General features: G+C 44.2%; 3 protein-coding genes across 3 annotated transcripts; 1 reads left to right on the top strand and 2 right to left on the bottom strand.

The window, feature by feature from the left end:
• Nucleotides 1–11,659: 11,659 nt before the first annotated feature.
• On the bottom strand, nucleotides 11,660–12,601 carry LOC308519474 (olfactory receptor 2Z1-like; the record flags this gene model as incomplete). The annotated part of the gene is made up of 1 exon (XM_081091470.1): nucleotides 11,660–12,601. One exon carries the CDS (start codon nucleotides 12,599–12,601, stop codon nucleotides 11,660–11,662), a length of 942 nt encoding a protein of 313 aa, XP_080947596.1.
• A 12,651-nt stretch (nucleotides 12,602–25,252) lies between these two features.
• Nucleotides 25,253–48,847, bottom strand: LOC308520160 (adhesion G protein-coupled receptor E2-like; the record flags this gene model as incomplete). The annotated part of the gene is made up of 14 exons (XM_081092701.1): nucleotides 25,253–25,297; nucleotides 25,974–26,084; nucleotides 26,170–26,338; nucleotides 27,163–27,254; nucleotides 27,516–27,582; nucleotides 35,494–35,729; nucleotides 36,001–36,198; nucleotides 37,285–37,464; nucleotides 37,647–37,867; nucleotides 38,057–38,164; nucleotides 45,592–45,769; nucleotides 46,185–46,262; nucleotides 46,384–46,430; nucleotides 48,718–48,847. 14 exons carry the CDS (start codon nucleotides 48,845–48,847, stop codon nucleotides 25,253–25,255), a joined length of 1,860 nt encoding a protein of 619 aa, XP_080948827.1.
• A 16,849-nt stretch (nucleotides 48,848–65,696) lies between these two features.
• Nucleotides 65,697–66,134, top strand: LOC308520159 (putative CENPB DNA-binding domain-containing protein 1; the record flags this gene model as incomplete). Its single annotated transcript, XM_081092700.1, has 1 exon — nucleotides 65,697–66,134. One exon carries the CDS (start codon nucleotides 65,697–65,699, stop codon nucleotides 66,132–66,134), a length of 438 nt encoding a protein of 145 aa, XP_080948826.1.
• Between the last annotated feature and the right edge of the window lie 5,955 nt (nucleotides 66,135–72,089).

The raw sequence follows: 72,089 nt of genomic DNA, 5'->3' as shown, positions 1-72,089 counted from the left end.
TCTTGTGCCTTTTATTAATAGGTTTGGGGCATGCTGCCACCAGCTGTACCTTGTTTGAGAGATTTTAGTAACGTCTGAAGCCTGAGGCAGGACAGGCCATTCATATGGAACAGGTGCTGCAAACAGCTTGGGTGGAGCTGCAAGTTGGATGGGGTGGGGTCTCAAGGAATCCCCAGGGTGGAGCAAACAGTGTTCTCCATGCTGATGGAGACTCAAATATGGCTGCCAGTCAGCCCTGCGACAGGGGAAGTTCCAGCACAGGAACAATGATCCTTGCAATCACTCCTGTCTGGGATAAAGCTGCCCTCCGGCCAGACAATCTAGTTTCTCCACGTATGTATCTGGGTCCCCCAAAGCCACCTGGTGCTGGGAGTCTGAGTAATAAGTTTATGCACTAGCCCTTTAAATGGAACACCTGGGTCTCCAGCAGCCTCTGTGTCACTCAGCCACAATGCCGGCTGGTTTTTACAGTTCATAGTTACAAGGACTTCTCTTCAGTTCTGGAACCCTGGGCTGGGAGTCTGGTGTGGGCCTGGGACCCCTTGCTCCTCACGGGTGGCCTCTGCAGAGACTATCTCCCTCCTGATTATAAAAAACAGCACACCAGCTGGTTCTGCGCCTCCACCCCCCTACCAGTCTCAATGTGTTTTCTTCACTTCTCTAGTTGTAGGATTTCCACTCAGCCAGCTTTTAGGTGGTTCTGAATGATGATTGTTCTGTATTTATTTATAATTTTGATGTGGTTGTTGGAGGCTGTGAGTATAGATGTTTACCTATGCCCCAATTGATTTTTTTTTTGTCTTTTTAACCATTTTATTTTATTTTCAATTTATTTTGTTTATTGATTAAGGTATTACATTAATGTTTATTACATTAAGGTATTACATTACCCCCTCAATGCCCCCCATTCCCCACCCAATTGATGTTTCTCTCTCTCTCTCTCTCTTTACCTCCTTCTGTCCCTCCCTTTCTCTAAAATAAAATTTTAAAAATTTAATTAAAATTAAAAATAATTTTAAATTTTCTTGACTTCTCTTTTGATCTTATTTATTATTTATTTATTTATTTATTTATTTTTATTTTTTTTAAATATATTTTATTGATTTTTCACAGAGAGGAAGGGAGAGAAATAGAGAGAGTTAGAAACATCGATGAGAGAGAAACATCGATCAGCTGCCTCCTGCACATCCCCCACCGGGGATGTGCCCGCAACCCAGGCACATGCCCTTGGCCGAAATCGAACCCGGGACCTCTCAGTCCGCAGGCTGACGCTCTATCCACTGAGCCAAACCGGTTTCGGCTCTTATTTATTATTTAGAAGTGTGTTGTAGAATCTCCATGTATTGGGGATTTTCTAACTATCTTCCTATTATAGACTTCTACACTAATTACTGTGTGGTCTAAGCATATTTTGTATGATTTTAGTTCTTTGAAATGTTTAAGGTATGCTCTGTGTCTCAGGATGTGTTCTGTCTTGGTGAATGTGTATTCTGCTGTTGTTGCATGAAGTATTCCATAGGTTAAAACTAAATCCAGTTATTTCATAGTGCTGCTCTGTTCCACTCTGTCCTTCCTGATTTTCTCCCTACTGGAATTTATAATTAACTAGAAGTCTGGTGCATGGAATTTGGGCATGGGGAGGGGGTCCCTCAGCCTGGCCTGCACGTTCTCCAATCCGGGACCCCTCGGGGGATGTCCGACTGCCTCTCGCAATCCGGGACCGCTGGCTCCTAACTGCTTGCCTGCCCGCCTAATCACCCCTAACCCCTCTGCCTGCCTGCCTGATCACCACTAACCACCTCTGCCTGCCTGATTGCCCCTAACTGCTCCCCTATTGGACTGATCACCCCTAACTGCTCCCCTGCTGGCCTGATTGCCCCTAACCACCTCTGCCTTGTCCTACACCCAGGACCCAGGATTCCCTCCTGCGGCCAGTCGCAGGCATCTGGGACCCGGGTTTCCCTCCCTCTGGCTGGCTGCAGGCACCCAGGACCTGGGCCGACTTTGCCCAGACCAGCCGCAGCTGCAGGGGACTGCAGGGCGGGCAGCTTGTCCCTCTCCCAGGCCACAGGTGCAGACACAGCTGCTGGTGCTTGGGACCACGGGGAGGGCTGCTTGTCCCTCTCCTGGGCCGAAGGTGCAGGCACTGGCGCCCGGGACCACAGGGCAGGTGGCTTGTCCCTCTCCTGGGCCGCAGGTGTAGATGTAGCCTCTGGCACTTGGGACCACGGGGTGGGCAGCTTGTCCCTCTCCCGGGCTGCAGGCGAAGGTGCAGCTGCTGGCACCCAGGCGGGGCGGGCGGCTTGTCCCGCTCCGGGGTCGCAGCCTGGCTGGTCCCCATTCCTCTCTCACGAGCTCATTTGTGCCTGGCTGGTCCCCATTCCTCTCTCCCCAGTGTTGAGTGTCTGAGCCATTAAGGCGTGATGGTGTGATGACAATTTGCATATTAGCTCTTTATTATATAGGATGATAAGGTGTTGTTGAATGCTCCAGCCACAGTTGTGGACTCATGTATTTCTCCACATTCTATCAGCTCCTACCTTATGTATGTAGTTTGACTTGTTATGCATACAAACCTAAAAGATTGCTATGCCTTCTTGGAGACATTATGTAATGTTCCTCTTTACCATGCTGTTGCAAATGGTAAGAATTCCTTCTTTTTAACAGCAGCATAGTATTCCATTGTGTAGATGTACCACAGTTTTCTAACCCATTCATCTGTTGATGGGCACTTAGGCTGTTTCCAAATCTTAGCTGTGGTGAATTGTGCTGCTATGAACATAGGGATGCATATATCCTTTCTGATTGGTGTTTCTGGTTTCTTGGGATATATTCCTAGAAGTGGGATCACTGGGTTAAATGGGAGATACATTTTTAACTTTTTGAGGAAACTCCATACTGTCTTCCATAGTGGCTGCACCAGTCTGCATTCCCACCAGCAGTGCACGAGTGTTCCCTTTTCTCCAAATCCTCTCCAGCACCTGTCGTTTGTTGATTTGTTGATGATAGCCATTCTGACAGGTGTGAGTGGTACCTCATTGTTCTTTTGATTTGCATTTCTCGGATGATTAGTGACTTTGAGCATGTTTTCATATGTCTCTTGGCTTTCTGATGTTCTCTTTTGAAAAGTGTCTATTTAGGTCCTTTGCCCATTTTTTGATTGGATTGTTTATCTTCCTTTTGTTAAGTTATATGAGTTTCCTATAAATGTTGGAGATTAAACCCTTATCGGTGATAACATTGGCAAATATGTTCTCCCATGCAGTTTGCTTTCTTGTTGTTTTGTTGATGGTTTCTTTTGCTGTGCAGAAGCTATTTATTTTGATGTAGTCCAGTGGTTCTCAACCTTCCTATTGCCACGACCCTTTAATACAGTTCCTCATGTTGTGGTGACCCCCAATTTCATTGTTACAAATTGAACATAACTAAAACATAGTAATTAATCACAAAAACAATATGTAATTATTTATGTGTTTTCTGATGGTCTTAGGTGACCCCTGTGAAAGGGTCATTCGACCCCCAAAGGGGTCGTGACCCACAGGTTGAGAACCGCTGATGTAGTCCCATTTGTTTATTTTCTCTTTAGTTTCCAATGCCCTGGGAGCTGTATCGGTGAAGAAATTGCTTCAGCATATGTCTGAGATTTTGTTGCCTTTGGATTCCTCTAGTATTTTTATGGTTTCCCGCATTTTTGGTATTTTTCATGTTTTGTGATTTAGAGCTTTCTGGATCTACAGTGTGTCATCTATCATTAATTTTAGAAAAGTTTGGTGATTATTGCTTCAGTTGGTTTTTTTTTTCCCCAGTCTTTCCTTTTTTCAGGTATTTTAATCCTCATGTTAAGGAAGGTTGTTTTAATTTTTATGGATTTTGTGTTCTGTCATTTTTGTTTTCTATTGTCTTTGCATTAGACTCCTGCCCCTGATTAGGGTAAAGGACTGGAGAGCGACATGGTCAGCTTGCTTTGTTGGAAGTAATTTTCACAGGCCTCCTGGACTCTCATGTTTGGTGATGGGAACAGGAGGAAAAGCTTTCAATTTTTCACTATGTTTTATTAATTAAAACTCCATGCAGAGTTAACCCTCTGCTTTGTGGATTGCTGTGAATAGTGGGTAATAATGAAACAGATGAAATAATTATTTTTGCAAATTTTAATTCTTAAAATGATAATATATATTTCATCTGTATAGCATTCCTGTTATTACCCAACATGGTCAAGACCCTGTTGTTATAGAAAAATAAGATGCATTGTAACTACAGTAAGAATGTGTAAGTAATTTCCAGGTGTTCAAGGTGGTATGAACAGAGAATACATTTCTGATGATCAAGTCATAGGTGAGATGTTTGTAGATAAGAGAATCATACGTTACCTTCCTATGAATGGAATCTAGATGTCCAGTGCTGTCAGTTTCACATATCCTACTCTACCTGTATTTGGGGTGTTTTAGGACTCAGTGGCCTTTGAGGATGTGGCTGTGAAGTTCACTCTGGAAGAGTGGGCCTTACTGGATCCTTCACAGAAGACACTCTACAGAGATGTGATGAGGGAAACCTTCAGGAACCTGGCCTCCATAGGTAAGAATGATGAAATTCTTTCATTTGTCAATTAGAGAACAAGTGTTTCTTGCTCACCAGTATTGTTCTAGGATCTGTAATGTAGAGATGGATGATGGTGGTAAATAATCTAGGCATGAGCACAGCTCATCATGGATCTAGAATGTAATAATTTTTAAAAATCATTTTAGTTCTTTGGAAACATTTTTCTGGGTCTGCATTTTAGGTAAAAGATGGGAAGAACATGACATTGAAGATCAGTACAAAAACCAGAGGAGAAAATTAAGGTGAGACACACTCACGATAGAAAGCAGTGTCTTATGGGAGAATTCTAGTGTGTTATGAAATTTTAAAAATAGTAAACAAAACAAATAAACCCTGCTTCATAAGTATTTCTTCTTAGAAAAAATTTTAAAAATACTCTCTTCAATGTAATATACATGCTCAGTATTTTCAAAATATTCACTTAAAAACAGTATTAATAAATTCTATATATGAATATCACAGTTTGATGATTGCAGGGGTGAAGTTTTCTTGGAGAGTATTACATAATTTATTTTCAGATAAGGCAGAATACCTATGCTTTACCTATAAATCATAATAAATATCATGAGTAAAGAAATCATTAATAATGTGCTTCTCATTTTTTACAGAAATCCAATGGTAGAGAAACTCTGTGAAAGTAAAGAGGTTAGTCAATATGGAGAAAACTTCAGCCTTATTTCAAATCTCAGTCTGAACAAAAATACCACTAGAGTGAAACAACACGAATGCAGAGTATGTGGAAAAGTCTTTGTATTTCAGTCATTGCTTAGTAAGCACTACAGATGTCACACTGGACAAAAAACATATGAATTTCAGAAAGATGCAAAGAAGCCATATAAATGTAAAGAATGTGATAAAGCCTTTAGTTATCTAAACTGGTTGGAAAAACATGAAAGAGCCCACAATGGAGAAAATCCTTATGAATGTAAAATATGTGGTAAAGTCTTCAGGTCTTCCAGAAATGTTAAAGTACACAGAATAACTCACACTGGAGAGAAACCCTACGAATGTAAAATATGCAGTGTAGCATTTAGTTATCTCAGTAATCTTCGAAGACATGGAAGAACTCACACTGGAGAGAAACCTTATGAATGTAAAATATGTGCTAAAGTCTACAGAGACCACTGGTCTTTTCAAATACATGAAAGAGTTCATACTGGAGAGAAGCCCTATGAATGTAAGAAATGTGGTAAAGCCTACATATCTTACAGGTCCTTAAAGAGACACAAAAGCTCTCACACTGCGGAGAAATCGCATAAATGTAAAATTTGTAGCACAGCATTTTGGTATCCGAGTGAACTTCGAAGACATGAAAGAAGTCACACTGGAGAGAAACCCTATGAATGTAAAATATGTAGCATAGCATTTAGGTATCTCGGTGATCTTCGAATACATGGAAGAACTCACACCGGAGAGAAACCGTATAAATGTAAAATATGTAGCAAAGCATTCACTTATTCCAGTTCACTTCCAAAACATACAAAAGTACATGCTGGAGAGAAACTCTATGAATGTAAAAATGCAGTAAAGCCGACAAGCATCACCGTTCCTTAAAAGCCCAGGAAAGTGCTCGCACTGGAGAGAAACTCTATGAATGTAAACAGTGTGGCAAAGTCTATAGATAGCACTGTTCCTGAAAAACTCATGGAAGCATTCAACCACAGGGAAGCCCATAAATGTAAAATACGTAGTGAAGCATTGAGGTGTCTCAGTTATATCTGAAGACAGGAGACAACTCTCCCTGGAAAGAAATGCTTTGAATATAAAGAATGTGGCATAGCCTACAGATATCAAAGTTTCTTATCCAGACACAAAAGGACTCGTACTGGGGAGAAACCCTGTGAATATATGCAATGCGATAAAGCCCACACAGATCCCAGTTCCTTACAAAGACACCAAAGAGCTCATACTGGAGAGAGACCCTGTGAATGAAAACAACGTGGAAAAGTCTACAGAGATCCCAGTTTGTTACAAAGACCTGAAAGAGCTCATACTAGAGAGAAACCCTGTGAATATAAGAAAGGTAGAAAGCCTTTATTGAGATCACACAACCTTTTGAAGACACATGACAGTGCACACTGAAGAAAAATTATAGAAATGTGCAGAATTTGGGAAACGCTTCAGTTATAATAGATTGTATCAAAAGCATGAAAGGACTCACTAGATTAATATTCTTGAATGTATACAGTATGGGAAAGACTTGAATTGGTCCACATTCTTACATGTGAAAACTCCCACACAAAAATAAACATGTTAACATGAGAAAGCTCGATACAAATTAATCCTATATAATAAAGAGCTAATATGGAAATGGTCGTCACGCCATCATGCTGGGGGAATCTGAGGCTGCGCCCCCTGCCCGGTGGGGCTTGATGGACCTGAGGCTGTGCCCCTCAGCCCAGTGCTGGGCCAGAGGACCTGAGGCTGCGCCCCCCGCCTGGCTGGGCTTGACAGGGGTGGGGCCATCCAGGTTTGGGTCTCGCGCAATTTCAGGGCGTGTGCGGGTGGGCAGGGACTTGACTCTGGGTCCTGCGGTGCGCCCCAGACTCTGACAGGAGGGAGATTTTCATATACATTTTACTAATTTTCTTTCATCTCTGACACTTGTATTATAGAGAAAGGGCAAGTAGCAATATTAAAATATTTCCTCTAATTAATTTCCTTTTAATGTACATGGATTTCGTGCACTGGGCCACTAGTTTATGTATAATGTGCCAGAAAACTTTCAACATAAGTTATAAATAATGGTGCAAATATATTATGTTTATTGAACCTCTTTTTATAGTGCATCATTAGACTGTGGATTTCTACTAATTACTTTCAGAAATGTATCACATGAGATAATGAGTTTTTTTAAAACAATAATACATAAGATTGAATGATATAATGTTTTTAAAAAATATCTTAATTTAAACTTTTAAATAAAAAATATTTTTTAGGAGTGGTAAGCACACAATTCAATATGTAGATAATATATGTAGAATAGTGTACCTGAAACCTATATAATTTTGTTAACCACTCTCATCCCAATAAATTCAATTTTAAAAAAGCTGTGGTACATCTATACAATGGAATATTACTCAGCCATAAAAAAGAAGGAAATCTTATTCTTTGTGACAGCATGGATGGACCTTGAGAGTGAAATAAGCCAGTCAGAGAAAGACAAATATATGATTTCACTTTTATGTGGGATCTAATGAACAATATAAACTAACAAAGTGGATGGAGACAGACTCATGGGTATAGAGAGCACAGTGATGGGTGTTGGAGACAAAGTTGTTGAGGGCTGGGTGAGAAGGATGTAGGGAGTAAGCAAAGAAAAAAAGACTCATGAACACAGAAAACAGTATGATGATTGCCAGAAGGAAGGGGACTGGGGGAGGTAGAAGACGGTAAATGAGGGATAAATGGTGATAGAAGGAGACTTGACTTGCAGTGGTAAACACAAAATACAATATACAGATGATATATTGTAGAAATGTGTATTTCAAAGCTGTATAATTTTATTAATGTCCCCCAGTAAATTTGATAATTCTTTTTTTAGAGCATTGGCTATTTATTTATTTCAATCCACATCTGAGAATGTTTTTATTGATTTTTAGAGACAGAAAGGGAGATAGATAGATAGAAACATCAATGTGAGAAACACCAATTGGTTGCCTCCCATATGCAACCTGATAGGGGATCAAACCCGCAACCTAGGTATGTGCTCTGACCAGGAATGAAACCTGAATATTTTTGGTGTACAGCACAATGCTCTAGCCAACCTAGCCACCGGCCAAGGCTAAATAAATATATTTTAAAAATATTTTCTCTTGATTTTGAAATCTGTTAGATCCATGGGTGAATTGAAGTGTATTTTTTTAGATATAGTTAGGTTAAATTTATTTAAAATGTTTTATTTGTTCTATGTTGAGGGCCCATTGAAAAGGACAGTTTGGTATTTGGATTTTCCTAGTGGCCAGTGGGATGAGATAAAAAGACACATATTTCTTTTACATAGGTGGGTATAGAATAGTAAACAGTTAATTAACATGATAATAACATTGAGAGGATTTGTGGTCTCTGGTCTGGTTCAGATGTTGTGCTTTGAGGGATTCAGAAAAAAAGAAATGACTTTGATATTCCAAAGGTACTTTTATCAGTTCTGATAGATGCAAAAAGACAACAGACAGTCCTAGTTAAGATAAAGATTGACCTTTGTTAGGAAAAAACACTGGCCTAGAACATGACTACCTACCATGTACTTACTGCTTTAAGTTAGAAAGGTTTTTTGTTTGTTTATTTTTAAATATATTTTTGTTGATTTCAGAGAGGTAGGGAGAGGGCAAGAGGGATAGAAACATCAATGATGAAAGAGAATCATTGTTTGGCTGCCTCTTGCACATCCCCCACTGGGGATTGAACCTGCAACCCAGGCATGTGCCCTGATCGGAAAATAAACTGTGACCTCCTGGTTCATAGGTCACCGCTCAACCACTGAGCCATGCTGGTCGGGCAAGTTAGAAAGTTTTAATTTCAGACCATCCTATGTGGTTACTTTCAGTTTCTGAGTTTGTAAGGCCGTCATGCAGGCTTCCCCTAAGCCTTTGAGGTTTAATATGTGGCCCCTTTTTGTCCACATATTGTATCTTTTTCTCTGACAAAGTTCTTTTTTAGAGGTGATGAGAATCGGAGCCTTTTTCCCCCTATTTTTCATATTAATAAATAGTTGTAATAAATTTGATACATGTCAATTTTAGGTTAGAGTATAGTCATGTGATTTGATAAAATTGATTTCACAGAGAGGAACGGAGAGGGAGAGATAGAAACACCAATGCTAGAGAAACATCAATTGGCTGCCTCCTGCATGCCCCCCTCTGGGGATTGAGCCCATTACTTGGGCATGTGCCTTGACCGGGAATCGAATTTGTAATCTCCCTGCCTCCCCAAATCATTCAATAGGCCTTGACAAGTGAAATTAGTATCTTGATGAGATATCTGCACATCCGTGTTTATTGCAGCATTATTCACAATAACTAGGAAACAACCTAGATGGCCTGTGGGTGAATGAATGAAGAAAATGTGGTATATTTGTGTATATGTGTATATTAGAATATTAGCCATAAAACGAAGAAAATCCTGCCATTTATGATAACATGAATGAATCTAGAGAGCATTATGCTAAGTGAAATAAGCCAGACAGAGGACAAATATTGTATAGTATCACTTAAATGTGGAATCTTAAGGGAAAACAAAAGCTGATTTTATAGAAATAAAGAATAGAATGGTGGTTGCTCCGATGGGAGAAATGGGGTAATGTAGGTCAAAGGGTACAAATTTTTAGTTAAAGAAAAATAAATTCTGAAGATCTCATATACAACATGGTGACTGTAGTTAATGTTATTGTATACTTGAAATTTGCTGACAGTAGATCTTAGGCATTCTCACTACAAAAAAAAAAAAAAAAAAGAATTAACTATGTGAAATAATAGATGTGTTAATTACCTTGATTCACATGTATATGTATATCAAATTGTCACATTTTATAATTTTAATATATATAATTATGTTCGTCAATTATTCCCAGTTATTCCTCAGTGAAAAATGAAATGATTAAAATAAAAAGTCTTAATAGTCACTCCTTGATAGAGAATAGATATCTAATATCTCTCCCAATTTTAACATTTTTTTAATATACCGTGGAGTTTGACCCCATTACCATTTACATTACCCTGAATTTTAAAAAAATATATATTTTTATTGATTTTAGAGAGGAAGGAAGAGGGAGAGATAGAAACATTAATGATGAGAATCACCGATCGGTGATCAGCCACCTCCTGCACGCCTCCTACTAGGGATGGAGCCCGCAACCCAGGCATGTGCCCTTGACTGGAATTGAACCTGAGACCCTTCAGTCCACAGGCCGATGCTCTATCCACTGTGCCAAACCAGCTAGGGCTACATTATCCAGAATTTGATGGTCACTGATGTTTCTTGGTCCAAATATCCAACACATGCAAACAACCCATTGCAGTCATCATCTGCTCAACAGTGAATAAAGGACAGTTGTTTAAAGAACTGTCTTTACCAATAGAAAACCCTGGGTTCAGCTACCAGTTCTGCCACTTCCCCATGTGCAACCATTGGTGAGTTACTCTTTCTCTAATGACTCATTTTTCCCTCCATACACATAAAAAATCACAGTTCCTCCATCACAGAGCTGTTGAGAGGATAAAATGACAACTGTCAAGTCAAATAGTCAACAAATGTTAATTTTACTAATATAATTATATTTACCAATATTCCCTTATTATAATTGCTTAATATTTATAATTATTATAATTTATATATTATTTATAAAAATATCTTAACTATTATAACTAATAATTACTGTTATTAATAATAATTATTAATTCACTGTTAGGGACTGAATATTTGTGTCCCACCCACATTCATATATTGAAACCCTAACCACGAATGTGAATGTATTTGAGATAAGGCCTGTGCGGAGGTGATAAAGGTTAAATGAGATCATAATGGCAGGGCCCCAATCACATAGGCCCAATACACTTATAAGAAGAGGAAGAGACATCAGAGGACTCTCTCTGCCACTTGAGGAAACAGTGCAAGGCAACTGTCTACAAGCCAGGAAGAGAGCCCTCACCAGGAATAGAATAAGCCAGTACCTTGATCTTAGGCATCCCAGCCTCCACAACTGTGAGAAAGAAAATTTCTGTTGTTTAAGCCACACAGTTCGTTGTGCTTTATCAAGACAGTCTGGGAAGGTGAAAACATTCATTAGCAGGAAGATCTTAACTTTACAAAGTAGGGCCTTGCATTCATATAAATAGTACTAAAAATTAGGGGAAGAATATACTAAAAGTGATTGGGGCTGCTACTGTTGATTTCCACTGGCCCATGGGAGAAAACATGAACCCAGCTAGTCATGGGATGAGAAGAAACTGGACACTTAGCCTTTAACATAAGGTCTTAGCAGCTGCATCGCAAGTGGGTGCTTTGAGGTGATGGATGGGATGGAAGACTGTTGAGATCACACCAGCAGCCCGCTGTGTGGTCATCACTTTGGCCTGAGCCCAGATCTGCTGATCAGTTTGACCAAAGCCGTTCGGACTTCCCGGTTCCTCAGACTGTAGATGAGAGGGTTAAGCATGGGGGTGATAACACTGTAGAAGAGGGAAGCCACATTGTCCTGTTGTGGGCTATGGTAGGCCCCTGGTACCATGTACATGAACACTGCTGCGCCATAAAATAGCCCCACGACTGTGATATGAGAGGAGCAGGTGGTGAAAGCTTTGTGTCGGGCCTCCTCTGAGCGCATGCGTAGAACGGCTCTCAACACGTGGCCATAGGAGACAGCGATGAGGGAAAGGGGAAGCACAAGGATCAGCACCCCTGAGACGGTCAGCGCCAACTCATAGGCAGAGGTGTCTGCACAGGAGAGCTGTAGCAGCGCTGGCACCTCACAGAAGAAGTGGTCCACGGTGTGGGAGGCACAGTAGGGAAAGTGCAGAGTAATGGAGGTCTGGATGGAGGCGTTGAGCACACCTGCCATCCAGGAGCAGCCCACCATGAGCAGGCACACCTGGCGCCTCATAAGCACAGGATACCGCAGGGGGTGGCACACAGCAACATAGCGATCATAGGACATGAGAGCCAACAGGATGCCCTCAGCCACACCCAGAAGCGTAAGGAAGAATATTTGAGCTGCACAACCCCCAAAGGTGATGGAACTTTCTACCTGCAGGAAGTCTGATGCCATCTTAGGGATGGTGACCAGGGGGAAACCAACATCAAAGAGGGAAAGTTGACTGAGCAGAAAGTACATGGGTGTGTGGAGCCGGGGGTCCATGCAGATCAGGAAGAGCAGAACAGTGTTGCCCAGAAGGCCCACGATAAACATGGCAGCCACCAGGGAGAAGAGTAGTGGACATGACCCTGAGTGACTGCAGAGGCCCACCAGAAGGAAGTCAGAGGTCACTGACTCATTCACACCCCCCATTTTTACATAATAGAACCTTGCTGCAAGAAGAGCAGGAGACCAATGGAAAGAAGGCTGAGTGGGATGGCTAATAAGTTTCATCCCACCTGCCAATGGCCATCAGTTGGTAGTGGATGCTTAGTGTGTCTTCTTGAGAAGAGTTTTGAGGTTGCAGCTAGAAACAGTAGGGAGGAAAGGCACAATCAATTAATGATATTTGTCATAGCCATGGAATGAGAGAGCAGTAACTCACATCTCTGAATAAGATACTTGGCCACACGCCAATCAAGAGCTTCCCATCAGCTCTTGTAGTCCAGATTTTGAGGTCCAAGTCAAGGACAGTAACATGGCCCCAGTAGAACATTTCAACATTCCTCATCTCAGTGGTCCTGGAGCCAAAGCAGAGGTGATATTACGAAAAGGCTGGGAGGTGAAATAGGGGATGATGGAGCTAAAGCAACAATCCAAACCAGAAAACAGGGAGATGGCCTGGGCCCAAATACCTGGATGAGAATCTAGAGCAAAGAGAAATGTAATGTGAGCCAGTACTGGGGTCAAATTGAAGGTGTAAATCTAGGGAGTTTGAGCCACAGAGACACTTGGGTGACAGAATGTTGGGGGTCCAGTGGCTTAAGGTCAGGTGGGTGGGACAGTTGTCAATGAGCTCACATATTATTGGTGACTTCGTTGCATTGGATGTGAGAGTAGCAACATGTGGGCAGCCTGACTCAATTTCAAGGGCTAGAGTAAGGCACTAGGCCTGGGAGATGGTGAGTCTCTAATAAATATTGCCAACTGGATAAGAAAGATGGTCATGGACAAGGAGCCTCATACCTAAATCAGGAATACTTAATTCTCTTGGCAACCTCCAAGCACTCAGGTAAATGCAGATTGCCCTGGAATGCTATACACTACACACAGTTCCAACAGTGAACACTGCAGGACCAGGGAAATGTTTATTCCTAAGTGCAGGTAGGTAAAGAGGCAGCAAGACAGGTCATTTAAAGGCAAGTAGATTCTGTTGAAGCTCTTTGTCTTAAGGCTGCCATCCTCACTCAGATGGCCTTCAAGGCAGTGCTTAATTATACACCAACCTGATTTTTCTGTTACATTCAAGCCCCAACCTGCCATTCACACATGCATTCAACAAAATTTGTCACATGTTGAGTTGGGCATAAGACATTCAAAGGTGAATCACTCAGGCATGGTCCCCACTTTCCTGGACCCTACAGTCTCCATCAGGGTACCAATGACAAACAAGAAGATAGATGGAAAGGACCTAGTGATAGAGGGAAGCACAGTAAGGGAAGTGGGTAGAATGTTCTATAGGAAATGGCTGGGGACACCAAAGGCCATGGTCAGGGAAGCCTCTTAGGAGAGATGACAGATGCCCTCAGTGTCAGAAGTGCTTCAGTGAGAGGGATGGGGATGTGGTAGAACCAACTGCTTCCTGCTACTGGGAGGTGGATATTAGTGAGACTAGCTGTGTGGTTAACCCTAACCAAGAACTTTCTAACAGTGAAATCCAATAAAAAATGGAATGAGCGGCCCTATTGGCATTTTCCAAAGTCAGTCAATGACATTAGAGAGTAAGATAACTTAGTCCTGTGGTTATAAAGTTTAGAGTTTGAGGGAAACTGAGCATTGTTCACATCACTTCAGAATAGTCTGATCAGCAATGTAATTGAGACACATGCACAATGCCTTGGATACCCAGGGGATGGAACTCTGCCTGGGATCAAATCAGGAAAGGCTTCACAGAGGAGGCAACAGTGTAGCTATGTTTTGAAGGTCTAGTAAGAGTTTTCCAGGCAGCTGGAGGAGGGAAGATTGTTCCAAAAAGAAGAAATGTAGCACATGGGCTGGTTGATGGTTAGGAGAGTGTACCCAGGAGTAAGATTAAAATGAGCTTGGATCCCAGCTTAAGTACTTTGTACATGACCTTGGGTAGCTACTCAACCTCAGTTTCTTCATCGATAAGATGGGTGGCAGTAATTTGGGTCACAGGCATTGTTGTGAAGATTAAATGAAGGGATAAATGTTAAGAGCTAAGTAGTGCCTGTCATGTGTCAAGTGCTTAATAAGTAGTAAATAATTATACATATTATTAAATATATTAAATAATATTTAGAAATTTTATAATTATAAAATTATTACTAATTCTCTTGAGGAGAAAGCATTAAATATTGCTGGCTGGATGATCAGTGCTTAGCACAGTGCCAGACACATAGGAAATTGTCATCAATGTTGGTTCCTATTGTTATTACAGTTATCCACCCTTACCTTCAGTTGCCTGCAGTCCATCATGACCCAAAAATATTAAATGAAAAATTTCATAAATAAACAATAAGTTTTAAATTGCACATCATTCTGAGAAACATGATTAAATCTTATGCCATCCTGTTTTGTCCAGCCTGGGACATGAATCATCCCTTTGTCCAGAGTATCCACACTGTAGTGCTACCCACTATTGATCCCTTAGTAACTGACTTAGTTACCAGATCCACTGACATGGTATCACAGTGCTTTTGTTCAAGTAACACTTATTTTACCTAATAATGGACCCCAAGTGCAAGAGTAGTGGTGCTGGCAATTTGGATATGCCAAAGAGAAGTTGTAATGTGTTTCCTTTAAGTGAAAGTATGTGCATATAGGAGAAAAACAACACATATAGGGTTTGACACTATTTGCAGTTTCAGGCATGCCCTGGGGGTTCTAGGTACATATCCCTCGTGGATAATGGGAGATTACTATGTTCAATATTATGGCCTCCTCTGGGAGAATGTCAAGGCGGGGGGGGGGGGGGGAAGGAGACATGTAATACTCTTTGTAATACTTTAAGCAATAAAACAAAATAAAAAAAAGATCAACCAAAGGACTTGTATGCATGCATATGAGCATAACCAATGGACACAGACAGTAGGGGGGTGAGGGCATGTGCTGAGGGGTGGGAGCAACCAGGGAGAGGTCAATGGTGGGGGAGGAGGGAAAGAAGGCTCATGTAATACTTTAAACAATAAAGAATTTAAATTAAAAAAGACAAAAAAATATGGCCTCCTCTATGGCCAAACCTGACCCAGTCTAGATCATTCTCTTTCATATTGTTCTATGATGTCCTTGTATTTCCTGGGTAGGAACCCACATACCCCTCTCTGGCCTCTGTGATCCTTTAGCAGAGTCTCTAAAAGTTCATTCACCCCCAACACCATTAGTTTACAACAGGGGTTTTCCATCTTAGCATTACTTGGGGACAGGTAAGTTTTTGTTATGAGGAACTGTCTTGTATGATGTTCAGCAGCATCCTTCGCCTCAACCCACTTAGTGCCAGTTGCATTCTCCTCTTTCCCTACTCATGAAAACCAAAAATTACTCCACATCTGGTCAAATGTCTCCCAGAGAGGTTAGACTCACCCCCCAGTTGAGAACCTCAAAAAGAGAGACAGGATAACTGTAACCTGCAGAGACTTTACTCAGCAATTCCTCTTCTGATGTTTATTCTAAAATTGTAGTAAACGCAGACCCAGCAAAAACCCCAGGAATATCTCACTTATTTCTATGGTCTTCATATAGGAACAAAACCCCAAACTAATCCTCACAATTTTCTTCCAAGTTATAACCAACCAATTTTCAAATCACTAAGTCTCCCCGCTGGTAAAATAGCTTTTACAGCAGACTCAGATCAAGGGCTATTTAAGAATTTGATCTCGCTCTGTCCATTCATATATCCTCACCCTGAAAGGAGCTGATGCCAAAGGAGTGCTGACTGTGTGGGAGGCATGGAGTGTTTCACACGCTTAACAGGGAGGTGGATGGTGGTCATCCTATATAATAAAGAGTTAATATGCTAATTAGACCAGTCAGTGGAATGACCTTCCAGAATGACCAATGGGCGGAGCTGAGAGGCAGCGGGCTGAGAGGCTGCCGGGACAGCAAGGGCCAACCCCCTTGCATGAATATCGTGCATCAGGCCTTTAGTGTTTGCATAATAATGTGAATACTCTCAATGGCATCAACAGTACATTTAAAAGTGATTAAGATGGTAAATTTTTATTATCACAATAAAAAAGAAACACTGCCTGTATATATTATTTATCTGTATTTTTTTGGATGAGAAGTCAGAGGTTCAGAGAAGTGCAGTGACTTTTCCAGCATCACCCAGCAAGGAAGTAACAGAGCCAAGATTTGAACAAGAGGGGGATCTGATTCCAAAGTCCCTGTTTTCCCTTTGCATTCAACACACTCCCCTTAAACACTGTAAGAGATATGTCAGGATTTGTTACACACACACACACACACACACACACACACACACACACACACACACAGTGTACATTCAGTCCTGCATGCCCCCAAACTCACCTTTCATTCCAGGGTGCTCAGGTGGTCCTATTGCTATTGATCTGTCTTTTTAAAAAGGCACGCCTCTGGGTGTTTGTAATCTCTCCACCAGCAGTTCCCCTGTGGCTAGAGATTCTGGCTGCGATCCCCTTGTCTCCTGAGTTTTTAATAAACTATTTCCCTCCAAGACATCTTTTGGGGGAAAAATATTTCCAGCCATCTAACCTCTTCCCTGTCAGTCAGGCAGGCAGAGCTGGTCAGAGCTAGCCATGATTCACTTTAATCTGGGCTGGATCCTCTCACTGTGACTCTTAAATCAAGACTTCTCATGTGGGTTGACGAGGAGCCCCTTCAGCAAGTTTCCAAGTTGTGGTTTCACCTCTTCCTTTTCCCATTAACCTGAGTGATGTCAAAATTTGGGTCTAGGGGTCCCTCTGGTGATGCTACGTGACCAGGGGAAAGGCACCAGCATTACTCACCTTCTTGTAGACAATAAAACTTTTACATCTTTCTACTATGACCAGGCATGATCTGGACCCTTGGTCACCTAATTAAGCAAATAGCAATTTGCCGGACACTGTCATTGACTATTTAATGCTCACATCCGATTATCCCCACTCAGAAATCCACAGCAGAGCTTGCTCAATAAACTGTGTGGAATGAAGACATCCTGCAAGGAAACAATATTTTTGTTGTAACTAATGTTATTGACAAAGGGACTGAGAGAGGGTAAGTGACTAATCTAAAGTCACACATCCACTAAGAGGGCAGGCTATAATTCAAAGCCCCATTTGATTCCAAATCTTGAGCATTCTCAACTCTGAATGTTGCATGTTTCTTGAAGTTAATGATCAGCTCTTCTGTCCAGGAGTTCAGAACTGAGAACTCCTCTGTGGGTAGAAGTGAGGGGAGGATGGCCTGTCCTCAGAAGGTGAGCTGGGGAAGACCCCAAACCATTCCAGATACGTTGTTTTTGTCAGTTGCCCATGCTCAACTGCTTCCAACAGCTTTTATGGAAAGTCAGCATGAGTTGACCTTCAACATATCAACATAGATCACTTCCTGCTGTCTAGAGGCCTGACTTTCTTGGGTTTATAGCAATGAAGACAGGTATGGAAAGAATAAGCATTCAGCATAACAAGACATCCATTTGTAAATTGGCAAATATCAAAGAAGTAGACAAAAGTCCATCTTTCTATCTACCTGTATACACCCAACCCATCATGTCTGTGGAAAACAGCATCAGCAATCCTTCCACTAAGGTCTAATGTCTAAATCATGCCTGGACTCCCAAGATTCCCACAAGCTAGATTTCAAGTTCTCACCTTCCCACTCACCAGGGTCTGTGTGCAGAGTGAGGGACCTTTCTCAACACCCCATGAGCATGTCAACCACCCTCATTCCCAGAGAGACTCTAATCAAACCTCCCTGGATTCTATCCTTATGGACTTAACCAGTGCTGCCTTTGTCTATGCAGAGATAGATGTCATTATCTGGAGACAGAGGCTCCAGGGAGAGCTGTTGCATCAGAAACCCCTCTGGGTCCTATTTCTGCTAGAGAGAAAATTAGTTATAGTGGAACTCTAAAGCCCTTGGTAGTTGTATTGTCCCTGGAAGACTGTGGAAAAACATGTACTCATTCTCAACCACAGGAAGAATGGGAAGCTTTGATGTGTATAACTTAATGTGACAGATGTCCAAGTCTTTCCATTTAGATATCAAGAGGAAGAGATGTGGGAATCCATGATAGCAAATGCATCCTATGCCTCACCCCTCCCCACCAATTCTGATGTCCAGGAGACTTATTTTGAGTTAAATAATGAGACAGTGATGGTGGTGGGAGAGCAGGGGCAGCTTCCTTGGGTCAGGACATTTCTTCTTTTGTAAAAAAATATATTTTTATTGATTTCAGAGAGGAAGGGAGAGGGAGAGAGAGAAACATCAATGATGAGAGAGAATCATTGATCGACTGTCTCCTGCATGTCCCCTTCTGGGGATTGAGCCCGCAACCCAAGCATGTGCCCTTGACTGGAATTGAACTTGGGACCTTTCAGTCTGCAGGCCGACGCTCTATCCACTGAACCAAACTGGCTAAGGCAGGTCATTTCTTCTTTAAACTCCATTCTTGAGGGGCCTCCAAGACTCTGGAGATGATGCAATGGTCTAGAGATAAATTATTCTAGTGCCCGTGAGTTTATTGTGTGTTCATGGCCAGGGCTGAGACCAGAGAGCCAGGCTACCCTGAACAGTAGTAGCCCACTGCAGAAAGTCACAGGGAAGGCCAAGGTAGAGTGAGTTACCAATAGTGATGTTCAGGCCAAAGCTGAGTAAGATAGGTGGCAATAAAGTGGAACCAGGGTGGAAGCAACAAGAAAAGTGACATATGTTAAGGACCTGACCCATAATAGGTAATGATCAACAAATTCCTTGTACCATGCCACCGCTCTCTAGTTCCAAGCCCAGGGCAGAAATTAGTAATCAATCTCATTGCTTTCTACCTCTGAGCTTGGATAGAGCTTCTCAAATCAGCGCACCACACAGCTAGACCTTATAGATTGGTTTTGACATTTGTCATGAAATCTACTTTGCAAGAAGACTCTAGACCAGTGGTCGGCAAACTCATTAGTCAACAGAGCCAAATATCAACAGTACAACGATTAAAATTTCTTTTGAGAGCCAAATTTTTTAAACTTAAACTATATAGGTAGGTACATTGTTATTAACTTAATTAGGGTACTCCTAAGGCTTAGGAAGAGTCACACTCAAGGGGCCAAAGAGCTGCATGTGGCTCGCGAGCTGCAGTTTGCCGACTACTGCTCTAGACCAGTACTCAGAGCAATGGTGATAGTCTGCATGGAGAGCAGGAGCTTGCACCAGAAAGTTACACAATTCACTGCTTCCTTTATTGATAAAATCTTGTTATGGAATAATTGTCAGTTGAACTAAAGCTTAGTGATGTTATTGATTTACAGTCTATCCCAAGGTTATTTTTTCCTCAAGGGCCAATAACAGTTCATGCACCACATTTTGAGTAACACTGCCATGGACTATGAGCACCCTGATGGCAAGGAACCTGCTATATTCATTTTTGTGTAACTGATAGCCAAGGCACATGGACAAAGCAATGTTTATTGCACAGGAAAAGCTGCAGCAGGCAGAAATTTGGAAAGAAAAATTAAGATATGGAGAAGTGGGCCGTGGTGATTCTCACACCTGGCATGTTGACTTGCTTCAAAGATGGATGGGTGAATGGATGAATGGATGGATGAACGGATGGACAAGCTACGATTAAAGTTATTTGTAACTGAGTCATGTTGTCCTAAAGAACAGGGTAAGAGAAAAAGATGACAAAGAAATTGTTAGTACTCTATATATTTGCCTCAATTATTAATTCTTTGCATACACCTTCATATTTTGCCATTTTCATATACTACCCACACTAACATTTTCTTAATTCAGGTACCTACTGCTTAATATCAGTTATTCCTAAAAAGCAGATGCACACGAAACTGTCCATTTTGACCCTATAGTCCATTATTTTAAATGGGAAAGATTGTATTATAACTCTTCACCAATTTCCTGAAGTATAGCTAAAACCAATTAAAGATTTATGTGCCAGTAATAAAATACCATGTTAGGATATAAAATACTTAAAACATTGCTTCCTTTTGACTGCAAAATAAACATAGTTGTTAATAGGTGTTTGGTAAGAAGTCATATTTCTACTCCATTGCTTGCATTTCCAAGATTTTCTTTTTATTCCCTCAACTTTTGGAGGACTGACTCATTGTATAGAATAACCTTTGCTTTTGGCAAAATGTAGAAGGTCCTGAGGAAACAAGTTCAGGACGAGCACACAATAGGAAGGAATGGCTGACACTGAGTGTGATGCTATGACGACCTCTCTCAGCACCAGCAATATCTGAGACTCACACTTTCCTTTGTTTTCACGTGGGGCACTGTTTCTACACGTTGTTTTATTTGAAATTGTGTATTTAGCTCGAGGTATAAGCTTTTCCTGTGTATTCATGGGCCAGAAAATATTATATTGAGAGATACTCACATTTTGAGAAGTTTAGACATCATCACCAAAAAAACACACAAAACAAAACAAAAAACTTCATTCTACTGAGGAAAGTTTAACCAGGGAGATAGTCTGTGGAATATATCCATATATTCCTTCCTTCCTCCCTCCCTCCCTTCCTTCCTTCCTTCCCTCCCTCCTTCCTTATTGAGGTAGCATTGGTTAACAGCATTATATGTCATAATGTTACCATTACATATAATTCCATATAACTTAGCAATTTTTCTTCTGAGTATCTATCTGAAGAGTATAAAAAACAAATTAAAAAAGATATGTATACCCCTATGTTCATTGCAGTACTAATTATAATAGTTAAGATATGTAAACAACCTATGTGTCCATTGATGGATGAATTAATAAAGAAGATGTGGTACATATATGCAATGGAATACTATTCAGTCATAGAAAAGATTAAATATTGCCATTTGCAACATCAATCCTGAGAGTATTAGGACATAAGTGAAATAAGTCAGACAGAAAAGGGCAAAAATCATATAATTTTACCTGTTTTTCTTTAATCACTCAACTTTAGTTTTCTTAGAATTGACTTAATTTTCTCTTTTCTGCTGTCGTTCCATCATCTTTTACCTGGGGAAGAGATAAAACTAAAATGATGAAAATGGCTAATAAGTAAATAAATATTCAAGTCTTTTCTCTTTTTTTTTTTCTGGAAAATTTAAAGGAACATTTATGTACCTTTAACCAATTATTCTTTTGTCACATTGTTTTATCTCTTTATACACACAAAAGCACATAAATACACTTTCACTTAATATCAAATTTACAAACATGTAATATATAAAATTCACATAACATAAATTAAATCATTTTAAAGTGTATGATTCAGTGGCATTTAGTACATTTGCTATATGCACTCATCCCCTCTATCTAGTTCTAAAACATTTTCATCACCTCAAAGAGGACTCCATGTTCATTAGGTAGTCATTTCCCATCATCCTCTCCAGGCTCCTGGCAACATCCAATCTACTGTCTGTCTCCACAGATTTATCTATACTGGATATTTCATATAAATAGAACTGTCCAATCTAGAACCTATTATATCTGATTTTTTTTTTTTACCTAGCCTAATGTTTTAGAGGGTCATTCATGTTATAGCATTGTTATTGGTTGAATTATAGCCCCTAAAAATTCATATGTTGAAATCCTAACCTCCAGGACCTCAGAACATGACTCTACTTAGACAAAGGGTTTTTAAAGAGGTTTTAAATTAAAATAAGGACATTAGGGGGAGCTCTAACCCAATATGACTTGTGTCCTTACTCAAAGAAGGGAGATTAGGGGTAATGTCAGCAAGATGGCAGAATAGGAAGCTCCAGACTTCCTTCCCCTCACGGACACATCAATTCAACAACAATACATGAATCCGTTTCCATTGTGAAAAATCCAGAGATCGCTTGAGAGCCTCCTGCACCCCAATGGAGTATGACACCAGCTGCATTGAAGCCAGTAGGAAAATTCATGGCACCATCCTGCCACAGGAGATGACTGAAATGTGCCGCCAACATTCTAACATTTTGAGGGTCTGCCTGAGGGACTGGGTTTTGTCATGCCTGAGAATCGGCACTAATGGGAAGGTGCCACATGTTGGGGGTCACTGAGAACAAAGGGGATGGATCTGACCAGCACACACTCTCTGCCCCTTGGCCTTTCCCCACTTTAGCACAGAGCAAATGAAGAACAAATGGTGCAGCTGCCATAGAATACAGTAAGGAGTTTCCTCAAAAAATTAAAAATGGGCCCTGGCCAAGTGTGGCTCAGTTGGTTGAAGCATTGTCCCAGACACTGAAAGGTTGTGGGTTTGATTCCCAGTTAGGGCACCTGCGTTGTGGGTTCTACCCCTAGTTTGGAAGAGTGCGAGAGGCAGCTAATAGGTGTTTTGCCCTCACACCTCTCTCTCCCTTCCCTTCTCTCTAAGCATATCTTTGGGTGAGTATTAGAAAAATTTTTTTAAAAAATTAAAAATGGAACTACCTTATGACCCAGAGATTCCACTTCTGGGAACATATCTAAAGAAACCCAAAGCACTAATTCAAAAAATATGTGCACGCCTATGTTCATTGCAGCATTATTTACAGTAGCCAAGATTTGGAAGCAGCCGAAGTGTCCATCAGTAGATGAGTGGATAAAAAAGCTGTTGGTACATTTACACAATGGAATACTATGTGGCTATAAAAAAGAAGGAAATCTTATTCTTTACCACAGCATGAATGACCTGGAAATTATTATGCAAAGTGAAATAGGCCAGTCAGAGAAAGACAAATACCACATGAATTCACTTATATGTGGAATCTAATGAACAAAATAATTTAGCAAAATAGAAACAGAAGCATAGATGCATAGAACAGACTGACAGCTGTCAGATGGGAGGGGTTTTGGGGAGCTGTGTGAATAAAGGTGAAGGGATTAAGCAAAAATATATACATATGACATATAAACATGGGCAAAAGTATGGTGATAGCAAGAGTAAAAGGTGGATGGGGAGAGGTGGAGGTGGGCAAAGCGGGGATAAATGGATGTGAAGAGACTTTGCTTTGGGCGGTGAGCACACGATGCATTGTGCAGATGATGTTTTATTGGTTGTACACTTGAAATGTGTCTGTTTTTTAAACTAATATCACCCCAAAATTCAACAAGAAAAGTTTATAAATACCGTACTTCAGGAAATTATTCAGAACTGAACACAAGAGAAAGTACATGTAACAGGTGTAACACAGGAGTGGCATGATTTCATTTGTGTTTTGAAAGGAATCTCTCTGACTTCTGTGTATAGAGGCATTGGAAGGAGACAAGAGTAGGAAGGGGTAGTCAGTCAGAAGGGTATTGCAGTGGTACAGACATGAAGATGGCAGCCTGGCTCAGGAGACTGAGCCATCTGGCACATACTGAGAAGAAAAGAACAACAAAGCTGTATAATTGATAGGTTTTAGTGGGAAATAAGGTAACTGTGGAGTGACCTTCAGGTTTCAAACTTGCGCAAGGAATGGACGTAGTGCCAGTCATAGAGAGAAAGACACCATGGAAAAGGATGGGATTAGGGTGAAGATGGAGGGCCATAAATTGGAAGGCTGAGTTTAAGGTGCCTTGGTAATATCAAAGATGTCAAGTAACTGGAAATACTCCTCTAGTTCTCAGAGCTAGAGAAACGTATGTGGCCATCATTTGCATCTATATGGTGACTGAATCTAAGGAATGAATGCTATCTCTTAGGAAGAAATAATTTAATGAGAATTTAAATTGTTCTGGACTCAATTCATTGGTTGAAGCTATAACAGAAATAAAGAGAGAAAAGCTAATGGTGGAGATATAATGGAGAAAGACATGGAGGAAGGGCATTTAAGTAGATTCTAGATTGATAAGGATGGAGTGTTTCATTAGAAAGAGTGATAGATAGTATAAAAAGTTTCTGGAAGGATTTTAGGGGCACAGAGATCATTGTAAACCTAAGAGATATTTGCTTTGGTGGAATGATGGGGGAAAGAAGCCAAAATATATGAATTGAGGGAATGAATTTGAGGGAATGAATTTAAGGCAATGAAACAGAGACAGAGAAAAATCAGCTCTTGGCTGGTAGCTAGAAGAAAATGGTAGGCCAAGCGGTACATGTTTGTAAGATGGAAAAAAATCAAACATGTTGCTACAACATTGGGAAGAATGCTTTTGGAAGGTGAGGGAAGAATGAAGGGGATGAGGGTGGGAGAAAGACAAAGAGGGAGGAGAGAGAATGTGTGAACAATAGTGTAAGAATAATAGATAAGGCAAGAATGTCCGGATTCAAAATGAAGGTGAAATTTGTCTTCAGAGAGAAGGGGAAATAATGTGAATGATATGGCAATGTGGAGAAGGTGCATGCTAATGTATGCGTGGTTGAGAGGGTACAGTTCACAGAGTCATCACAATGACTCAGATTTTCTCTGTGGAATATGTGATACGAATATTTGCTGAGAAAGGGAAAGGGGATAGAAGATTCAAAAGTGAAACCAGTGCTTGTGGAAGATGAGTGAACAGGTGAAAGATATACAGGACTTCCTGGGAGTATACTAGACTTCTTTGAAAAAAAATTATTTTAAAATATGTTTTATTATTTGAGAGAGAGTGAGGAAGGTAGAGGGATAGAGAACTAGAAACATTTTTATCGGCTGCCTCCTGCATGGCCCCTACTGGGGATCAAACCCGCAACTCAGGACTGTGCCCTGACCAGGAATTGAACCAGGGACCTCTTGGTTCATGGGTCAATGCTCAATCACTGAGCCACAGTAGGCGGGCATAGTAGGCTCCTTTAAATGGAAAGAAGACGCAAGGCGTTTAATGGAAGATGGAAGAAGAGGTGAGAAACTATAAGTAAAAGAACTTTCTATGTCTAAAAAAATTTTTTTAAAAGAACTTGGTAAATCTAAACCACTGGTGGTTCTTAGTAATCATTGCCATGAATTTTTGATGCAATGATGCCTTTTCCTTCCTGGTTTTACAGCGGATGGAGGGTGCTGAAAATATCAGGAAGGCTCTTTAAGTCTAAAGTGCTAGCTAACACTTATTTCCATTTAATTCTTAAATATGTACATCATTTCCCCCATTTTTGTCTTTTTGTTGTGTGGTGCTGAGTGACTACGAGATAGAGGTGGATGAAAAGTAAGATAATGTGGGTCTGAGTGCAACGGGCATCCCTGCTTCAGATAATTGATTCTTGCTTATTTAGCTAATATGCATGGCACAGGGCAGGTGTTCAATAAGAGTGCTAATGTGTAAACGTCAAGATGAACACTGTTCCTCAGGAGTAAGAGCAAAGTATATATTTTCTAAGTGATACAATTGCTAATGGTTAAGGAATCAAAGAGTAAATTCAGTAGGAGCCATCTTAGGGCATCACCTGCTATGTACCCAGGTCTTCCAGTGTGTTGGCATGAGGTACCCAATCAGTTAGTGAAGTGCTCTGGGAGCAATGCATGACCTTACCACACTGTGTTTAGGGGCATCTGACAGGATTCTGCTGGAGAGGGTGTATTGCTCAGACTCTGTTTTGGTTTTCCGGACCTCCTTCCAGTATTTCCTGTATAGCTCCCGGACCTGCAGAGGCAAAGTATGCTCTGAGTCAGCTCACTGAGAGGAGTGAGAGTGGAAAGAGTCCTGGGTGGGAGGTGGACAGTGGTACCTGCTGGCTGAGGAGACAGTACACCAGGAAGATGAAGACACCCTGCAGGCTGTTGATGATGGTGAAGAGATAGGCCATGGCGTGAGCAGCTGGACCCACCTGCAGGATTCCCAGACACCACGTGCAGCCCAAGATGAAGAGCTGAGCTATTGCTTTAAATGTCAGTGTCCTGGGTAGGAGGAGAAGAGAGGCCCATATGCACCCAGAGCAACAGGATCCAGACCATTCTCATCTCCACCCAATGAATACTCCTGACTTCCCCTGTGGGTGATGAGTTCACAGAAAGTGTTGTGTTCAACTTTGACCTTTACAGTCATTGATTCTCAACAACAGAAATGCTACTTGGGTCCAGGATGGCATTTGGATTGAATTGAGTAGGGTTGTGACACTTCATAATGTAAGTTAAAAAAAAATTCTATAATGTTCCATGGTGATGGCTAATTTTATCTAACCAACATTACCAAGTGTGTTCTGTGCATCAGGCTGTGTGCTGGGGCTTGGGCATTAAAAGTCACAGAGGCAAGATTTCTATTTTCATAAAGGTCACAGGCTATTCCAATGACTAATACAGAGGAATAACGATATCCAAAATGTAGAAAGGACACTGGAGAGGGGAGAGAGGGAGCCTGACTGAGAGTGGGTATGGAAGTGTAGACTGGGGTGTGGGAGGAGTCACAGATTTTTCTAAGTGAACACAGGTTCTTTGCACTTTTGTTGTAGGACTGCTGACAAAAGGCCAGAGAGTGTTTATCAACCAATGTCAAGTCTTCCTGTTGCTGAAGGAGTTACAAGATGGGATTAGAGACAGAACACTGTGGCCGGGAAGTCAGCAGCCCACCACTGAATCCAAGCTGGCTGCCATTGGAGGACAGCTGCGTCTCTTTGGATTGCCTCAGAAGACCCCGAGAAGGGACGTCAGGGCTGCGGAGGCACATGGATTTGCTCTTGGGACCACACATGTCTGTGGGGTTGTCACCCTCTTCTCCATTTTACCTTGTATTCTTGAGGGTGGACACATCACTGTTGAGCGAAGAGAGTTTGCTTTTCAAAATCCAGAGGGTCATCAGAAAGAAAGCTAGATTGACCTTCAGGAAAACACACAAGACTTAGTGAATAAAATTTTAGTTTGTTATCTCTAGTCTAGCCTGTCCAACAGAAATTCCACATTTAAATATTTTTCATATTTAGTAACAGTGTTAGAGCTTGTAGTTTTAGGAGGAGTCTTAGAAAACCAAAGCAAACCCAAGACAACACAGGGACATTCTTGCTCATGTCATCCTCCCGCCTCCTTATAAGTCTAATGACCCTCAGCTGAGTGTTAAGGATGCTCTGATGTCATCACTCACAAAGAGGATGGCGCAGACTGGTCCAAGGAAGCCCCATATAAATCCCTTTTCTGGGTGGAGCCAGCAGCTAAGAAAGAGAGAGAATTAAAAATGCATTGGTCCTTAGAAATGTAGAGCAGTTATGCAAATTCATTTATTAATTCATTCATCAACAAACATTGAGTGTCTCTTCTGTGATAGGCTCTGTGGTTGGCTCTGAAGATACTGTTGTGAAGAAAGTACGCATGGTCTTCAATCCCACACATCTCACAGATACACAATGAGACACACTGCAACAATAAAACAAAAATGGAAAGCTAACGCTCTATCCATTGAGCCAAAGCAGTTAGGACTGAATTTTTTAATTTATGGCTTTTTTTTGAATGGTAGCTCACATACCATAACATTCACCCATTTAAACTGTATAGTTCAGTGACCTTAAAGTATTCATAGAGTTGCCCTAGCTTGTTTGGCTCAGTGGATAGAGCATCGACCTGCGGACTGAAAGGGCACATGCCCAGGTTGCAGTCTCCATCCCCAGTAGGGGGTGTGCAAGAGGCATCCAATCAATGATTCTCATCATTGATGTTTCTGTCTCTCTCTACCTCTCCCTTCCTCTCTGAAATCAATAAAAATATATTTCAAAAAAAAATCATAGTGTTGTGTGATCATCACCACAATCTAACTTTAGAACATTTCGAACTCCTCTAAATGAAACTCATTCAGATCACAGAGGAGAAACCAAGATGGCAGCATAAGTAAACACTGGAGATTGCTGCCTCGCACAACCACTTCAAAAATACAACTAAAAGACTGAATGGACATCATCCAGAACCACAGGAAGGCTGGCTGAGTGGAAATTCTACAACTAGAAGGAAAGAGAAGAGCATACCGAGACTCAGAGGAGGTGTGGTGCAGAAGTAAAATACAAAGGTGCGGAGGTGCATGCGGAGAGGGCTGGCAGCTGAGGTCACGATTGTCTTTTTCAATCGGGAGGGAGTCTCAGGCTCTGAGCTCCAGTTCCGGGCGAGTCTCTGGGGACCCAGACTCATACGGGAGAAACGGGACTGTCTGGCATCAGTCGGAACTCGAGGGCAGCTTTCTCTCGGAGGCACATGAAGTGATTGCGGGGACCTCTGAGGACAGGACTGAGAGCAGCCATACTGCTCGCTCCGCTCGCCCAGTTGATTCCCTGGGGCTCCGCCCCGCCCAAGCCATGCACGGAGGCTTTTGCATATGAAAGGCCCGGCCCTTTGTAATCTGAAAATTACTTAACAAACTGCAGTTGCCCAAGGCCCCAGGGCAACTTGCATTGCTTTACAGCTGACTTCTGCAGGGTAGCCTCAGGCAGAGGCTAGATTAGGACCTCCTTATATCCAAGAGCCAGTGTACCCAGTGGTCAGAGTGGGACCATCCAATTATCTTCGCAGATCCATAAGGGACACACTCAGGAGGCAGACTCAGTGAGCACCAAAGCCCCACTGAAGCAAGTCTTGCCCCATAAAGGTGCCTTCAGCACAGAAGTTCTCCCACCGTAGACACAGCTGATTCTCACAGCCAATTGGTCTGGAGGTCAATCCCTCCCAGTGTTACCTACAACAATCAAGGCTTAACTACAACAAGACTGTGCACAAAGCCCACAAGGGGGTGGACCAAGAGTGTCTACCTCAGGTAATTGGGGAGGCTGAGCCACCGGGCCCTATAGGACACTTAGCACAGAAAGCCACTCTATCTACACAGGGAAGCATAAAAAATGCGGAGACAAAGAAACAGGTCACAAATGACAGAAACGGAGGAAAGCAAACTACTGGATATAGAGTTCAAAACCACACTTTTAAGGTTTTTCAAGAACTTTCTAGAAACCGCCGATAAATGTAGTGAGATCCTCAAGAAATCTAGTGAGACCCTGGATGTTGTGATAAAGGACCAACTAGAAATTAAGCATACACTGACTGAAATAAAGAATATTATACAGACTCCCAACAGCAGACCAGAGGATCGCAAGAATCAAGTCAAAGATTTGAAGTACGAAGAAGCAAAAAACACCCAACCGGAAAAGCAAAATGAAAAAAGAATCCAAAAATACAAAGATAGTGTATGGAGCCTCTGGGACAGCTGCAAGAGTACCAAATCCGAATTATAGGAGTGCCAGAAGAAGAGAGAGAGCAATATATTGAAAACCTATTTAAAAAAATAATGGCAGAAAAGTTCCCCTACCTGGTGAAAGAAATAGACTTACAAGTCCAGGAAGTGCAGAGAACCCCAAACAAAAGGAATCCAAAGAGGACCACACCAAGACACATCATAATTAAAATGCCAAGAGCAAAAGACAAAGAGAGGATCTTAAAAGCAGCAAGAGAAAGACAGTCAGTTACCTACAAGGGAGTACCCATACGACTGTCAGCTGATTTCTCAACAGAAACTATGCAGGCCAGAGGGAGTGGCAAGAAATATTCAAAGTGATGAATGCCAAGAACCTACAACCAAGGTTACTTTATCCAGCAAAGCTGTCATTCAGAATAGAAGGTCAGATAAAGAGCTTCACAGATAAGAAAAAGCTAAAGGAGTTCATCACCACCAAACCAGTAATATATGAAATGCTGTAAGGTATCCTTTAAGAAGAGGAAGAAGAAGAAAAAGGTAAAGATACAAATTAGGAACAACAAATACACATCTATCATCAAGTGAATCTAAGAATCAAGTGAATAAATAATCTGATGAACAGAGTGAACTGGTGATTATAATAGAATCAGGGACATAGAAAGGGAATGGACTGACTATTCTTGGGCAGGGGGAAAGGGGTGTGGGGGATGCGGGAAGAGACTGGACAAAAATTGTGCACCTATGGATGAGGACAGTGGGTGGGGAGTGAGGGCGGAGTGTGGGGTGGGAACTGGGAGGAGGGGAGTTATGGGGGGAAAAAGAAGGAACAAATGTAATAATCTGAACAATAAAGATTTAATTAAAAAAAACCACAAAACTCATTCATACTAGCAGTCACTCCTCATTCCTGCTTCCATGAACCCCACTGCCCACCGTAGCCCCACAGCATCAATAATCTACTTTCTGTCTCTATGGATTTGCCTATTTTGGACATTAATGGAATCATACAATATGTGGTATTTTATGACTGGATTCTGTCACCTAGCATGTTTCCAATCAAGGTTCATCCTTGTTGCAGCATGTTTTTATGGCTGAATAATCTTTTTTAAAATTCTTCTTATTTTTGTTGTTATTACTCACCCGAGGATATTTTCCCATTAATTTTTTTTAGGGATAGTGGAAGAGAGAGGGAAAGACAGAGAGAAACATCGATGTGAGACAAACACATCGAATGGTTGCCTCCTGCATGCGCTCCAGACCAGTGCCTGGGAGGAGCCTGCAACCAAGGTATGTGCCCTTGATGTGAATTGACCCAGGACCCTTTGGTCCGCAGGCTAATGCTCTATCCACTGAGCCAAACCAACTAGGGCTGTTTTTTTATTTTAACCCTTTAACCTAATCGCTGTGAAATGACATCTCATTTTGATGTTTTTGATTTTCATTTTCATAATGACTGATGATGTTGAGCAACTTTTCATACACTCACTGGTCATTTACATATCTTGGAAGAAATGTGTATTCAAATCTTCTGTCCATTTTCATTTATTTATTTTTTATTTTATTTATTTAAATCTTAAATTTTTTAAAAATTGATTTTAGAGATGAAAGGAGAGGGAGAGAGAGATAGAAACATCCATGATGAGAGAGAATCATCGATCAGCCCCACACTGGGGATCAAGCCTGCAATCCGGGCATGTGCCCTGATCTGGGAATCAAACTGAGGACCTCCTGGTTCCCAGGTCAACCCTCCACCACTGAGCCATACCAGCTAGGCTATTTAAATCTTTATTGTTGAAAGTATTACATAGGTCCTCTTGTTCTTTTGTCCATTTTTAAATTGGGTTGTCTTTTGTTGTTGAGCTGATCCACTTAATTTTAACAACAGTGCAAAACAGAAGTTCTCTTATGTTTACAGGTTTGTAACTGAAGTGTAAAGGGCTTAAGTCTGTTGCTTAAGGTTTTACTGATAAACTGACAGAATTCACTCTTGATCCACATGAGGGTAAGGAACAGGGGTGGGCAAAAGTAGGCTTACAGTTGTGTGTATGTGAAACAGTTTATTCTTGGTCAATTATTTATTAATTATTGTATTATTTTCCATACCAACAATTGTAAACCTTCTTTTGTCTACGCCTGTACAGAGGACATTTCAGGTCAATGGAGAGTATAGTAGGACATTGAAATATACATTGAGAAAAATGTAATCAGGAAAGAACTGATGTGTCCAAGAAGGAATCTCTCTAGAGTTGAGCTGATGCAGGCGCACGTAAGTTTGAGCAGCATGTTGTGGGTAAGAGTGCAGCTTCTGCGAGACTGACTTCCTGAATGTAAGTGTGCAGACTTGCTCTCCTTCTGAAAACAACAAATGCTTAAGCAAAACAACTAAGACCAACCATTTCAAAACTCTGACAACTACCCGAAGCCACAGAACAAACTGAAATAGTCTATTGGAGAGAAACTACCGAAGCTTGGTAAGATTGGTGAGGAAGGACTCTGTGGTGTTTCAACTCTGAACTCTTTCCACTCCTTCTCTCCCCAGCTTAGTGGTGAGGCCGCCAAAAGCTGATAGCATTGCAGACAACAGGTAGAGCTGACATTTTTTGGAGCTCCTTTGAAAGCATCATCATTATCCCCAGAGCACAGTCAGTATTTTCTTCTGACCCTTTAGTTCCCCAGGAACCCTGTCTTCCCCAAATTTGGTGTATATTTTATTCCACTGAAAGCTCATCTCAGTGAGAGACAAACAGCCTGCCCCTAGGGCAGTGATGGTGAACCTTTTGAGCTTGGCGTGTCAGCATTTTGAAAAACCCTAACTTAACTCTGGTGCTGTGTCACATATAGAAATTTTTTGATATTTGCAACCATTCTAAAACAAAGATTTATATTTTTGATATTTATTTTATATATTTAAATGCCATTTAACAAAGAAAAATCAACCAAAAAAAATGAGTTCGCGTGTCACCTCTGACACGCGTGTCATAGATTCGCCATCACTGCCCTAGGGCATTGTCAAAATAATAGCAAATGCCTGTCAATAACTTTGCTAACTGCCTAAGGCTGTGATTTCAGGTGGTGTCAACAAGAACTTGTCTAAGGCCCTGGCTGGGTGGCTCAGTTGATTGGTGTGTGGTCCCAATGCACCAAAGTAGCAGGTTCAATCCCGGGTCAGGGCACATACAAGAATCAACCAACAAATGCATAAATAAATGGAACAACAAATTGATCTCTCTCTTTCTTTCTCTAACCCCCTCATTTTAAAAAAAATATACATATTTTTTATTTTTGTTGTTAATCCTTACCTTAAGCATATTTTTCCATTGATTTTTAAAGAGAGTGGAAAGGAGAAGGAGAGGCAGAGAGACAGAGAGAAACAGTGATGTGAGAGGGATACATTGATTGATTGCCTCCTGCATGTACTTCCAATCAAGGTTGGGGAACCTGCAACCAAGGTAAGAGCCCTTGACCAGAATTGAACCTGGGGCACTTCAGTCCTTGGGCCAACCCTCTATACACTGAGCCAAACCGGCCAGGGCTCAATGCCCTCATTTGTATGTCTCCTTGGGAGAAATGTCTATTCAAGTCCTCTGCCCGTTTTTTACTTGGATTGTCATTGTTATTGTTGTTGTTGAATTGTATGAATTCTTTATATATTTTAGATATTAACCCCTTATTAGAAGTGTTGTTTGCAAATACCTTCTCCCATTCAATGTATTGCCTTTGGATATCTATCTGAAATTTTTAAAACATTTATTCACAAATATATACGCATGGCTATGTTCATTGCAGCATTATTCATGATGGACAAGACATGGAAACAACCAAAGTGTTTTTCGATAGATGGTTGGATAAAGAAGATATACTTATTATATACAATGGAATACTACTCCGCCATAAGGAAACATGAAGTTCTGTCTTTGTGCAACATTGATGGATCTTGAGAATATCATGTTAAGTGAATTAATTCAGGCAGAAATAAATCAAGAATCCTATGATTTCACTCATATGTAAGATACAAAACTGAAAGCAAAAAATGAAGAAACAAGACAAGCAAACAAACAAAAAATCATAGACACAGACAATAGTATGGTGGTTACCAGAGGGAAAGAGGGGTGGGAGGAGGTAGTAAAGGGTAAAGGGGAAAATATAGGTTGATAGAAGGAGATTTGACTTTGGATGGTAAACATACAATGCAATATACAGATTATATATTATAGAACTGTACAATTAAAACATATATAATGTTATTAACTAATGTCATCCCAATAAATACAATTAAAAATATTTTAATTTGTACATGTATGTTTATAGCAGCATTTTTCATCGTAGTAAAAAATGGAAACAATCAAAGTGTTTATCATCTGTTGGATGGATAAAAAATGTGATATATCCATATAATGGAATATTATTTACAAAACAACAATACCAGCAACAACAACAATTCTAGGTGAGGCCTGGAAGCTGCAGAAATGGCCACAACACAGATGGGACCCCATATCCCACAGGTCATGATACTTGCTACAACATCATGAACCTTGAACACATTAAACCTAGTATAAAAAGCTGACAATAAAAGAGTGCAAGCTCTGGAGAATGACTCCCTTGATTTGAATCCCAGTTCTGCTACTTACTAGCTGTGCCCCTTTGGGCATTTATTTAAACTCTTTGTGCCTCAATAGACTTATCTGTAAAATGGGTCAAATCACAGTGTCTAGTTCACAGTATTGGTGTGTAGATGAATTATGTTAACTAAGATAAAAATGGTTAAAAAAAATGCCTGGCACAGCCTGGCTGGTATGGCTCAGTGGATTGAACATCATCCTATGCACTGAGAGGTTGCTGGTTTGATTCCTAGTCAGGACACATGCCTGGGTTGTGGGCTCCATCCCCAGTATGGGGCACACAGGAGGCAGCCCATCGATGTTTCTATCTCTCTCTTTTCCCTTCCTCTGTCTCTAAAAATCAATAGAAACATATTTTTTAAAAAAGAGATACAAATGTGCCTGGCTCAGTCCAGTTAGCATGGCTCAGTGGTTGAGGATCGACCTATAAACCGGAAGGTCATGGTTTGATTCCAGGTCAGGAGGTCACAGTTCAATTCTCGGTTTGTGGGTTCAATTCCCAGTGTGGGGAGTGCCTCAGGAGGCAGCCAATCAATGATTAATGTTTCTCTCTCATCATTGATGTTTCTCTCTCTCCCTCTCCCTTTCTCTCTGCAATAAATATTTTAAAAAGTGTCTGGCACAGAGTAAGCACCATGTAGATCTCAACTATGTGACAATCTATACTTCAGATTATTTAAATCAGTTCTATTTTCCAAACATAAATTAGGGACAACCTGTACTATTTGGATAAAGAGGTAGGTTAAATTGTTTATAATGATGTCCTAAGCACTTTTTTTCATGACACCTTTGTTATTTCAAGAAGAGTTTTAGAGACATTCTTCTTAATTATTATAAACTAGAGGCCCAGTGCACGACATTTGTGCACTGTGGGGGCTGGGGGGCGGGGGGCATCACTCGCAGTCCGAGAGCTCTTGGGGGATGACCGACTGCTGGTTTAGGCCTGCTCCCCTAAACTGCAATTGGACACCCCCCAAGGGGTCCTTAGCGCTGCCATGGAGGCAGGAGAGGTCAGTGGGAGCGCATTGACCACCAGGGTGCAGCTCCTGCGTTGAGCATCTGCCCCCTGGTGGTCAGTGCGCATCATAGCTACTGGTAGCCCCACTGTTTGATTGATTTGCATATTAGCATTTTATTATATAGGCATCAGAAAGATGCCCTAAGCATCATCACTTATTGTCTCTATTCATATGAGCTGTCATAATCAGAATGCTATGTTGGTTCCACAAAGCCATGCTCATGGGGAAGAAGAAAAAGAAGCAGGAATTTGCCCTTACCGAGCAGGTGTTCCATAAAGGTGAGGCCTGGATGCTGCAGAAATGGCCACAATCACAGCTGGGACTCCGTAGCCCACAGGAAGCATGAACTTCCTCATGAACCTGCTCATACTGGAGTAGTTGACCACCGTCAGGTTGCGTGCGGTGAGGAAGAGGTGCAGGCCCTCCAGCAGCATCCAGGTGAAGGAGGCCAGGTAGAGATAGTGTAAGGCGCCCGCGATGATGGCGCACAGCACCTGGGGGAGGAGTGAGAGTCACCAGGTGAGATTGTCAGGGTGGAGCATGGCCCCAGGACCTCTCCTATACCTTGGCATTTGGGAGAACTCTGCTGTATAGGAAGGAATTGTCAAAAGAAGGTGTAATTTCTAGTTGGGTCAGTCAATGTAACATTGGCTACTTACCCCTCTAACTTTCCCCAAACCCAGAGTCATTTTATTAAGGTGTCCAATGCAAGTGTACTTCTCATTCCATGGTCAGGGCATGCTTCCTTTGGGACAGTGTTGGTACCTTAGGCTCAGTTCTGTCGATGGCCGTGAGGAAGAGCAGGTGGGCCAGGAAGAGGCAGATTGAGAGCTGCAGGTGGAGTGAGGTGCTGGCATTCTGGATGGCTTTGCACAGCAGGAAGGTGAGGGCCGCCAGGAGGAGGCACAGCAGAGAGAGGCTCAGCCCCACGTAGGTGATCACAGCCAGGGCGGGATCATCATCCTGGGACCCAGGAAAGAGGAGAGAGCAGTCACACTCTCCTAATCTGGGTTAATGACCCTTCTACCATTTTCAGTTTGGGCAGAGTTCAGCAAAATTCGGAGTGGAGGAGCCAGGTGAATTTGTGATGTTTATGGGCACTGTTAGAATTCTAGGGGGTTCTGAAGTGATTCATCCAGATCCTGCAAACACTGAGGGATAAGAGAGTCCTCATTGAGGACCAAGCCCTGGAAATCATGATTTTCCTTCATGACTAAGCTTATAGGTTATCATGTGACAGTCACAGAGGCACATGACTCCATGTTGAACATCATCCTCCATCCGCATGAGGTGATACTGTGTCACAGATTTTGTATCTGGAGACTCGATGTCCAGGGATCAACTCCCCACCTTGGATTTACCTCATCCCTGCAACACCTGTTCCTTACAGATTTAGATCCTTGGTTAAAGAAAGAGAAGTACTGATGATGGTGGTAGCTTAAAATTAATATTTCCAGCTGAATTTTTATTTATTTATTTTAAAAAATGTATTTGTATTGATTTCAGAGAGGAAGAGAGAGGGAGAGAGAGAGATAGAAACATTAATGATGAGGGAGAATCATTGATAGCTGCCTCCTGCACAACCCCTAACAGGGATTGAGCCCATAACCCGGGCTTGTGCCCTTCATCAGACTCAAACCCGGGACGCCTCAGTCTGCATGCTGATTCTCTGTTCTCTGAGCCAAACTGGCTAGGGCTCCTGACTATTTTTTAAAGATTAAAATTGTTCCTGCCTGATTTTTCAAATCATCTTAAATCCATAAGGAGAACTTAAAAAATATTAATTTTATTGTACGTATGTGTGAGAGAAAAAGAGGGATGGGGAGAGAGAAAAACAGAAATGTGAATATGATAAAGGAAATGGAGGACAGCAATCCTCAGATGAGATGCTTGTGTAAGACCCTGATGGGACAACCCAGGTGCACCATGTTTATTTACTGACTTGCATAAATTGCAGAATAATAAATTATGTTCTTTTAGGTGCAACATGCATGTGAGTTTATTATATAGCAATAGACATTGAACAAAGTCCCTTCTCAAGGCTCTCACCTGCACATCATAGTGGGCCATGAGGACGGCAAAGCTGCTGAGGTGGCTGCATTGGCAGGTGGTGCTGGTGTCTCCGGTGGCCACCATCCAGCAGCCTTTGGTGGACCAATGACCACTTCCATTCTGGCCAGGCTCCCAGAAGACACAGAACACCTTCTGCCTTGGCCTCGTGGTCACTGTCTGTAGGAACAGGGCAAGGTGTCAGTTTGTGGTTCAGGTGCTCAGAAATGCTGACCCAAATCTTGCTTGTGATGGGCTTTCCTGGGGAAATGATGCACCCATGAGAAAGCCCCTGAATCCGAAGACTGTGTCCAGGACTCAGGCCTCTTCCACCCCCACAGACCCGTTTCACCAGCACTCACATGCTTGAAGACAAAGGTAACTGGGGAGCTGAGGTTCTGAGTGTCCGTATTGCTCACAAAGGCTGTTATGACATCTGAGAGCAGGACGGGGGAGACTTCCTGCAGCAGGCCCTTGTGTGTCTCATTCAGAACTGACTGCTCCTCAGTTTCCAGGACCAGGGGGGCCCCAACCAGCAACTCGCCCATCCCTGGAGAGGAGACAAGGCCCACCACAGCAGGGCCTACAAGACAAGGACAAGGTTGACATCTTGGGTTGTCCCAAAGGCCCCCTTCCTTCTGGGATGCATTCTCTCCTTTGACCCTCCACAGTCTACACTTCCCTTTAATATTTAATTTTCTGGTTGTTACATCCTTGGGTGTCTTGTTCCACTGTAAATCCTCATTGACCTTCTCTGCACCTCAGTCATTACCTGAGCCACCTGAGTCCTGCACCACATCCCAGTTCACCAGCATCTTTGCCTGATTAATGCTCAGGGTGACATTCTTGTCTCCTTGCTTCTTCACCTCCAGGGACAGTTCTATGAGTTGTGGGAGTTATATAAGGGAGTGAGATTAGTAACTGTGCCAGCACTTGTAGCTATATCCATTTTAATGTATAGATATTTTTTATATATATTACTAGTAGCCCGGTGCACAAAAATTTGTGCACTGGCAGGGGCGGGGTCCCTCAGCCCAACCTGTGCCCTTTCACAGTCCCAACCCCTCGGGAGGTAACCATCTGCTGGCTTAGGCCCGCTTCCCCGGTGGCAGATTGCATGCCCAATCCCCCAGTGTCTGCCCCGTCTCCCCTGGTCGAAGATGGGAGGCCCCGATCCTGTGCTGGGTCGGGCGGTGGCTGGGGATCGCGCCGCCGCTTGCCCCCCACCCCCCTCCCCGGGCTGCACACGGCAGGCCTGGATCACATGCTTGGTTGTGCGGCCGTTCAGATCGCGCTGCCACCCGCCCCTCCAACCCCAACCCACATATGGCAGGCCCGGGTCTCCTGCTGGATCAGGTGGCTGCTTGGGATCGCACGCTCTGGGCCACACACGGCAGGCAATGACTGGGGATCGGGCTGCCTCCTGCCCCGTCTGCCCCGCCCCACACACAGCAGGCCCAGATCCCCCTCTGGGGCAGGCTGGCGGCTCGGGATTGCACTGCTGCCAGCCCCAGGCGGGCAGAACATCAGGGTCTGCCTGCAGTATGCAAATTAGCCACCATATTTGTTGGTGGTTAATTTGCATATCACCCTGATTAGCCAATGGGAGGCATAGTGAAGGTACGGTCAATTACCATGTTTGTCTATTATTAGATAGGATGTTACACTATATACCAAATGTTATCTATAATATTATTATAGGTATACCAAATAATGCCATATATATGTTATAATAAGACACATATTTTGTATACATAAGAATTATATATATATATATATACACACACATATATATATATACCAATCTGAATTTTCAAAGGATTATCAGAGAAACGACAAATTATATAACCTGAATGAAATAAACAAATTCCCACAGACCCATGAACTATAAAAGTAACTGAAGAACTAGAGTGTGAACAGACCTGTCACAAGTAAGGAGATCGAATCTGTAATCAAAACTTTCTAAATGAAAAGTTCAGACCTAAATTCGACTAACCACTTAAGGAAGAGTTAACACAAACTCTTGTACTCTTGTAAAAAATAGAATGAAAAGGAACACTGAATAATTTTATGAGGCCACAATTACTCTAGAAACCAAACTAGAAAAAGACATCAAAAGAAAAAAAAAAAGAATAGACTATTAACTCTTATGAACATAGAAGCAAAAATCTTCAACAAAATAACAGGAATAAAGTTATCCAAGAAGGCTCAAGACTTGTCCACTAAAAACTACAAAATATTGCTAAAGAAATTAAAAACCCTAAATAAGTGGAAAGGTATCCTGTGATAATGAATTGGAAGGTTTAATATTCTAAACATGGCAAGATTCCTAAAAGTGCTCTAAAGATTCAATGCAATACTAACAATATTCCAAAAGCATATTTTTTTTTCAAAAAATGGAAAAGCTCATAATAAAATTCATATGGTATTGCAAGAGGCCCCAATACCCAAACAAAATGAAAAACAAAGTTGGAGAACTCACACTTTCTGATTTCAAAATTTATTACTGGAATACAGTAACCAGAGCAGTATGGTATGCCATATGAGTAGACATGTATACCCTCAAAATAAAACTGAGATTCCAGAAATAAACCCATTTATTTATGGTTAACCGATTTTCAACAGAATCCTTCAATGAGGGAAAGAATAGTCTCTCCCGTAAATGGTGCTGGGGCATCTGGCTCTGCACAAGCAAAAAAAGGAAGATGGACTCACACCTCACACAATACACAAAAATTGGGTCAAAATGGGTCAAAGACCTTCATTTAAGAGCTAAAACTAGAGCAGTTAGGCACAGCCCCTGTAGTTCAGTGATTGAGCATTGACCCAGGAACCTAGAGGCACCCTCCTCCCACTCCTGTTGATTCCGGGACAGGGCACATGCCTGGGTTGCAGGCTCTATCTCCTGTGGCGTGTGTGCAGGAGGTAGCCAATCAATGATGTTTCTCTCTCATCGATGTTTCTACCTCTGTAACTCTCTCCCTTCCTCTCGCTCTAAAAAAATCAATAAAAATGTTAAAAACAAAATAAAAATAGAAGTTAGTAGAACACACAGGAGTAAATCTTCATGACCTGGGATTTGGCAATTAATACTTAGATATGACACAAAATGTACAATGAATGAAAATAATAAATAAAATTGGCTTTATCAAAATTTCATGCATCTATTTATTAAAGTAAAAAGACTATGAAGAAAGTGAAAAGAATCTATAGGGTGGGAAAACATATTAGCAAATCACATGTCTCATAAGGGTCTACTAGCCAATATATAAAGAACACTTAAAACAAAACAACAAAAAGCCAAATAGCCCAATTAAAAAATAGGAAAAGGATTTGAACAGATAGTACCCCAAAAAGATACACAAATGTTCAACAATCCCTTGAAAAGGTATTAAATATCACTTGTTATTAGGAAAATGCAATCAAAATCCTAATGCAAGCATGTCAAACTCAAAGGCTAACACGGGCCAAATGAACAAGGTTTAAGTTTATGTGGGCTGCAAAAAAACACAGAAGCTTCAATTTTCAATGTACAATAGCATTATTACATATCAAGCAGATTATTTTTACTCCAAAGAAAAAATATTCCAATTCCCACTTTTCTTGGAAATTTTGGTTTGTCACCAATTTTTCATTTATTTTCACTACCACTTGATTTTGATAGGGACATGCTGAATACAAAGGGCTGTAATAAATGAGTAATCATTAATATAAAATAATAGAACAATTTAATAAAAATTAATATTTTTCCTTGAACATTAACTTACCAGACACTGAATAACTGCACAAATTAATAGGCGTAATGTAAATAAAGCTATTTTTTCTTGTTCTCTGAAAGTGAAATATTTCCTGTTGCACACACCAAACAAGTGAGTCCAAGACTAATGACTTGGCAATCGGCTGCTAAAATATTTGGTGGTGGTATTAGTGGGGAAAAATGGTGCACCTGCATGCAAGGCGCGTAAGGGAAATGAATGCAACATGATTATAATAATCAGTCTTTAGAGAAAAACTGTAGTCTTATGTACAACTATATTGGCTGGGCTGCAAAAATATTTGTTGTGGGCCACTTGTGGCCTTTGCGCCGCGAGTTTGGCATGCTTGGCCTAATGAGATATCACCTGACACACTAGAAAGGCTTTGCTAAAACCAAAACAAACTGGAAGTAAGATGTTTTGCTGGGCATGTAAAGAATAAAACCCTCGCACATTGCTGGGGGTGAGGGACACAGCCATTTTGGAAAACAGTTTGGTGGCTCCTAAATATTGAACATATAATTAGCATATCACTCAGCAATTCCACTCCTACAGATGGACCCAAAGAACTGAAACAGTTATTCAAACGGTAACTTACACACCAATATCATAGTAACTCTATTCACAATAGTCAAAGGGTGGCAACAATCCAATGTCCATAAAAGGATAAATGGATAAACAAAAGGTGGTGTATACATGCAATGGAATATAATTCAACCATATGATATATGCTACCATGTGGATGATCTTGAAAACTATGCTAGGTGAAAGAAGCTAGACTATAAGGTCATGCATTGTGTGTTTCTATTTACATAAAATGTACAGAATCGGCTAATTCATAGAGACAGAAAACAGATAAATGCTTTCTGGGGGAGGGAGAAATGAGAAGTAACTGCTTAGTGGGTACAGTGTTCACTTCTGGGGTGATAAAAACACTTTAGAAATAGAGGTGATGGCCTGGCTGGTGTGGCTCAGTGGTTGAACATCAACCGATGAACCAGGAGATCACAGATGGATTTCAGATCAGGGCACATGCCTAGCTTTCTGGCTCTATCCCCAGTAGGGGGTGTACAGGAGGCAGCCACTATTAAAATACATATATATTTTTTAAATATATTTTTACTGATTTCAGAGAGGAAAGGAGAGGGAGAGAGAGTCAGAAACATCAACCATGAGAGAGAATCATTGATTGGCTGCCTCCTGCATGACCCTCATGGGGGACCAAGTTCACAATCCAGGCATGTCCCCTTGACTGGAATCAAACCTGGAACCCTTCAGTCCACAGGCCAACACTCTATCCACTGAGTGTAACCAGCTAGGGTTAATATATCTTTTTAAAAATATATATATTTTTTATTTTTGAGAGTATTACAGATATCTCCCATTTCCCCCCTCCTTTACCCCCCTCCTCCCAGCTCCTACCCCCATGGGCTATGCATATAAGTATATAGGTTCTTTGGTTTATCTCATCATTGATGTTTCTATCTCTCTCTCCTTCTCCCTCTACCTCTCTCTGAAATCAACAAAAACATATTATGAAGAAAAGAAATAGAGGTGATGGCTGTACAACTCTGAATGTATTAAATGCAACTGAATTGTACACTTTGATTAAAATGGTGGATTTTATATTATGTGAAATTCACTTCAAAAAAGAAATCTCTTAAATATCAGATAATATTAAATTGCATTCCTCCAAATTTAATAATTTGTTTTCTTTTGAGGCCATTTCTATTTTATCTTAATTTATTTATTACTAGAGGCCTAGTGCATGAAATTCATGCAGCGGGTGGGGGAATTTCTCAGCCCAGCCTGCACCCTCTCCAATCTGGGACCCCTTGGGGGATGTTCGACTGCCTGTGGGATCAGGTCTAAACCGGCAGTCAGACATCCCTCTCACAATCCGGGACTGCTGGCTTCTAACCACTCACCTGCCTGCCTGCCTGATTACCCGGTTACTGCTTCCCTGCCAGCCTGATTGTCACCTAACTGATCTCCTGCTGGCCTTATGGCTCCCAACTGCCCTCCCCTGCCTGCCCGATGACCTCCAACTGCCCTCCCTTGTCAGCCTGATGGCACCCAACTGCCCTCCTCTGCCAACCTGATTGCCCCCAACTGCCATCCCCTGCTGGCACGGTCACCCCTAACTGCCCTCTGCTGCAGGCCTGGTCCCCCCCAACTGCCCTCCCTCCTCTGCAGCCCTGGTTGCCCCCAACTGCCTTCCCCTGCTGGCCTGGTTGGCCCCAACTGCCCTTCCCTGCCGGCATTCTTATGGCAGCCATCTTGTGATGATGTGGGGGTGGCCATCTTTTGCAAGGGCATGATGGTTAATATGCATATTACCTCTTTATTATATAGGATAATTATTTCATCTGCTGATAATTTATATTACAATGAAAATGTGTAGTATTGATAATTTTTTAAAATTTTCTTTTAATCTTTTATCTTAATACTAGTAGCCCAGTGCACGAAATTTGTGCACATTAAAAGGGAATTAATTGCCCTAACCAGTTTGGCTCAGTGGATAGAGCATCGGCCTGCAGACTCAAGGGTCCCAGGTTCAATTCTGGTCAAGGGCATGTACCTTGGTTGCGGGCACATCCCCAGTGGGGAGTGTGCCGGAGGCAGCTGATCAATGTTTCTCTCTCATCGATGTTTCCAACTCTCTATCCCTCTCCCTTCCTCTCTGTAAAAAATCAATAAAATATTTTTTTTTAAAAAAAGGGAATTAATTAGCAGAGACATTTTAATATTGCTATTTGCCCTTTCTCTATAATAGAAGTGTGAGAGATGAAAGGAAAATAGTAAAATGTATATCCCTCTCCCTTCCTCTCTGTAAAAAATCAATAAAATATTTTTTTTTAAAAAAGGGAATTAATTAGCAGAGACATTTTAATATTGCTATTTGCCCTTTCTCTATAATAGAAGTGTGAGAGATGAAAGGAAAATAGTAAAATGTATATCCCTCTCCCTTCCTCTCTGTAAAAAATCAATAAAATATTTTTTTTTAAAAAAGGGAATTAATTAGCAGAGACATTTTAATATTGCTATTTGCCCTTTCTCTATAATAGAAGTGTGAGAGATGAAAGGAAAATAGTAAAATGTATATGAAAATAATATATAAATTTTTTAATAAATAAACAGTAACAAAAGGATATAACAACAACAGAGGCATGATATAAAAAAGACAAAAAACATGATATGAAAACAACAAAAATGATATAAAAACAACAGTGATGCAAACAATGACTGATAAAGTGATTAAACTTATTCTAATATCTCCCTGTACACCACATTAAGAGTGAAAACACTTTCAGAGTGCTTGACTAATTTCCCTTGTGATGAAGTACTTAGAACTTTAACTATAACATCAGATGCTCTTCAAACTCAAGAGAAAGCAACATATAACTGACTATGTGCAAAAACGGGTTCAGGTAGGAACATGCCTACTCTGTCTAGAGTTTGTCCTTGTGATTTATTAATAGTCATCACAAATGCTGGTATCACGGGAAACCGTTGTCGAATCAATTTAAATGGGAGGCCAGTGTCAGATGGGGACAATTTAATTCTTGGAATCAGAACAGCCTCTCTCTCTGCAGATTCTGTTAATACTTCAGCTTCTATAATGTTAGGTCATAATCTTTTGATAATTAATCTGGTACCATTACAAAGACCCCATTTACTATTGAGATTTCTCAATAGCATGATGATTACACCCACTTTCAATTTTAATTTATGACATGGCATTCCCGAAGGAGTAATACTATTCAGAAATTTGATGGGGAAATTTTCCTTTGCTTCTTTGTTATGGGGTGGGGCCACATTAGTAACAAAGAAACAGAATTAAAACTTTATTGTGGGGAGCCGCTACAGTGTTTTAGATAGGTTCAAGCCTTGGACTGATGAGAGGGCACAGTCCTCTCCTTGCCACGTGCAAGTTCCAGCTTGGAGGGCAGGGCCCTCCAAGCACAATTATAGCCAACAGCTGTAGTGTAAGCTTGAACCTATAGTCCTGAGTGATGTGGGCTTGATAGAGTTCAGGTACATGTAGTTGAGTAGGATTGAAACCCATGAGAATGTTTGTAAACATCTTGGTCCCGCCCTTACTTTGCCTCATAGCATCTGCTATAAAATAAAGGCATGGCTGTGGGCATCCCACCGAGACCCGGCTTTCATCTCTTGTCTTGTCTGTCTTTTCTAAGCCTTTCAGCCTCCCCACTCAGGTTCACCCGTGCTGGCACCGGCACACGTTAGAAAGATCTGCTTCCACGCTCTCAGGGCGGGTTCCTGCCTCAAACCCTGCCCTTATAGGAAACAGCTCCTGGAAACAGCTTGTGGGAGGGTGCAGCCATTGCCAAGACAACCCCTGTAGGACTGACTTTCTTCCGCTCAGTCACGGCTGTTCATCTGACACCACCCATGGTTTTTATATAAGTAGATGTTTACGAGAGTAACAAGGAGGTACAAGTGTGATCACTCAGCTCTAATGCGATGGGAAGAGGAATGAGGTGAGGAGCAGACAGAGCAGAGCCTGGGGGCAGGTGGGGTTACTTGCCTGATCCTGCAGCTGTCCTGAAGGTCAGGGTCCCATTGGACAAGGCCTTGCTCAGCTCTCTTAGGACGTGCTCCTGGCCAGTGAGCAGGTTAGTGGCCACACAGTACCGCTCTAAAGGAGGCAGAGTAAGCAGGTCCCCCGGGTTCTCCAGGAGATTATCTACCTCCTGTATGATGTCCTGGGGGGATGGGGACACAGAACCAGTGGATCTTGTGCCAGAGAAGCTTCAGGAAGACCCTGCCCACTCAGCTTCTGAGAACAGATCCTAGAGCCTGTCTATTTGGGGACAAAGGTGGTACCGATAGGATTCCCTGGGTCTTTGCTAGTGCAATCTGCCACTCAGAGTTCAATCCCTGGTCATGACTACCAAGGACAATGCAAACTCAGTGACCAGAACAAGAGGAAAGGTGTTAGTAGGTGTACGTGGGTCTACCAGTGAGTACAAATACTTGGATTGCTCTTCCCACCCACCCTGGGAGAGCGGGGCCTCAGAGCAGGATGCCATTGTGTTGGGGTCGGTCTCCTTCCAGACCAAGGCTTCCTCGGGTCTCTATGGGATGCCTCCACCTGCCTCCCCTGGGTCCTGTCCTTACCTGGATGGTGTCCTGGGCTGAAGCTGACTTGAAGTCTCTGCGTAGATCCTGGACTCTTTCAAAGAAGCGAGAGAGATTCTGGCGAAAGGAGATGAGGCCTTAGAGAGCCTCATACATGGGTGGGGGAGTGTGGGGAAATGGGTGGATGGTGGGCTGAGTGGAGGGACCTTGCCTTCTGGTCCCAGCTGGAGTCACTCACCTGGCTCTTGATTTCAGGGGGTGGGGTCCAGGTGGGGAAGGAGATATCTGCAGGGGACAGAACAGCAGTTCATTAGGGTGTGTGTGTGTGTGTGTGTGTGTGTGTGTGTGTGTGTGTGTTGGAGGCTGGATCTAGGGTCAGGCCCTACTTTCACATTGAGTAGTCCTTTGTTTATTCAGGAACCAGGGCCCCTCTCCTCTCCATGCCCCACCCCCTTCCCACGTCCAGCCCCCCTCCCCCCACGCCTTGGCCGGAGGTGATGACACCTGCTGACTGCACATCCCTGAGTGGTGGTCACAGGGGTTATGGGAAGTGTGCAGAGGCCTGACCCATAGCAGGTCAGCCCCCACAGAGGTACAGGTTGTGAGATATTAGATACCTTTGTCCCAGTTCGTAATTAGCTGCTGCCTGGGGTCCCCCAGGAGCCTTCCCCTTGGTACCCCAGCTCCTTCTGCAGGACCCCCAGATCTTTTCCCATTTAGTCTCAAAGAATGGAAGCCTGGCCCACCAGGGCACCCCCAACATTCATTGCACTGGGTTCGTGTGGCTGCCCATGAATATGTGATCAGGTGACTTCAGCTGTGTGTCTTTGGGAATATGGGATCTTAACTCCAAACCTTGTTCACAGATGGTGTTGTGTGGGCCATGGGGGGACCCAGGAACCGGCTTCCAGCCAGGGCGACAGAGGCAGTCATAGCTGCCCTCGGTGTTGTGGCATTGGGTGGATTTGTGGCAGGAGTTTTGCCCTGGTTGACAATCATCCACATCTGAGGACAAACCGGAGAGAGTGTCAGGCCCTCCTTCTACTCCTTACGCACAACCCTCCTGCCCCTTCTCATAAAGTGCACCGAAGACACCCCCACTACACCCTGCTTAACAGCCACCTAGTCCAACTGTATACACACTTGTGGTGACATTTTCCAGTGTAAAAGCACCATAGGCTCAGAGCACTCCTGCAAGGTGGACAGGACAGGACTGTGTGAGTGCCAGTGTCATCCCAAAGCTGTGCCCCCACCTGTGGGGCAGGATGGACTGGGGGAGGACCTGGGAGGCTGCCGCACTGGTTGCTCCCATGCGCTGAGTCTGTGGGCTGTGGCACTGCCATGCATAGAGCTGCGCTCATGCCATTTTAGAACAGAATCTGATGCTCAGTCCTGCCCGGCCCAGGTCCCCTCTCCTCACTGCCTGCACTGGGCACACACCATTGCTGAAAGTGCTGCCCCTTCTCTGCCAAAGCTCCTTATGGCAGCTTCCTTTCAGATGGCTCAGCAAAGGAAAAATGATGTGGTTCTTTTATGGGATCTGAACTCTGAACCTTCACAGACGGTGTTGTGTGGGCCACTGGGGGACCCAGGAATAGGCTTCCAGCCAGGATGGCAGCGGCACTCATAGCTGCCCACAATGTTTGGCAGTGGGTCGTTTTGTGGCATGGTTGTTTTTGTGTGTGTGTGTTTTAAAAATATGTTTTTATTGGTTTTAGGGAGAGAGGAAGGGAGAGGAATAGAGAAATAGAAACATTGGTTGGTAACCTCCTGCACACCCCCTATTGGGGATGGAGCCCACAATCCGGTCATGAGCCCTGACCAGGAATCGAACCACTGACCTCTTGGTTCATGGCTCTACATTCAACTACTGAGCCACACCAGCCAGGCCTTTGGCAGGGGTTTTTGCCCCGAGGTACATTCATTCCCATCTGAGGACAAAGCCAGAGCATCAGGCCCTCCCTGCACCCACTTCTCGTTGCCTGAGGATCCCACTGTTAGTACACAGGCCACCACCTGGTGACCTTCAGCTTCACCCTCAAAGCACATTACAGTGGCCTCCTACAAGATGGACACGACAGGGACCATAGTCTCCAGTTTATAAGTGGCAAATCCAGGAGGGAAACTGAGTCATGAGGGCAGAACTTCCTGACCAAGAACTCCTGCCTACGTCTTCCTGACTGCTGGACCAGGTCTCCTTCTGGGAACCAGAAGTCACAGCTCTGGCCTAACTCACATGGGACTTGTTATCACTTCCTGCCAGTATAGGGGGTGCCTTCAGGGGTATCACAAGGGGCACCATCATCACCCAAAGGAAAGATGAGGAAATGGAAGGGTCTGGGGGTGCTCACAGGGGCTCCAGAAGGAAACCCCAGGCCCAGAGGGACCTGCCACCGCCCTGCTCTGTGGCAGGACTTTTTGGGGAGGTGAATCCTTAGGCATAGCCTCTTCAGGCCCTTGGCATTTCTGAAACCTGAGAATCTTCTCCTGCCTCTTGGGGCTGCGGGACCTGCATCGGCTCATTTTCTAGTTGCATCCACTCTATCCTCACAGCATCCTCCCCAGCCTCTACCTTTCCACAGCTTCAGGCCCTGTGGATTGAGCTCAAATCCTGCCAGGCACGTGCAGGTATAGCTGCCATGGGTGTTGACACAGTTGCTGCAGCTTTTACAGATTCTGGGGTTCAACTGCCTTTTGTCCATACTTGCAAGGGGAAGGAGAGGGTGGTGGATTCCTACAGCCGTGGGCAGCCTTCAAGCCTGGGATTCAGCCACGTTTCCTGGCATGGAAGCGTCTGGAAGGCCCCACTGTCTGCCAGGTGAGTGGTGCCTTTTCTAATTCATATAGAGGTGTCCTGTGGGTAAGCATAGTGGCCTAGATGTTCTGTTGTCCAGATGTGGCCAGAAGCGGCCCAAGTCCTCCCTCTGACTCCTTCTACCACCCTCCCCACCCCACCCCCTCTCTGGGCAGCTCCCAGCTAGGGCAGGGACATCACTGCCACCTGTGTCCCAGCCTGAGGACTTGGGAAAAGGTCAGGCTGGGCCTCCCTAGAACCAAGTGCGGTAGAAGTGCTGCAGGCCTTGAGCAGGCTCATTTCGGTGGCCTTGGTCCTGACTCCCCTGGGTGGTGCTGTGGGCTGAGCTCTCCTTGGAATCCTGGTGACTCTGGTGAGACAGCGCTCTCCCATCCACACGACTTCTGAGAATCCATTCATGGCGATGGACCAAGATCCAACCCTGAGCCTGACCCATCGAGGACAAGGCTTTTAGGCCGGGCCCAGAATGTGAAAATGATGCCAGATAGGCCAGGGCCACCTGGATAGTGGGTGCCAGGCCATGAGGGCAGTGGGGCTGACATCCAGCCATGCAGCCTTGGGGTGTGAAGGTGCCCGTTCTGATACCCCTCATGGCATCCCCTGGACTGGCAAGGAGTGATGAGAACCCACATGTGAGTATGGTCAGTGGTGGGCAAGGGCTGGGTGCTTGGAGCGGGGAGCAGCGGCTGATGGGTGAAGAGTGGCAGGGGTTTCTGTCATCTGGCTCCTTGTTCTTCTAGCAGGGACACAGATTTGTGGGCCTGGCCAAGAGGGGCTCAGCCTCTGTCTTCTGTCCCCCAGTGGTATGGGCCCCCATGGCATCTGGGCTGATCTTCTCGGGAGAGGATTGAGCCTGGGGAGAGGATTGAGCCTGGGGCAATGGTCTCCGATGACACCTGGTTTCAGGCTCTTCTGTCCTCAGCAGGGTGGGTCTGTGGACCCTGCTCAGAGCCTCCAGGATCCCTGGCTCAGCCCCCTCCTCCTCTCTCTGTATTCTGCAATAACCCCTCTCTCTGGGTGAGTCATGGTTCTGCCTGATCACTGCTGGCCCCATCTGCCTGCAGATGCCTGAAACCCCTTCCCTGCTCCCCTGGAAAGCGAGCAAAGCCTAGTGATGTGTGGAGGCCTGGCTCCTCCTGTGTCTCCGGTGAGAGAATGGGCTAGGCCAGCTGATCTCTGAGCAGCCACCCCTGGGGTATGGTCCCTGGGATGTCCAACCCAGAGATGGTGTAGTCAGTCGAGAGGGGAAGATAAAATGGCAGTCAGATAGGCAGACCCATTGGGCACCTCATCCCGGGGCCAAACTGGAAATACAACTAAATTAGAGAGCATTCACCCGCAATTACCGAGGTCCAGCTGAGGAGATGACTTATAACAAGGAAGAACAGTAAACACCTGGAGACAGGTAGGAAGGGGGAAGTTGCAAGTGGAGGGGAGCTGAGAGAGGAGGGAGCACTGTGCTATGGGGAGAATTGTCCCCTCAGAAAATAGATGCTGGGAGCACAGGCTGGGATCCACACACCTGTGGCGTGACCGAGAACCCAGAAGTCAACGCAAGCCATTATGCTCAATTAATATTTGACAGAGGAGGTAAGAAAATACAATGGAGGAAAGACTGTCTCTTTCATAAATAGTGTTGGGCCCTAACCAGTTTGGCTCAGTGGATAGAGCAGTGGCCTGCAAACTGAAAAGTCCCAGGTTCGATTCTGATCAAGGGCACATGCCTGGGTTGTGGGCTCGATCCCCAGTGGGGGACTTGAAGGAAGCAGCCAATCCATGATTCTCTCTCATCATGTCTCTCTCTCTCTCTCTCTCTCTCTCTCTCTCTCTCTCTCTCTCTCTCTCCCTCTTCCTTCCTCTCTGAAATCAATAAAAATATATTTAAAAAAATAAATAGTATTGGGAAAATTGGACAGGTACTTGCAATAAAAGAAACTAGACCACCAACTTACACCATACACAAGAATAAACTCAAAAAGGATAAAATACTTAAATGCAAGATGTGAAACCATAAAAACCCTAGAAGAAACTATAGGCACCAAAATCTCAGATATCTCTTGTAGCAATATGTTTGCCAATACATCTCCTAGGACAATGGAGACTAAGGAGAAAATAAACAAATGGGACTATATCAAAATCCAAAGCTTCTGCAGAGCAAAAGAAACCATCAACAAAACAACAAGATAGCCCACTGCATGGGAGAACACATTTGCCAATGACACATCTGATAAGATGTTAATATCCAAAATATATAGAGAACTCATACAACTTAACAAAAGGAAGATAAACGATTCAATTAAATTGGCCAAAGGACCTAAATTAATACTTTTCCAAAGTGGACATACAGAAATCCAAAGAACATATGAAAAAATGCTTAAAATCACTAATCATCAGGGAGATGCTAATTAAAATGACAATGAGATATCACCTCACACCTGGCAGAATGGCTATTATCAACAAATCAAGAAATGCCAAGTGTTGGTGAGGATGAGGAAAAAAGGGAGCCCTAGTACACTGCTCCGGGGAATGCAGACTGCTGCAGCCATTGTGGAAAACAGTATGGAGTGTCCTCAAAAAATTAAAAATGGAACTACCATTTGACCCAGTGATCCCACTTCCAGGAAAATATCCTAAGAAAATCAAAACACACATCAGAAAGAATATATGCACTCCTATGTTCATAGCAGTGCAATTTACAATAATTAAGATGTGAAAACAGCTTAAGTGCCCATCAACAGATGAGTGGATAAAACAACTTTGGTACATTAACACCAATCTTGTCCAATTTGTGGCCTGCAGGCTGCATTGTCTCGTTTATTTTGCCCCTGTTAGCCTTTGAGTTTGACATGCTTGATTTACACAATGGAATGTTACGTGGCTGTATGAAAAAAAGAACTCTTACCATTTGCAGCAGCATGGATTGACCTGGAGAGTATTATGCTAAGGAAAATAAGCCAGTCAGAGAAAGAAAAGTAAAAAAGCTAATGAATAAAAATAGACCCAGAGACATAGAAGCATGGAATGGACTGTTGAACCTCAGAAGGAAGGCAGGGGAGGGTGGGTGGGAAGAGATGAACCAATGAACTTATGCATAACCCGTGGACACAGACCATGAGGTGGTGAGGACCTGAGGGGGCAAGGTGGGGGCGGGCTGGTAGAGGTTAATGATGAAAAAATAGGACTTATGTTAATACTTTCAGCAATAAAGATAAAAAGTAAGGAGAAAGAATGAGTATAGTCTACAAACCACTATGTTGTGCTCTATGATCACATATACTTTCCCAGCATTTTTGGGAGGTAAGCACAATTGTCACTCCCGTTTACAGATGGTAAACTGAGGCACAGAGAGGTAAAGAGCATGTCCAAGGTCATACAGTTAACAAAAGGCATAGCTACTTTTGTTTTTATCTGTAAAAGGTAGATGCTCTTTTTTAAAACACACACACACACACACACACACACACACACACACACAATCACAGTAATATTATCACATCTTGCCATTACCAGTAATTCTATATAATAAAAGCCTAATATGCTAAGTGTCTGGTCGACCAGTAGGCTGTTCAACCAATCAAAGCATAATATGCTAATGATATGATAAGGCCCCTCAACTGCTTGCAATGATGTGCACTGACCACCAGGGGGCAGACAGTCCACCAGTCCACCAGTCGCTATGATGTGCACTGACCACCAGGGGGCAGATGCTCAGACTGGTAGGTTAGCTTGCTCTTGTGGTCCGGCTGATTGGGACTGAGCAAGATGGGCTCGACAGGCCCTGGAGCCCTCCCTTGTTCCCTTCCCAGCTGACCAACCTCCTGTGTCCTCCCCTACCCCAGTAGTGCACTGGTGGGGTCCCTCGGTCTGGCCTGCACCCTCTCATAATCCGGGACCCCTCAGGGATATTGGAGAGCCGGTTTTGGCACGATCCCACAGGCTAGGCCGAGGTACCCCACTGGTGCACGAATTCATGCACTGGGCCTCTAGTTTCTGAATAAGTGTCCTGGCTGGTGTTGCATACCAGCTGTCAAAGTGCAAAACCAGGACCTGGGTCCTGGCTCAAAGGCCACCCCACTTCTCTGTTTTAGTGGGATAGGCACAGGCACACTTGTCCCACTCAGACCTGGGGCTGCACCTATATCCAGGGCCTGGCACCCTGTATGCTGCAGGAATGGCTCTGGTGACTACAAACCTCATAGACGGGGAGATGGAAGATGCAAGACATTCTTACCTTGACATGTGTTCTCACTTGCATTATTAAACTTGGTTGCCCCAGAACCAGGCCTGTATCCTGGTCTGCATGTGCAGTAGTAGCTCCCCCTCGTGTTATGGCAGCGTGCATCTTTTCCACAGGTCACGTTCACCCTTTGTTTACATTCGTCAATGTCTGGAATAAAATGGGGGAAAGGGTCACCTGCCAAATCCATGTGTGCCCTCAGGGAAGAGAGCCTGGTTCCATACCTAGCATGGAGCCTGATGCTCAATCAGTGTCTTTTAGGAAATATTCAGACTCTCAGGCAGCCCTGATGTGGCTGGAGCAAGCCATTCCTGAAACCCACTAAATAAGCTCTGCCCTGCTCAGCTTTCTGTCTGTCACCTGGATTTGGATACAGGAGGAGGTGCTAAAGTGGTGGGTGGGTAGAAGCTCTGCATCCCCCTCCCCAGTCCTGGAAGGGTAAGCTGAGGCATAGGTTCTGAAGCATAGTAATAATCTCTCCTTTGGAAAAACTGCTGTTTGAAATTTTCTGCTATTTTTAGATAGTTCCTTGCTCTATAAGTCAACTATGTTATTTTTAGATGGTCTCTTATTCTGTAAAAATAACCATTTTAGTTTGAATAATAGAAAAGATAAACTTAATTATCTAACACAGGGGTGGGCAAACTTTTTGACTCAAGAGCCACAATGGGTTCTTAAACTGGACTCAGAAGAAGGAGCTGCGGCCATGTTTCCCGATGTTGCCATGTTAACATTGCTGCTGGTGAAGGAGCGGAGGGGAGAGCAAGAGAACCCTCTGCTCTTTTGGCTCCGCAGGCCGGATAGAACAGCCGAACTGGCCGGATCCAGCCCGCGGGCCGTAGTTTGTCCACAGCTGGTCTAAACTTATAAGTTAGCAATCTAACATAAGGAACTGATACGCTGATACTGATGCCAGGTATGGTATAGATATGTACTCAGGATTACAGGTGTCGGTATAGATATGACAGGTGTTTGCTAGATTTGAGATATACTCAAGGTCACAAGCTGTCTGCAAAAATAACTTACACAAGGACCTGAGAAAATATAAAAAGAGAATGCTTCCTCTCTTGGGTGTTCAGAATTTGATAGAGGTAATCTGCTCTGAACCTGCGCACAATAAAGATGACTCCTAACTAATTGTCTCATTAAGGCGTCTTGTCCAGCTCGCTGATTAGTGATACAACAGTTCCAGGGTCCTGGAAACCCAGCTCCTCCCTCTGTACGAAGCCATGTTTATTCACTTCTCGTTTTCCACCTTCATATCTTTTTCTTTCTCTTTTCTCTGTCCTTCATGACGGTCTGAGAACAAAGCTGAGGCCACCTTCTACTATCCTGTCTCCATGTAGCCCTCCACCACCCCAAGCCTCTGTACCTTCACAAGTCTCCCCGTGGTTGACTTTCTTCTTTCCAAATGGAGTTTGGAATCCTGGATCACAGTGACAGGCAGTGCCACTGACACATGAGGAGTCTGGAGGGCACTGCTGGGGACAGGCAGAGGCTGTGGGACGGAGACCATGATAAGAAGATGAGGGCTGAGCCAGAGGATGGGTAGGGGTGTTGGGAAGGGCAACCCTGAGCTTTCTCCTGCAACAGGCCTTTCTCTGGCTGGGCTGAGAGGTGCAGGTGGGGTTGGGACTCTGGCTGGGGACTGAGTTACTCCCAGCAGACTCACCCCTGGTGTTCTGGGGTCCATCTTCCAACAGAATCAGCAGGACACACAGTGCTGGAACAGAGAGATGGAGGGTCAGGAGGACACAGAACGGGGAAGGGTGCCCTGAGGGTGACACATCTGAGGGAAGGGGTTGCGTACCCATCCCAGGCTCAGGCTCTGTCCATGACTCATAGAGAGAGTGGGCAGGTGGCACCTCCCTGCCCTCCAATGCCCATGGCCAGAGGGTCTGCACCCATCGCCTGATGGTGGCTTTCAGGAACTGAAGGATGGGTAGGGGCCCGAGCCTAGCAGGGGTCTTGGCTTCTGCTGACCTGTGGGAAGCAATTCAGGAGACATACTGGAACCAGATGGCCTTGGTTCTACTCCCAGACTTTGGTCAGGTGCCTCAGTTCCTCAGTTTCCCCTTCTGTAGAATGGGGATGAAGAGGAGACCCATTTCCTAGAGTGTGAGAGTTAAGCTGACAAGTACTGCCTGGTGTGTCAGAGTGCTTACTGTCGTCATTTCTTTATGTAAAAATGAAGGGGTTAGACCAGGTGTCCTCTCAGATCTCCCAAATCTAAGGTGCTCCAGCCCACACCCTTCCTCAGGGACACAGGTGCAAGCACACTGCACCCACATCTGTCCACCACAACGACCAGCTTGGGACCCGGTGGTGACATTTCACACCCTGGCTCCCTGCACACAGGAAGATGCTGGGGGCTCATGTTAGGGGTGGTGCTGCACAGGCTCCCAATCCTGCTCTTCCTGCTGCTCAGGGGCACCTCATCCCAGGGCATGTCCTGGGGGTTCTCCTTAAGTCAGCAGGGGGTCTACAGATGAGGACTTCCTTGCTGTTCACCAGAGGGACAGACAAGGACACAGAGATGGAGAGAAAATAATGTGATGATGATGATGATGATGATGAGGAGGAGGAGGAGGAGGAGGGGGGGGGGGGGAGAGAGAGAGAGAGAGAGAGAGAGAGAGAGAGAGAGAGAGAGAACTAGACACTTAGAGGAGAAAGAGGGAGAAAGAGATGCAAGCAAAATGAAGAGATGAGAGAGAGAAAGAGAGAGACAAAGGACAGAGAAATGGAGAGAGAAACAGAGGCAGAGTTAAGAAAACAGTGATCTAGAGAAATGGACAGAGAAATAAGGGACTCCTAGAAAGGGAGAGACAGGTGCCAGAGATTAGATGGAGAGACATGGAGAGATAGAGAGATTGAGAGCCAGATAGAAAAACAGAAGAAAAGGGAGGGCAGGAGTGAGTGTGGGCACTTGGGCAGCATGTGGGGTGGGGGTGGGGGGGAGGGCTTGAGGTATCCATCCAGTCCCTGCAGATCTAGAGATGCTGGGGAGGCAGCCCAGACTCAGATAATCCAGGGAGACCAGATGGGGGCAGCGGGTGGAGGGATGGGGGCCAGGGAGGTAGAGCAGGAGTGGGTCACTTCCCTGTCCAAATGAAGGGATAACTCATGGCTCCCATTCCCCCATGGAGGGGCTCCCAGTAGCCCATGGAAGGGCTCATATGGGAATTTTGGAGTTGATCATTGTGAGCACAACTTGAGGAGCTGTGGAGGGTGCAGACTGGAGGGTCTCTTGCGCACTCAGTCCCAATATTCAAACTTGATACCCCTCAGGCCAGCAGAGGGCAAAGACCCCCACACCCTCCCCGAGGCCCTCGCAGATGCGGTGAACAGGCTAGAACTCCTGTCTTCCTCCTCTCTGGCCACAGGGTTTGGTTAGTTCTCCCTTTGGTGGAACCCACTTCCTCTTTGTAGGACAGACCACAAATGACCTTCCCTGGCAGGGTGCGTCCTGGGCCAATTCGTCTACAGCTCCCAAAGCCCCAGTAGCACCGTCCATGCTCACAACTGCCCTATGAGACAGAGGCTCTGTTTATGTCCACTCTGCAGATGGACAAACTGTGGCTCAGAGCCCAGAAAAGGCTTATGGAGAAACTGGTGAAGAGGGGGCTGGGGAAGATAGAAGTGAGGGGTCAAGTTCCCCAGAGTCTGCAGGGAGGGGGTTCTCTGTGCTGAGCTGGGCTTTCCTGCCCCACCACAGAGGCTGCCTGGCCAGACCTCCACCTGGGACCCAGGAAGCCACCCAAACAGGAGCCTGGAGAGGGGTGCCTGGCCCTGCTCCCAGTCCCATCTGGTTTGCATTCCCCTAGCTGAGCCCTGAGCAGTCAGATTCCTGCCTGGGGCCCCTGTGGCAGGAGTGGGTTAGTCATTCTCTCCTTGCTCCTCCTGCTAAGGATCCCTCCCTCCTGCAGCCCATCCCCCATCAAATAATAATAATAGTAACATTAACAACAACAACAATAATAATGTTACTTAATTCTTACTGTGAACCAGGACTCAACCCTTAACACAAGCCTGTGAAGTGGAGACCAGCCTTGCTCTGCTGCATTTTACAGACGTGGAAAGTGAGGATCAGGGGCTCTGTGACTTGGCCCCTGACACATTGCCGCCTTCAGCTGTGCTCCACACGGACTCCACAAATTCACTAAAAATCATCTAATTGTAACCATGCAACAGGCGAATTACATGCTATGTAAATTACACCTCACCTTGATAAAGCTATAAAAAACAGTTCACGCCTGGCACCCTGGGCCAGCACAGGGAGCCCCATCTCTGTGGCCTGCGGAAGTTCTGATTGGCACCCCAAATGTCATTTTTTAACTCTCTTTGTTGCCTGGTTGCCCAGACAAGGAGCTGACCTGATAATCTGATAACTGACAATGGTTAGAGCCACCCTGGGTGGCGTGGGAAAGGAGGCAAGGGGGGAAGTCACAGCAGAGCTCAAGTTCAACCCACAGCAGCAAAGCCAAGGTACAGCCGAGTCCCAGCTGGGTCTGGGAGAGCAAATGAGGGGGGTCTCGGGCTTCCCCTGCCACACAATGGGAGAAGTGTGGGGGTCACCCTGTTGTGGAAGGGTCCCCCTTTGCTCCCTAGACCCCTCTCTGCCATCTGTTACGAGTGACTTCCTGAGGGGGTCACAGCACTCATTCGCCCCCTCTCTTCCACCTGCTTCAGTTTCCCCTCTTAGGGAGCAGCTTCCAAAGTGGATCTGGAAGGAGCGTGGAGATCCCTCTGGGGTGGGGAACAGACCCTTAGAGCACCCAGGGGGTTCCTGCCCAGGCATGAAGGTACCCAGGCATTGCCAGCTGCTCTCCCATGTGCCATGGCTCCTGCCTAACCATGTGGCTTCCTCCATGTCAGGCCCCAGAGCTGCCAGTGGTCGCTCCTATTTCGCCATGGGTGGGGGTAGAGTGGGGAGACTGGAAAATGGAGGCACCAAAGGGGTGCTACCAGGGGTTCTCTTGCTCCTCCCATTAGGGCCCCCAGATTCTCACCCTGTAGGATGTGAAAGGCTCTGAGGCGATGAGCTCCCATGGTCTGGGCAGCGTGGTTCCGCGTCATCAGGCTGGGCAGCTGGGCATCCTTCTGAGGCCTCCTGGCCCTTATACAGTGTGTGAGTGGGGGTGGAGGAGCCACTGCCCCAGGGCGTTATCTCCACACAGTTCACAGAATCATCTATTGTTTGCCTTCAGCTCCCCTAGGGTGTGTCTTGAGCCCTAAGCTGTCTGAAATTCAGTCTTCCTGTCTGATGAATGGGAATAAAATGCCTGCCACTGGCCTCACGCAGCAGGGTGAGGAAGAACTGGGTAACATAATGGGAAATGCATTGAGATGTTTGCTGCAAGCTTGGGGGAGGCCTGAAAAGGAACATCCCGCCACCACCACTGTCACCTGGCCAGTCAGAAAGCCCGATGGCTCTGACTTCACTACACCCCAAATCCTCTCACTTCTCATTTGCCTCCACCCTGGTCTAGCGCCATCATCTCCCATGTTGGTGCCCTGGCTCCTGTCCCCACACTCTGTTCCCCGCTGTCAACCTAAGAAACATTCAAACCTGTAGAGAATTTTTATGAGTTTATTTGAGCCAAACTGACAGCAACTGCCTAGAAGCAAAATCACAACAGATTGAGAAAATTCTCTCAAGAATGGCAGTTTTGCACCTTATTTTATACAGTACAATCAAAGGAAGAGGCCTAAGGGGGTTACAAGAAATCTGCTAGTTGTAGGGAGGCAGGCCCAGAAATCTCTGGGATTGGATAAAAAGTGAAAGGAACAGACACAGACTCCTTTACACAGGTGGGTACAGGAGAGTTAAGAGTTCACAATTCACATGGTAACAATAGCAGTGAGGGGTTCTGTGGTCTCTTATCCAGGTGGGAGTGAAGCATAGTAATCCCTCCTTTGGAAAACTGCTGTTTAAAACTGCCATTTGAACTATTGTTATTCTTAGACAGTCTGTTATTCTGTAGGTCAACTGTTATTTTTAGACTGTAAAATAACTGTTTTTTTCTTGAATAGAAAAGATAAACTTAATTGTCAGAACTTGCAAGCCAGCCATCTAACTGATATGCTGAATTTGATGCCAGGCCTGTATAGATATGATACTCAAGGTTACAGATGTCTGTATAAATATGATATGCACTCAAGGTTACAGGTGTTTGATAGATATGATATGTACTCAAGGTTACAAATTGCCTGTAAAAGTAACTTACACAAGGACCTAAAAGAATATAAAAAGAAAATGCTTCCTCCTTTGGGTGTTCAGAATTTGACAGAGGTAATCTGCTCTGAACCTGCGCACAATAAATGACTCCTAATTAATTGGCTTGTTAAGGCCTCTGGTATCTAGCTCTCTAATTTGAGATACAACAAGAGATTGTGCCTGGAGGGTCTGGAAAAAAGAAAATTACCCTGTCATTGCAAAGATATGTTATGTAGATGCCAAAAGACAATAGACAAGCTCAGTGAAGGTAAAGATTGGCCTGTGTCAGGGAAGATACAAGTCTAAGACTTGACTACTTTCCATGACTAGTTTTTAGTTTGAGATTTATTTCAGACTATCCCATTGTTATCAGGGGAAGTGGAGTTCGTGGGGGTGCTGCAAGGAAAAGATTTGCTGAAGTCCCAGGGGGAGATGGGGTTTCGTGGAAAGCTTTATTAATGATGAAAACTTAAGCGGGTTCCCCTCCAAGGTCCCATCTCTGTTCATTTCGTCATGGAAGAAGTCCAAGCTTGCCTGCAGCAGGCCCAGAATTAAGGTCATTGCCCAGAACTTCTGTTCCCTATTAAAATCCATGGCTATGGAGGCAAGCACTGGAACGCAGGGATGAGTGCGGGCCACAGACCAACAGGGAGCACAAGAAGAAGAGAGAGAGGACTCTGGGGATTTGAACCTTCTCACATTGTGTGTGTTTCCATCCCCTGGCCCAGGGCTGAGAACCTTTACCTGCCAAGGGCCATTTGGATATTTATAACATCATTCACAGGCCATACACAATTATCAACTTAAAAATTAGCCTGCAATATTTGGTCCAACATTTAATTTCCTCACCCCTAATGCCTTGGCAGGGCCAGACCAAATGAATTTGAGGGCCCGACGTCCCCACCCCTGCTAGCCAATCCATTGTTCCCCAGGCTAGACTGACAGGCGACCACCTTCCCTCTTCACCTGACTTCACTGCGCAGGTGCCTCTCTCCCCCTTTGCTCGATCCCTTCCCCAGCAGAGTGATCTGCAGGGAATGGACAGTGGTTCCCTGAGGAGCGTGAACCTGTAGGTTCCTGGTCAACTGCCCAGATGATCACCCCCAGCAGTGGCTGTTAGGATGACTGTCCTTTCTGCAATGCCCTCCGCTGTGTAGATGAGGGGACCTCAATGTCCTGGCCCCTTCCTGTGCCACCAGCCCACGTCCAGCACCCTTCCAAGCCCCAGGTGAAGCGAGGGTCAGTTGGGGTCTCTGGATGGAGGGGAATATAAGAGGAAGCCCCCAGACAGCGACACAGCTATTGTGAGGCCAGACAGCTGACCCCAAGCAGGAAGCACCAGAGAGTGAGGAAAGAGGGTTGGGGCTGCTGGCCAGCTCTTACACCAGACCCAGGGTCAGGTGGGTCAATGGACCCTTTGTCTCCTCCTGCAGGCTGGACACCTGGGTTCCCCCATGCCAGGCTGTCAGAGTCCGCTTGACCACATACTCCTGGTCAGACCCTGCCCAGCCCCAGCTGGCATCCTCCTGAGTCCTGACCCCCACCCAGCCCAGCCCAGCCCAGGGAGTTGGAAGGCAGTGTTGAGCTGGGCCATGTTTGTAGTTCAGCAGTGAGGGAACTCCTAAATATAGGGTGTCCCCCCCCAAATGTATACACACACTTTGAATAATTATAAAGGCACTGTTCAATAAAATACAATTCATTTTCAAAATTAAGCTGTCAGCTGTTCAATTGTGTATACATTATTTGGGACACCCTGTATAGAAGCTGAGCTATTTGGGGCCTTGGCCTGAGGCAGAGCCTCCAGAGTGTGGGTGGGGGTCCACATGTGTGCCTCCTGACTGGATCCCCAAGACTTGCCCAGGCTTCTGAGTTTCTGGGATTGGGACTTGGGGAATCTCAGGGCAGAGGGTGAGGAACATGTCTGCTCAAATGTGGACATAGAGATCAGGTGGCAGAGCCCAAAGTGATGAGAAGAGAAGCAAGAGGCTGTGATGCCTTGGGCGAGGACATGTTTCTGTCTCCTTCACCCCAAGCCCCTACTGTGGTAGGAAAATAGGGTTTGAGCTGTCACCCTGGAGTGCCCTCTGCTTCTAGGAAATTTTATAGATTTCACAGAGGAATGGAGAGGGACAGAGAGAGAGAGACATCAATGATAGGAGAGAATCATTGATCGCTGCCTCCTGCATGCCCCACACAGGGGACCAAGCTCTCAACCCGGGCATGTACCCGGACCAGGAATCAAATTGTGACTTCCTGGTTCATAGGTTGATGCTCAATCACTGAGCCCCATCATCTGGGCGTACCAATGATCTTTAAGGCAGCCCAGGAACATGATGGCCATTAAGACTTTAATGGAACCTTAATGCTTCCTCAGCCACTGGATAGATTGGATTAGAATATTACACAACTGTGAGAAAGAACCACAGGGAAATGCAATGAGATAGCTGAGTCTTATCAACACACTCCTTTCTCGATTCTAAACACTGAGTGATGTACAAACATTAATTTGCTTGATGGATTTTGTAGGAGAATTTTACTTTTTCAGCTTTACTGAGGTACAGTTTACAAATAAATTAAAATATATTGAAAAGGTATGACCTAATGATTTGGTTGTAGTAGAATCTTGAGCAAAATGAAGTCCCCAGAGCCCCATACAAAATTCACCTTTGTCATAAAGCTCAGACACAGAGAAAATGAAACAAGGTTTTGGCATACAGATGTACAAGAAAACAAACAAAAAAATGAATGCGAGAACAGGAAACAAAATTTGAGGTGGTGGAGGGAGACAGCAGGCTCATGTCCCAGTTCTTGGTGGGGGACTGAAGGAAGGTCCTTATACGATTAAAAATAAATAAATAAATAAAATAAACTAAAGCTTGTTATGGGAAATTTTTTTTAAACATATTTTTTCTTTTTTAAAAATATTTTTTTTTATTGATTTCAGAGAGCAAGGGAGATGGAGAGAGAGATAGAATCATCAATGATGAGAGAGAATCATTGATTGGCTACCTCTTGCACACCCCACACTGGGGATCAAGCCCACAATCTGGGCATGTGCCCTTGACTGAAATCGGACCTGGGACCCTTCAGTCCATAGGATGACACTCTATCTACTGAGCCAAAATGGCTCGAGCTGGTCATGGGAAAACAATTCTCTGAACCTGAAACCCTGTAAACCTTTTTTTTGGAACTTTTAAAATGTTTTAAGTCTCTAATGAGAAGTGGTTAGAGCAGTGGTTCTCAACCTTCCTAATGCCATGACCCTTTAACACAGTTCCTCATGTTGTGGTGACCCCCAACCATAAAATTATTTTCGTTGCTACTTCATGACTGTAATTTTGCCACTGTTATGAATCTTAATGTAGATATCTGATATGCAGGATGTATTTAGGTGACCCCTGTGAAAGGGTTGTTCGACCCCCAAAGGGGTCCTGACCCAAGGGTTGAGAACCGCTGGGTTAGAGGAAGAATAGGAAAGAGAGATGGAAAGAGGTGCCCAGGCTGGGGTTGGCCCCAGTGGGGAAGGGGATCAGCTAGGGGGGTGGGGGGAGGTGGTGGGCAGTGGAGGAACTGACAGTGCCCGACAGGAAGCTGTGCGGTGCGGAGCTGATAACACTCAGTGCTGTTTTGGCCTCTTTCTCAAGCTCCCAGCCTCTTCCCCATTCTGCAAGGGCTCCTGGGAGTGGCGGGCTGGGGCCTGACAGTGCTCAGTGACAATAAGCTCCTGCCTCCCAGGGACCCTAAAGGGTGTCCCTGAATGTGGGACAGGGTGGAGAAGGAAGGGGTTTAGGCTGAGTGTCCAAGTCAACCTCTCTTTGTGCCTCAGTTTCCCCAGCTGGACCACCCCCCTTCCCTCTATCACAGGTTTTTGGGGTCTTGGGCAACGGTGCTGATGGTCATGACCAGTCTCAGAAAGAAATGATGTATTCTGAGAGCCAGGGGCTTCATTAAGTGTAAACCCATCTCCAGCATTCTATCAGATTGGGGTCTCGCTTCACCAGCTGTATACAACATTTTGGCACTTCCTTAAAAAGTTAAACAGAGTTCTCCCATCACCTAGCAACTCAACTCTTAGGTAAATACCTAAAATAACTGAGAGCAAGGACTCCAACAAATTCTTGTACACCCATGTTCATTGCAGCGAGATTCCTAGTCGCCAAAAGTTGGAAACAAATCAGGGGCCATTGACACATGAATGGATGAACAAAATGCGATCCATCCACACAATGGAATAGCATTCAGCCACCAAAATGAATGAAGTGCTGATAGAGGTAGAGGTCACCCAGCACGTAAATGTGCTGAATACCACTGAATTATTCACTTTTAAATGGTAAATTTCACCTCATTGTGAATCTCATCCCAAGTTTTAAAAGTCCGGAGTGGGTGATGGGCACTGTCCCCCAGCCCCACTCTGGGCATCTGTGCTGTCTCAGCCTCTCCTTTGTGCCTCACAGGTTGCTCCTTAGTTCATCTTTCCACTGTCTGAGATGAATAGGCATTACTCTTCTCCTTTTACAGATCTGACAGTCACATATTCACTCAACAAATGCTGCATCTCAGGCACGGTTCTAGGCTCTGGGGGTGCATGCGGGAACAAGCCAGAGCAAAGTCTCTACCCCATGGGGCTGACATTCCCATGTGGAAGATCATGAGTGCGATACATGACGATGTTGTGGAGAATGTCAGGAATGGGAATATTAAGCAGGTTAATGAAGGGGGAGGAGGATGCTGGTTCGGCTGGGGTTGCCAAATTAATTGGGGTGGTGGGGAAGGCCATTTCCAGAAAGTGACATTTGAGGAAAGAGCTGAAGTAAGTGAGGAGGCAAGAACTAGCCTATATAATAAAGAGGTAATATGCAAATTAACCCTCACGCCCTCACAAGATGGCCGCATACAACCAGGTTGGCAGGGTGGTTAGTGAGGGACAATCAAATGACTGAACAGCAGGGTGTGTGGGGCGATCAGGCCAGCAGGGGTGTTAGTGAGGGATGACCAAACGACTGAACAGCAGGCTGTGTGGGGAGACCAGGCCAATGGGGGGGCCATGAGGGGCAACCAGGCCCACATGGGGAACAGTTGGGGGCAACCAGGCCAGTGGGTGAGGGGCAGTTGGGGGTGACCAGGCCAGCGGGGGGGGGGCAGTTAAGTGTGACCAGGCCAGCAGGGGGGCATTTGGCAGCGACCAGCCAGGCAGGGGGGCAGTTAGGGATGATCTGGCTGGCAGGCAGGTGAGTGATTAGGAGCCAGCAGTCCAGGATTGTGAGAGAGATGTCTGAGGGCTTCCAGATTGGAGAGGGTGCAGGTTGGGCTGAGGGGGACCCCCCCCCCACCCATGTGCATGAATTTTGTGCACCGGGTCTCTAGTGAAGATATCTGGGGAAGAATATTCCAGGCAGAGAGGAAATCCTGTGCAAAGGCATTGAGGCATGGGAGTGCCTGGTGTGGAAGAACAACAAGGCCTGTGTAGCTGAAGCTTGAGTGTGAGTGTGTGTGTGAGTGTGAGTGTGTGAGTGTGTGTGTGTGAGTGTGTATGTGAGTGTGTGTGAGTGTGTGTGTGTGAGTGTGTGTGTGAGTGTGTGTGTGTGAGTGTGTGTGTGAGTGTGTATGTGAGTGTGTGTGAGTGTGTGTGTGTGTGAGTGTGTGTGTGTGTGTGTGAGTGTGTGTGTGTGAGTGTGTATGTGAGTGTGTGTGAGTGTGTGTGTGTGTGTGTGAGTGTGTGTGTGTGAGTGTGTGTGTGTGTGTGTGTGTGAGTGTGTGTGTGTGAGTGTGTGTGAGTGTGTATGTGAGTGTGTGTGAGTGTGTGTGTGTGAGTGTGTGTGAGTGTGTGAGTGTGTGTGAGTGTGTGTGTGAGTGTGTGTGAGTGTGTGTGAGTGTGTGTGTGAGTGTGTGTGAGTGTGTGTGTGAGTGTGTGTGTGAGTGTGTGTGAGTGTGTGTGTGTGAGTGTGTGTGTGAAGTGGAATATAAGGCTGGAGAGATAATTGGGTGACATTACAGTGGGGCCTTGACTTACGAGTGTCTCGACTAATGAGTTTTTCGAGATACGAGCTGTCTCTCGGCCGATTTTTTGCTTTGAGTTGCAAGCTAAAATTCGGGTTACGAGCCAGCTTCAGATACCCCACCGCTAGTTGACACAGTGAACGTCACAGTGAACGCCACAACATCAGCCCAGCATCACGTGTCTCACTCGTTCACTTTAAGCGGTTAGCTCTTAGTTGAAGCATCAGTGTTGTGCTCGCATTTGTGCTTGCAGTTATTTCGCAAAACTTCGTTTTTTCAACCATGGATCTGAAGAAAGTAAGTGTGAAGGACAGTGCTGCGAAGAAGAAGCGGATGATGTGCATTGAATTAAAGAAAGAAATTATCGAAAAACATGACCAAGGTGTGCGTGTAATCGACTTGGCGAAGCAGTACGAGCGTAGCACTTCTATGATCTGCACCATACTGAAGCAGAAGGAGTCGATACAGGCTACAACTCCAGCCAAGGGCGTTAAAATAATTTCTAAACAGTGGACATCTATTCATGAAAATATGGAGAAGCTGCTAATGGTGTGGTTAATGGAGAAGCAGCTCACAGGAGATACCGTGACGAAGGCTATAATCTGCAAGAAGGCACGAGCTATTTATGCTGATTTGCTGCAGCAGAGCCCAGGCACTTCAATGGACGAGGCATCGGGCGAGCCTTTTAAAGCCAGTCGGGGCTGGTTCAAAAAGTTTTAAAAAGAGGACCGGCATTCACTCCATTGTCAGACATGGTGAGGCAGCGAGTGTGGATATAAAGGAAGGTGACATCAACGAGCTCATCAAGGAGCACTCCGAGGAACTGACAACGCAGGAGCTAAAGGAGCTGCAGACACAGCAGCACACGGAGGTTTTGCAGGAAATAGATGACATGGAGGAGGAGGAGGAGGAGGAGGAGGTTATCTCTATAAGTGAGATAAAGGAAATGTTGGGAATGTGGGAGAAACTTTCAGACTTTATTCAAAAGAAACACCCAGAAAAAATTGCAACTGGGTGTGCGATGGAGCTATTTAATGACACTTGCCTAACTCATTTCAGAAATATTCTGAAAGGGAGGATGGAACAGATCTCATTGGACAGGTTTTTATTGAAAATCCCTGTAGATGAAAGTGATGAAAAAGTGGCGAAAAGGGAAAAAATCAGCAAATAAGATTCAGTTATTCAGTTATTCAGTGCAGCCTTTCTCCTCCACCTCCATCACCATCTTTAAGTCATTTGATCTCCAAGGTAAATGCTGTACATTAAACTTAATAAAACAAGTTTATTGCACTGCATTCTATTGTTCAGTATTGTGTTTTTATACAATATTCGTTATTTTTAAATACATTTTTCTTATTTAAAAACATTTAACAAAACAATTGTGGTGTTTTTTGGGTGTCTGGAATGGATTAATGGCATTTCAATTCATTGTAATGGTGAAAATTGATTTGACATACTAGTAATTTGAGTTACAAGCTCTGTCACGGAACGAATTAAACTCGTAAGTCAGGGCCCCACTGTATATGCAGCACACAATAAAATTAGAGTTGAATTAAGAAATATTTAGCACTCAGCTAAACTGGAGTTGTCAGCCCTGTGTGGGTTCTTTTCTGTATCCCTCATTTCTTATAGCCTCTGTTGAGTACCTGGGGCATTAGGACCCTCCATGGCAGCTAGCACAGACATTTCCATAGACTTTTCCACACTACACATGAATGAGGAAGGACCATGAACCATTTTACAGGTGGGAAAACAGGCTAGAGTGGGGTGAGATTATGCAGAATTACATACATACAGGCAAAGCTGTGGATCCTGATGCTCTCTACTACACTAGGGTAGGAATGTAAACTCTGGTTGACTTCCTGCATCCAGCCCCCATCATCACTCACCTAGATCAGTGCAGTAACCTCTCTGTCCCCCACTTCCACCCTCACGCACCACAGCAGCTGGAGGGAGCCTTTGAGCACCCATGTCAGGGACTAATCCTGCTCTACTCAAGAACCCTCCATGACTCCAACCTCACTCAGAGCAAAAGCTCAAGTCCTCTCACATGGCCCCATACACTTTTCCCTGTCCCTTCCCTACCCTCATTATCTTCTGCTGTCCTCACATACTCTGTTCCAGCCACATAGGCCTCCTCACAGTTCTTCAACATTTCAGACATGTTCCCACCTCAGAGCCTTTGCATGGACTGTTCCCTCTGCTTGCTCTGCCCTTCCTCCCCCAGACATCCACACCTTGCTTGTCTAACCTCTTTCTGGTCTTTGTTCAAATGTCACTTCTTGAGGATTCCAAGACGGCTGCAGAGTAGCAGGAAGCTCCATCTGTTTGCTTCCAGCCCTGGTCCAGACTTGTGGCTAAACTACAGAGCATTCAGCTTGAAACACCAGTTGAAGTATAGCTGATCTGAAATATTGTGAACGGGGAGCGAGGAGAGGGTTACAGGAGGAGACTCAGAGAGGGTAAGCCAACTTCTGCAGCTGCATTGCTGGGAAGTCAGAGGGAAGGTGCAGCAGTACAGCCCATGCCCCTGGGGGCATGGGGTCTCAGCCCTGTGCAGGGAACCCCAATCAGAGCAACAGAGATATAAAGGGGAGCCCATGTAGCATTAGGCTGGGAGAATCAGTGGTGATTTGGTCCAATTTGGAGACCCAGACTGCACTATCGCAGGCAAAGAGCAATTGCTTTGTTACAACACTAGCCTGGGATGTTTGCCCCTATCTGTGTCTGCTGGACGGGCCACATGGTAGAACTCAGGGCTGAAGGAGAGGGCTGACCAATATACCCAGAAGTAAATCTGAGAGACCCTTTATTCTCTAGAACAGTGGTTCTCAACCTTCCTAATGCCATGAACCTTTAATACAGTTCCTCATGTTGTGGTGACTCCCAATTTCATTGTTACAAATTGAACATAATTAAAGCATAGTGATTAATCACAAAAACAATATGTAATTATATATGTGTTTTCTGATGGTCTTAGGCGACCCCTGTGAAAAGGTTGTTCAACCCCCAAAGGGGTCGCGACCCACATGTTGAGAACCACTGCTCTAGAAGACCTTTTGACAGTGAGAAGGATGGGGGTTGGACAGTGTGATCCAGGGAAAGAGCAGTCCTGCCCAACTCAAGCATAGGGAAGGTGTTTCTTCCCCCATCTGCAGAATAGCTGATACTGCCCTGCCCTGCTGAAATCTGAGGCAAGGAGGAATGACTCTGGGCTTGAAATCTGTGCCCATGTGGCTGTTCTGATGGCACAGGGAACTCAGACATTTGGCCCATCAGAGCCTAGGCGGAGGCCACTCCTAGTGGGCGTGGTCTGAAATATTGGAGTTACAAGCAGGGTTGAGTTTTTAATTTTTTAGCACCTCCTAATTGGGATGGTGGCAAGGGATTACAAGAAAGCCAGGCATAGCTGAGACATTGGAAGGAGAGGAAGTGCCCGCCGACCCCCTATTCAAGTCTGTTTAAAACTTCCTGGCCAAGGCCCAGATACCCCTGCCAACTCAGTTCCATGGGGGAAGAGAGAACAGTTCAGAATAGGGACATTCAAGGTGAAAGGCCTGAGGCAGACCTAGCCTCTGGGCTACAAGTCCCCACTCTCTGGACTACTTGGGTTTTTGCCCTACCGTGATCTAGTCAGGTGGGCCAAGACTAGGCAAAGGCAATAACTGACATGGACTTGCAGTAGAAAACCTCCCAGAAGGCCCAGGCCCAACACACTAATGGGCCAGATCCAACAACATCACATCAAAATGCAGTGAGTTCCACAAATACCAGACACAAAGCACTTGTATAACAGTTGGCATGACGTGGTTGGGTAGAGCGTCCCAGTCAGCAAGAATGAGGACTGAGCCCACCCACAAATGGGACAATAGCAATCAAGACACAAATGCAATCAAGACCCACACAACCAACATAGGAAACATTCCTAGAGTACCCAGCTCAGAAGATAAAGCAGGTTACAAAACTGGGTTCCACAAGGAGGACACCCCACCAAGACTGGGAGGCATAGCAGCCTTATGCAATACACAAGAACAAACACAAAGGAACAGCAAAAACTGGAAAACAAAGACAGCCTCCAAATGGAAGAGCAGGAGGAATGCCCAGAAAAAGAGCGAAATGAAATGGAGGCAAGCAGTTTATCAGAAACAGAGTAGAAAATAATGGTTTTTAGAAACCTCAACAGAATGGAGGAGGACTTAGAAACCATGAAAACAACCGGTTGGAAATGAAGAATGACATAGCTGAAATAAAGAATATACTCGAAGGAGTCGCAGTGCACCCACCTTGGCTGGCCTGGGGCCAGTGTGTGTCATAAGCATGGTAGTCCAGACGGTTCTGCTTTTCAGCTGTTTGTTTGATTTGCATATTATGCTTTTATTATTATAGATATGCATAGCCCAAGAACTCAGGCAATAGTGCTGTGAAGGCTTGTGGTGGGGTGGAAGCTGGGTGCAGAGAGACAGGGGCAAGGGGGGCCACGCGGAAATGGCAGCCATCTGTAATACTCTCAAGAATAAAAATAAAATCTAAAAAAGAAGCATTTGAAGAAGGACAAAAATATCTGGAAGAAAAAGTTACATAATTTACCTGACAATGTAAAATATTTTGAAAAGTCAAAACAAACATGAACATATCATAGAGTTGTATGCAAAAACCTCTGATATTTTAATATGAAAAAACTGACACTTCAAAGGAATTGAAGCCTGGTGACACTGCTCCAATCCCCTGAGGATTTCACACTCTTCTGTTTGTTAAGAAACCTTGATGAGGAGGAGGAGAAGGAAGAGGAGGAGAAGGAGGAGGAAGAGGAAGAGGAGGGGGAGGAAGAGGAGGAGGAAGAGGAGGAAAAGGAGAAAGAGAAGGAGGAGGAGAAAGAGCTTAAAACCTCTGCAGTTTATGTCCTAAATAGGGGTATTACATGTTGTCTGAGAGTTTCACCATTTGTGATAGAAATTTCAGTCCATCATAACTTAAGCAAAACAATAGTTTTTCAAGTTAGTCTTAGCTCATAAGCCTGGAGTAAGTTAGACTTTCAATTAAAATTAAAAAAGGATATAGTATAAAGAGACATGTTTCTTTAAGCAGGCTACCAAATCTGATATTCCAGACATTGGTAAAAACTAGCATAACAGTTGCCATTGCATTCTGGCTAAGCTGAATTAAACAACTGTGGTCCTATTCTTACTACATGTCCTTCCCCCCTCTCATTTAGTATTATCAACTCATATCTATGAAATTAGTTTTATATGGAAGGTGTCTTGTAGTTGAACTGAATTTGTCCTGTCCTGTTACATTTTCCCCTTATGGATTTTTGACTCTGAATTCTTTAGTGTTATGCCCAGAATTCAAGATCCCCAAGAAACCACGCCAGGGAGCCAGTCCGATGCAAAAGCAGAAGGTCCTTTATTGAGTTAGCTAACCCGACCCAGGCCTCCAGTCGACGCAGCGACCGGAAACCGAGTGTTACTCGTGAGAAAATCAGGGCTTTTAATAGTGAGGGGAGGGGAGCTGACTGTGGGCCCTCCAATTGGCCAGGCGCCAAGTCGGGTCTTGTTACACAGGATGTGGTCATCTCTATGGCGCGCACATCCCTTGCTTGCCATTGGTTAGTTCAAAGAAATCCCGGGCATGGCCAGGAGAGGCCTGGACCTCCGGGAAGAAGGCACTCCTCCAAGCACATGGCCTCCGCCCCAACATGGAGGATCCAGGGCAAGATAGAGGGCATAGCCCTCGCCCTTTCATTTAGCTGCCCATTTTTAAACTGAATTGTTTTGTTTTTTTTATGTTGAGTTGTATGAGTTATTTCTATAGTTTGCACAAACCCTTTACCAGCTGGTTCAAGGTCTTAGGGAACTCACACACTTGGGCTTTAATTATTTCTCTAGTATTACTAATTTTGTGACAATAACATTAGATATTTCTTTTTCTTCATCACATGAACTATTAAAAGTACTAGATTAGCCAACTAATAAATGTTAAGCAGAGCTTGGATTTTAGATGAAACACATGATTGTGGTACTGAAAGGGGGCAGCAATAGAATGTTGGGGAACTGGCTAGTATTGTAAGAAATACTAATCCTGCTCTGTTAACCATGACTGTTTTATTCTGATTAAAGAAGGCACATTCTATCCTGGCTGGAGCTGACCTGGAGATGCAGCCCTTCCTCCCCATTTGGAGCTGCCTATTACATTTAAAGATAAAGATTTGTGACAGAAGCCAGAATCTCCAGCCCTTTGAAGATCCCAGCCTTTTTTTTTTTTTTTTTTTTTTTGCAGACCTGCAGGACTTTATAAATCTCCAGCCTGCTTTCCTGTTAATTTTGGCACTCCCTTTGGCTATTTCCCTATGTAACCCCAGACCTTGCATATCACTAAACCTTTGAAGATGCCCTAGTCCTTTTGAATATCTGTAAACTGCCCTTTTGCCTACTTTTCCTTTGTAGTTTTACCTATATAAGCAGATGGCTTATGATGGGCTACAGAGCAGATTTTTATGGATAACCTGCTGCTCTCCCATACTGCCAGCAATATTGGAATAAACGATCAAATGTGATTCAACCCTGTCTCTGCTTAATTGGCTCATGTAGTGACAGGCAGCATGGACTTATTGTTTGTCTGGTTACAATACCAGATACAGTGGGTCCAAGGACGCCTACCAATACTTGAGCCAAATTA

This window comes from Myotis nattereri, assembly GCF_964212035.1.
Source record: "Myotis nattereri genome assembly, chromosome: 5".
NCBI lineage: Eukaryota > Metazoa > Chordata > Mammalia > Chiroptera > Vespertilionidae > Myotis > Myotis nattereri.
Note: the sequence above shows the minus strand (reverse complement) of the source record. Positions and strands in the feature narration are given on the sequence as shown.